The sequence below is a fragment of the Lissotriton vulgaris genome, chromosome 4_1, assembly GCF_964263255.1.
Source record: "Lissotriton vulgaris chromosome 4_1, aLisVul1.2, whole genome shotgun sequence".
In the NCBI taxonomy this organism is placed as follows: Eukaryota; Metazoa; Chordata; class Amphibia; order Caudata; family Salamandridae; genus Lissotriton; species Lissotriton vulgaris.
Window position 1 is genome coordinate 1,633,407,859 of NC_141691.1, and position 72,089 is coordinate 1,633,479,947.

Here is a 72,089-nt window from a genome sequence, read left to right on the forward strand (position 1 = left end):
GCCAGAAATAGGTACAAATTGTATTTCTCTCTAAATTGTACACTGAGGTACAATAGTACATTCAGACATGAAAGTAACTTGAAAGGACAAAGGGTTTATTAATTGCTCATAATTTGTTTAGTCTACATTAAACACAGAATTGTGTAAGCCATCCTTATGTAATCATGAATATTCGGTTTTCTTTATTTTGTTTATTTTTTTTATTCTACTACTTAAACATTTTCACATAATGTACTTACTATGGGAACTCGTCCAAGCAGAAACGGTTTGTTGAAATGCAAAACAGCACCTGTGCCACTGTTGCATGCTCTCATTAGTAGTGATCACCTGTGGATTTAGAAAGTATATGAGAAAATCACTTGGCCAACTACATAATTTTTATTCCTATGACTGCCCAATCATTTTTTGCCTAGAAAACATAATTACACATTTTATACATTAAACATACTTTGAAATTTGCCAACATAAGTTTGAACAGGGCATAGTGGAGTCTAACAGAAAAAACAACTGAGAAAAGCAGAAATTTTCCAACACGACCCCCTTGCTTGTCATATTGTCTAAATTATTAACAAATAGTTCAAGTGGACTATTTTCACTGCTAAGAACCATTTCCAAACATGTTTCTCCGTGTCATCAGTTACTCTGTCTTCATTGTTGATATGCTGCACTGATATAACTTAGTATAAAATAATAATGTTATTGAAAGACTAAAGACTGATTTTGAAAGTATTTTTCTCAAAATCACAATATTAATCATTTGTTTCCTTTACCATAGTGAAGTGACTGTGGCATTCAATCAATTCAAAGACAGGAGGTGTGCTGCAATTGCTCTGCAAACATGGTTAATGCTAGTTTTTGGTGGCCAGAGCTGTATTCTCATTTGCTTGGGGTGGATGTAGTCTGTTTTTCTGTGTTACCTATTTTTATTGACCTGCTATTCCCTTAGTGTAGGCTTGTAGATATTCAATTTAGAACATCATCAGTAGATGCTCACTGGAAAGTCAGTTCCTGGAGAGTGAAAGTATTTCTCTTTGAAATTGACAAAGCATAAGCATTATATATATATATATATATATATATATATATATATATATATATATATATATATATATATATATATATATTCAATGAAAAAACCATAGGTTATAGGCCATATATAGTTAGGAATTAGCATTTACAAAACCTTATTTTACTCGCATAAAACCATTGAAATTCCATATATAGTTAGCTAACTATAAGCGCTAACTATATATCGCGCACCCGCAATCCACTGCTGATGATGTCACATATTACATCATTCATGACATGGTCAGTGACATCACTGATGACATCACTGATGACATCTCAAATGACATCACTGATGACATCACTGATCACAACATCCAGTGATTGTATGTGTCTGTAAAGTTTAAATATGTTTTACATATTGAAGAATGAGTGGATGTATAAGTGTCTAGATGAAGAATTTAGTAGGTGCATGACTGACTGTATGAAAGAGTGATTAAATGTGTCTCACTGAGTGCATGGGTTAGTGACTAAACTGTCTTAATTTGTGCATCAGTATGTTTGTTGTTGTGTAAGCTGCTGCATGTGTTGATCAGTAGCTATAAGAGTGGCCATATGGGTTATTGATTGGTTGCCCAAGTATTTGAATGGGAGGCTGAGTGTGTGTGTGGGTGGCTGGGAGGTGCGTGACTCTGTGCATAGATGTGTAAGCAGTTGATTCACTAGGAGTATGAGTTCAAGAGTGCATGTGGAAACAGCTATATGGGCGGTTGACTGTGCATGGGTGTGTTGGTGAGTGAATGGATTTCTCATTGCTACATGTGCAAGTAAGTACGTATGTAAAACACAATACATGTGAGAGTTGACATATATAAATAACTGAACATAAGAGCCAGTGAATGTGTGAGTGGCTGTATCGATCACTGTGAGCTTGTATCAGGGATTATATAAGAGAGTAAATATGTGTTATTATATGTTTGAATAAGTAAGATGTGTATAACTGTATAGTTGAGGAAATGGAGGTGTGATTGATTCTTTGCATGACTGACTAGGTGTGTGAGTAACTCCATGGATGAGTGACAGTCTGTGAGTGTCTGTTTATACTGAGTGTATGTAAGGTTATATTAGAGTCTGAAGAGGTTCATTGTATTATCACATGAGTGATGTGATCAGTGATGACAAATGAGATGTCATCAGTGATGTCATTTGAGTTGTCATCAGTGATGTCATTTGAGATGTCATCATTGATATCATTTGAGTTGTCATCAGTGATGTCATTTGAGATGTCATCAGTGATGTCATCAGTGATGTCACTGACCATGTCATGAATGATGTAATATGTGACATCATCAGCAGTGGATTGCGGGTGCGCGATATATAGTTAGCGCTTATAGTTAGCTAACTATATATGGAATTTCAATGGTTTTATGCGAGTAAAATAAGGTTTTGTAAATGCTAATTCCTAACTATATATGGCCTATAACCTATGGTTTTTTCATTGAATTTTCAAGGTTTTGTAAATGCAAATTCCTAACTATATATCCACTATAACCTATGGTTTTTTCTGTGAATTTCATTGGTTTTTTAATAGCAAATATGAAAAGCTTTAAAATGTCAAGTACGTGATAGATAAAAACATTTTCGTATTTATGCACGCTGATGTGCTTTGAACGCTGCCCCCCCCCCCCCCTCCCCTCTTTTGCCTTTGTTAGTACTCTCTCTTTGCAGATACAGAAGAGTAGTTAACGCAGGCCTTTACCCCCGTTGTAATCCGTCGTACCTCCTTGTCTCTCCATTTGATTGATTGTTGTCCAAGCATTTACTGTTTTAGAATTGGTTCTCTTTGGATCATTCTCTATTTACAAACAAGCACAAAGTCGCAATCCTCTGTTTAGTCTTTGCAGATAGTGAAAAATCGTGTAAAAAAATAAAAGTAATCGAGCAAAATCAGTAGGCCACTAATTGGATCTCTTTTTGACCTCGCTAAAATAGAAATATTAGGAACAACCCTTCTTGAGAAATACGAAAATAGTGAGATGAACTGAGCTCCACACCATGAGGGCTGCAAGACAGCTCGGCTCTATCACCCATCCCGCACAAAATAATGACAAACCCTATGCAAATATTAAAAATATAGACAACACACCAGCAAAGAAACAGGGTAAAACATTTTATTAAAAAACTATTTACATAACGTTGGTTTATAAGATGATGTCAGTAGTGGACCGATGTGTGAATAGATCGAAAACAGCACAAGGCTCCAAGATCCGGAGAGCAAGCTCCTGGATGTTGGGTGCCATAGTTTAGAGTTCTGAATTTCAGCCTTTTTCAATGCCTGTGCTTTGTTGAATCAAAATGGCGGCTTGACACAAAGCTGACTCAAGCGTTGCTACTGATGCAGACCAAAACTGGTTTTCAGTTTGTACATTTTTCTAGATTTTTCAATCCAAGTTTGGTTGACTTTGTAGAACGATGGCTTCAGATTTTCAACATACGATGTGGTGGCGCTGACTGGGAGGGGGCGCTTCGCTCCTGCCCCCTCCCCAAGTAAGATTTTCATACGTGAAAGTACGTTAATGGTTTTGGTCCCCGAGATGCTTCGATGTCACTACCATTCTCAAATAGCATAAGTTCTAGATGTTGGGTGCCATAGTTAAGAGTTCTGAGCAGCGCTTGTAACACTGTCTGAAGCTTATTTCCACCTACTGCAGCTTCACTATTCTCAAAGTAAGTGAGTGTCGTTTGTGGACCTGACTGCATTAGAAAACAATGTCATATGTTACCTTCCTAAACAGCTTGACGGAGGCCCCTGAGGGGCGCTGTGATGGCCATGGACTCGGAGAAGACGCTTGGCTCCGACACCCTCCCCAAGTCTTATAGCACTGGTGTAGCCTGAGATCGCCCCGGACATAGGCGGCCGGCTCCCGGGGTCCGGCGGTACTTTTTGCCTTTTGATGACTCTTCAATTCTGGACCTTGTCCCACAATCCGTTTGACCTGAAGACAAGCTGTAGTGGGGCGCCCCTTTATCGTTTTAGTTGCCATTCCGCCCGCTTTTGCTACACTGTGCCTCTTCCGCCATTCAGCTGTTTTCCGCCCGCTCTTGCGACTACAGCGTCTCGCTCACCATGTAGTTGAGATGCGCCCGCTCTTGCGGTGCAGCGATAGGCGGCTGCCACAGGACTCTCAAAATGGCGGCCGTCTCTTCGGTTTTGGGCCTGGTCCACTAAAATGGCCCTGGGACACCTTGGAACTCGGACGCTTGTCTGCTAGGGCTTGGGTCCCATTCTCGAAAAGCGTCCCCTCAGCCGTGAAGATTCTACAAAAGTCTTGGGGGCCTCCGACTCCCGCAGGCTTCTGGTGGGGAGCGGCTGCCATGATTGCTCGTGGAATGGCCACGACGGAGCTACGAAATGGTAGTGGTCTCATGCTGACGCCAGCTTTAGTCTGAAACATCCAGAAACACTGTAGACTACCAATTCGATCAGTTCCGGTAGCGCCCCAACATGACCCGGAAGAGAAGAACTTGCCCTCCCCTCTTTGACTGATGGTTCTTGTTGCCTGTCCCCTCTGTTGTCATTTAACAGAACTTTTTGGACTGCTGAAAGGGGTTGTGTTCTGAACGCTGGTTGGTGGAGACATTTAGACTATATTCTTGACCTACGTTGTCGCGTAATGCGTTTTATGACACGCCGCGTTAGCGCACCCGGAAGTGATCCGAGGCGCGGCGCGCAGCGCGTAACGTAAGCATAACAGGTCATGTGACTTGTTAATAAAACTTTTCATTGGTTCATTTTACTTTTGTTAATTTAATGATGAAAAGCTTGGTCATATGACCTAAAAATTACGCTTTTTATTATTTTCGAACAATATTTTTTTTTCAAACATATGTTATAATATTCCAAGCTAATGTACTTTCCCGGAAAATTTACAACTGTCTGGCAAGTAAAATATATTCCTTTTTCGAGAAAAAGGGCGTTTCTTCCTTCCATGACGGAGCCGTTGAGTAAAAGAGATTCGGCCTGCTGTCTTAGTCGCCGATACGCCTGATTATCAGATTCTTATCGATCACTTTATGTTGCAGACATGAAAAACACAACTGCCCTTGACCATTTATCTTTACTGCGTTCCTACATATTATACCTTTTATCCGTCATGTAATTGGACTGCTTTATTTCACTTGCCTTTTACTGATTCGAAAACAGTCACTAAAAGTAAAAACTTTACAAATGAAAATACTACTACCGTGTTTTGTTTTAAAAACCTTTATTGTGAAAATGTCAGTATACAAATACGGGCCTATAACCACGTGGGCCGGCCACGGAGCAAACTCAAATCGTATATGATGAGGAGACATTTACACTGTAGAAGAACGTAACGAGCGGGCCATTAGGTGACAAGAACAAAGGTGTCTAACAGTTGCGGAATCGGTGGACGTACATTTTGTAATTAAAATACGACAGGGCCACTTACAATAACATTTTCTAGATATACATTTGCGGGCAAAGAGTTACGAGTCCCATTTATACCGGCGCCATTTTGGGCGAGGCCGGGCAGGTCCAAGATATAGTCAAAATGTCTCCACCAACCATCGGCCAGACCAGAACCCCTTTCGGCCCTTTATGCTACAAGATGGTGTCTTCCATTCAGAAAATATTGGTGGCAGCATTTTGAAAGGAAACAGAAACAGCCGTTCTCCTAGTGAATTTCACATTGTTACATTTAGGAAGAATGTTGAAGAGTAGTATGTGGAAAATCTGAAGCCATTTTTCTACAAACTCTCAATCAGACTTGGATGGAAAAAAAAACCTGAAGAATGTACAAACTGAAAACCAATTTTTGTCTGTATAGCACCAACAGTAACGCTTGAGTCAGCTTTGTGTCAAGCCGCCATTTTCATTCAATCAATAGCGTCCCCCTGCACACATTCAGGGACCTGGTCGTGTCTTTAGATGAAACGCATTGTAGGAAAAGAAGCAGAAAGGAAAAGGAAAAAAGTTCCGCCGGACCTAGTGAAGCTGCAGCAGGTGCAAATAAGCTTCAGACAGTCTTACAAGCACTGCTCAGAACTCTCAACTGAGGCACTCAACATCCAGGACTTGCCATTCGGATCTTAGCGCCTTGTATTTTTGTTTTGTTTTTGATGGAGGGGAAAGAACAAAAAACAGACATTGAAAACGGCTCAACTGGAGAAAAAAAAAAATTACTTCTTGGGTGCATTAGGGCATTTATGATTTTCGAATGCCGTATTCATCAGGTTGATGCTCATGTTGCCATAGGACAGCATAGCACCACAGTGTATACAAGTTAACTTCATATGTTCAGATGAGGCAGGTGGCATATTTAGCATTCACCTTCTTTGATCCAGGAGGGATGGAGAAAAACTGCCAGATGAAACTTGACCATCCAGATCTCGGCGCGTTCATTCATTCAATAGCGTCCCCCTGCACACATTCAGGGACCTGGTCGTGTCTTCAGAAGAAACGCATTGTAGGAAAAGAAGCACAAAGGAAAAGGCAACAAGTTCCGCCGGACCTAGTGAAGCTGCAGCAGGTGCAAATAAGCTTCAGACAGTTCTACAAGCACTGCTCAGAAATCTCAACTGAGGCACTCAACATCCAGGACTTGCCATTCGGATCTTGGCGCCTTGTGCTGGTTCCGACCTATTCACACATCAGTCCACTACTGACATCACCTCATAAGCCAACGGGGCACCCCACGCCATCTTTCGGCGCAGCATTGTAGGATGGCCACACCAGTGCAGCCACTTGCTGGACACCACCTCGGTGCCATCCGGATCTCAGCGCGTTCGAGTCACTGTGCCGGAAGACTAACCGGAACTCAGCTGAACACGCCGTCTTTCGGCGCAGCATTGTAGGATGGCCACACCAGTACGGCAATTTGCTGGACACCACCTCGGCGCCATCCGGATCTCGGCGCGTTCGAGTCACTGTACCGCAACAGTGACCGCAATTCTGCTGGACACGCCGTCTTTCGGCGCAGCATTGTAGGATGGCCACACCAGTGCGGCAATTTGCTGGACACCACCTCGGTGCCATCCGGATCTCGACGCGTTGTGCTGCCTTCGGCCTATTCGCACATCGGTCCGCTACTGACGCCGCCTCACGTGCCAACGGATTTTCTACGCTTTTTGTAGCCCTATGCCGCAGAACAGGTCATGTGACTTGTTTATAAAACTTTTCATTGGTTCATTTTACTTTTGGTTTCCTAAAGATGGAAGGCTTGGTCATATGACCTAAAAATAACACTTTTCATTGGTTTAGAACATTTTTTTTCCCAACCGATGAAAGCCCCACCTTGTTTCTGGATCATTCAGACTGAAGCTGGCGTCAGCATGAGAGCACCACCATCTCGTGGCTCCGTCGTGGTCATTCCGCGAGCAATCATGGCAGCCGCTCCCCACCGGAAGCCTGCGGGAGTCGGGGGCCCCCAAGACTTTTATACAATCTTCACGGCTGAGGGGACGCTTTTCGAGAATGGAGCCCAAGCCCTAGCAGGCAAGCGTCCGACTTCCAAGGTGTCCCAGGGCCATTTCAGTGGACCAGGCCCAAAACCGAAGAGCCGTCCGCCATTTTGACAGCCATGTGGCAGCCGCCTATCGCTGCACTGCAAGAGTGGGAGCAACTCCACAACATGGTGAGCGAGACGCAACTCAGCTAGATGGCCGCCACCTGGGGAGGCCCGTTCACGCCGCCTCCCCCCCCCCCCCCCGGGCCGCCGCACGCCAATTTTCGGAGCAGCATTGTAGGATACCAAAACCAGTGCGGCAGTTTACTGGACATCACCTGGGTGCCTGTCGTACATGTTGTGTCAGCCATGTGACACTGGACACAGACCGCTACTGACGAGGCCTCCCCCCGCACCACCCGGGACGCCCCACGCTGTTTTTCTGTGCTGCATTGTAGGATCCCTAAACCAGTGCGGCACCCAGGCGACATCACCTGGGTGCCGTCCAGAACTCTGCACGTTGTGCTGCCTTGGGACTATTCGCACAGCAGACCGCTACTGACGAGGCCTCCCCCCGCCCCACCCGGGACGCCCCACGCCAATTTTCGGAGCAGCATTGTAGGATCCCTAAACCAGTGCGGCACCCAGGCGACATCACCTGGGTGCCGTCCAGAACTCTGCACGTTGTGCTGCCTTGGGACTATTCGCACAAAAGACAGCTTCTAACCATTGTTGCTTTTTGTGTTAATAAATGTTTAAATGTTTTTAGTTTTTGTTCTGTTCATTATCGTTAAAAGTTAATAAAGTTTTATAACCTTACTTTGTTGGACTGTTATCTATTTTTTGAAAAACGGGTGAATGGGGCCTTGAATCGGGTTATTGTCATGTGTGGGCTTTGGAAGTGTGCTGCTGCAGGATCGGACATTTCAAACTCAAATGCACGTTCTTTTTCTTACCTTTCCGAAGCATGGAGCGCAATAGCAAGCAGAGAAAGGGTGATGCACGTGTTGAACACTACCTGACCTGGCAAGTTGCTGGCAGTGCCCCCCCGCCCGCTCCTGAAAGAGGGCACACACACACCGCCGCCCCGAGTACTTCAGAAATCTTTAAAAGACCATGCGCTTGTTCATGAGGCTTAAATGGTTTATCACCTCTTCTAGAACCCCTACATCGACCCTCTGACGTTTCATGGAAAAATTACCATGTAACACAATACCAAGCCCTATCAGCTGAAACCCCCAAGGAATCGTGGGGCATATTAGCAAGGGGGTTTATCTCCGCTTTTTTGGCTTTAAAAACCATGAAAGCGGAGATAAAATTATTTCCCTATTATCAAGCTGTCGCTAACACCAGTTAGTGACACCTAAAAGGAGATAGCGACCATCTTGGGCCCGGCTTTGCATGTCAGTGATACTTATCACTAATGACATGCAAAGTGGCGTGCCAAGATGTTAGCGACTGGAAACAGTCCCTAACATCGCTACCTTCTATTACCAACTTTTGGAGATATTCGCACTAAGCGCGAATATCTCCAAAAGCTAACACCTGCCCTGAGCAGGTCTTAGCCATGTTATCCAATGGGAGGTGGATAACATGGCTAAGAGCATTAGGTCGATAATACATGAATATCGCTGACTTTTCTGCGATAATAGCAAGGTTTATCTGCGATAAAAATCGCCGATGTGCGGCGATAATTTTTGTCTCTAAACAAGTTATAGACAAAAATTATCGCTAGTTGTTAGTAATATGCCCCCGGGTTTTTGCTGGCAGAAATCGGGAGGCGGGAGACTAGCACTGAAATCAGTACTTACACGCCTGAATCAGGAGAATTGGCATGTCTGAATTCTCTACAGCTGGGGCCATAAACTACATCCGCAGGGGTAGGTGATAGCCTGGGACCAGCCTGGCATCTAAAATGGCTGCCGTGCACGACAAAATTGTGGCATTCGAAAAAAGGCAAGATGGCGCAGCCGCTGGAAGAGATATATCAACATATATCAGCCTCCTCAGCCACCCTCAGGAAACATAGGGGATTAGGATATGTCTCCCGCACCCCCTTATACCTAGTACTTTAATTAACGAAGCACAAAATGGCGAATTCCCGTTTCGCTACCAGTTTGCGGCCCAGTTCGCGGCCCGTGAAGCGCTTCTACCGTGAAAAATCATTTTTTTTTTATTTTCCCCACGGGACCCTTTAATAACCCCAACAACATTCCTAGGGGGTCAAGAGGGGGATACCTTGCCCCCTTTCATTAAATTCCCCCTTAGTTTTTCACCTTTTCTTCTCTCTCGATCCTACCGAGAGACAAGATGGCGGCCGCTCCGGACTGTCACGCAGCAAAAAAAAAAAAAAAGCTCACGCACAGCCGCTGGAAGAGATGTATCAACATATATCAGCCTCCTCACCCACCCTCAGGAAACATATGGGATTAGGATACGTCTCCCGTACCCACTTATAACTAGTAATTTAATTTACGAAGCACAAAATGGCGAATTCCCGTTTCGCTACCAGTTCGCGGCCGCGCTTCTACCGTGAAAAATCATTTTTTTTTTATTTTCCCCACGGGACCCTTTAATAACCCCAACAACATTCCTAGGAGGTCAAGAGGGGGATACCTTGCCCCCTTTCATTAAATTCCCCCTTCGTTTTCCACCTCTTCTTCTCTCTCGATCCTACCGAGAGACAAGATGGCGTCCGCTCCGGACTGTTTAGAATGTTGACAGACACCGGAGAGCCAATCAGCTTTCTGCGCGCAAAGTTCCGATAAGCGAAAAGTAAGCGGACCGGATCGCTGCCCAGAGCGCTGTTACAGATATATATCTTGGTTTGAACGTTAATTTCTCAAAAACTACTGGAGCACATATATTGAGACCTAGCAAAGGCACATCGGGCTAACAGTCCCTACAATTTTGCCAAGTTTCGTGCAAATCCATTCAGCCGTTCGAGCTAAAAGTGAGTCCAACCGCCCTATGGAAAACTCAATGCAAAAAACGCGTTTTGGGACCCCCCTTTTTTCTCAGCCCCCCCTTGACGAAACCCCCCCAAATTTTCAGGAGCTGCTCAGAAACAAAATGTGCCATTTTCCTGAAAATTTCAGCCGATTCCATCCACAAACGCCAAAGTTATTAGACATAGAATTTTCAAAAGTCCCATAGGGAATTTATCCTAACTATATATACCTACTGGCGAACGCCAGTAGGTAATATATATATATATATATATATATATATATATATATATATATATATATATATATATACATAAATATATATATACATATATATATATATATATATATATATATATATATATATATATATATATATATATATATATATATATATATATATATATATATATATATATATATATATATATATATATATATATGTATATATTACCTATATATATAGTTAGGATTTTTTCTCTATGGAACTTTTGAAAATTCTATGTCTAATAACTTTGGCGTTTGTGGACGGAATTGGCTGAAATTTTCAGGAAAATTGCACATTTTGTTTCTGAGCAGCCCCTGAAAATTTGGGGGGGGGGGGTCGTCAAGGGGGGGCCGAGAAAAAAGGGGGGTCCCAAAACGCGTTTTTCCCATTCATTTTTCCATAGGGCGGTTGGCCTCACTTTTAGCTCGAACGGCTGAATGGATTTGCACGAAACTTGGCAAAATTGTAGGGACTGTTAGCCCGATGTGCCTTTGCTAGGTCTCAATATATGTGCTTCAGTGTATTTTGAGAAATTAACGTTCAAAAAAAGATATATATCTGTAACAGCGCTCCGGGCAGCGCTCCGGTTTGCGTACTTTTCGCGTAACGGAACTTTGCAATGCGAAGCTCATTGGCTCTCCGGTGTCTGTCAACATTCTAAACAGTCCGGAGCGGCCGCCATCTTGTCTCTCGGTAGGATCGAGAGACAAGAGGAGGCCAAAACAAAGGGGGAAATGAAGGAAAGGGGGCAAGGTAGACCCCTTCTGACCCCCTAGGATTGATGAGGGGGATATTATAGAGCAACGCGGGGCCCAAAAAAAAAAAAAAAAATCCGATTTTTTCGCCGTAGAGACGCCTCTTGGTACGCGAACCGGGCAGCTAACCGGGAAGCTAACCGGCAGTGTAACGGGAGTCTGAGGAGTAGCTGATTGGCTGTCAACATTGTAAACAGTCCGGAGCGGCCGCCATCTTGTCTCTCGGTAGGATCTAGAGACAAGAGGAGGCCAAAACAAAGGGGGAAATGAAGGAAAGGGGGCAAGGTAGACCCCTTCTGACCCCCTAGGATTGATGAGGGGGATATTATAGAGCGACGCCGGGCCCAAAAAAAAAAAAAATCCGATTTTTTCACCGTAGAGACGCGTCTTGGTACGCGAACCGGGCACCTAACCGGGAAGCCAACCGGCAGTGTAACGGGAGTCTGAGGTGAAGCTGATTGGCTGTTAACATTGTAAACAGTCTGGAGCGGCCGCCATCTTGTCTCTCTGTGGGATTGAGAGACAAGAGGTAGAAAAAAAAAGGTGTAAATGAAGGAAAGGGGTAAGGTAGACTCCTCCTGAACCCCTAGGATTGATGAGGGGGCTATTAAAGTTCCCCGCGGGGCAAAAGAAAAAAAAAATGTAATATGTGACATCATCAGCAGTGGATTGTGGGTGCGCGATATATAGTTAGTGCAACAAACTATATATGCGAATTTCAATGGTTTTGTGTGAGTAAAATAAGGTTTTGTAAATGCTAATCCCTAACTATATATGATCTATAACCTATGGTTTTTTCAGTGAATTTTCAAGGTTTTGTAAATGCTAATCCTTAACTATATATGGTCTATAACCTATGGTTTTTTCTGTGAATTTTCAAGGTTTTGTAAATGCTAATTCCTAACTATATATGGTCTATAACCTATGGTTTTTTCAGTGAATTTCAATGGTTTTTTAATAGCAAATATCAAAAGCTGTAAAATGTATTCTTCTTTTAAATGAAAAATATATTTTATATGTTTTTATTATAATTTTTTTATGCATCTGCCAAACCCTGACCTCTTAATAGTGCACTGTGGTGGAAATGATTTTGGGACTATGACTGGGGTTGGTCTGGAAATGCTTTTAAAGGACACCTTTCATCAATTGATGACACTTTTTCCCCAAACTGCCTTAGTATATTCCAATATATGCCAAAGGCAGAAATGGAACTGTTCCAACCAATTTTGTCCACAATTTGAGAAAGCACGGAAACATGTGAATAAATCTGTTTCTGCTTACATGAGAGACTTTAGAATGGGTTCAATATACAACAATAACTTGCGTTACAACATGCAAGACATCTACAGAGGAGATGGTGTGCACTTCTCAGATGAGGGGAATAGAATATTCCTCCTGAATTTTAAACTGTGCATTGAAACCTACTTGTAGGTACTTAAATCAGCCACAGAACCCAATTGCTCTTTTCTGAGCTACCCTACCTCTGATCATTCAAAACGTTTATCTTTTTCTAACTTTTTTCACTATTTTTCACCAAAGTACGCTCCCCGGTTCGCTTACCGGTGCGCGTACCGGGCGCTCCCCGCGCGATTTAAAAAAAAAAATTTTTTGGCCTATATGAGCGTCCTAAGCCCCCCTCAGAAAACCTAGAGGGTTAGAAAGTGTCTACCGTGCCCCCTTCTTCCCATTCTGAACATTGTTTCCCCTCCATCTTGTGTCTCAATTCTACCGACACACAAAATGGAGGACTCCCGTAATGCTGCCGGTACGCGTACCGGGGCGCGCACCGGTGAGCGCTCGCTAAAAAAAGGTGGGAAAGTAATTTACAGAAAAACCACTGGAGACACTTCCATCAAATATAGAATAGGCCCTACTACATAGCAGTCCCTACCATTTACCCAAATTTGATGGAATTCCATTGAGAAAATTATGCTGTAGGCCTGACTAAATATCCTGAGGTAAATTACATGACAGAAACACATATGAAGTGTTAGAATTGCTAACCAATTAAAATGTTACTTTCATTTTCTACTATTTTTTCAAGACATTTGATTGGTTTTGTACCTGAATATATATAAAGAAAGAGAGAGAAACACAGCCATTTTGACTACTACTTCCTGAAGTACATTTCAAGAGCATTTTCACTGTGAACTTTAACTTCTTTTTCAAAGGTAAGATATAATTTAAAAAATTTGAAAGGAGAACTATGTTATGCACTTTAAATCAAATAAGGAAAACGTTTTCAGATAGTTACATACTGTCCCTCTATAAGAATTAGTCATTGAGAAAGACTTACTTATTTAAATTATTGTTTGAGTTAGGCTTCTGTGGTATAATTATGAATTTACCTAGGCTTCATCACAGGCACTTTTTAATAGTTCTACTTCCTGCCTGAAACCATGCACTGCCCAAAGATTGCTTCACTGTTAACAACTCACAAGCACCTGTCTGAACTTAAACCCAACAGTGCCCTATCTCCACTGATATATTTTTTTAAAGCAATTTACAGCAAGAAAATGGAAGCACAGCAAAAAGAAAATACAATTTCATTTGAAATTAAGATTGAAAGCAATCCAAACCAAGAAATAGAAGAACTTAACTTTATGGATGAATCAGAAGACCAAGAATTATTAAAATGTGCTGAAGAATGTGAATGTGATTCTTGAAATGAAAAGGAGGACATTCCTGATGATTTAATGTTACAAATTCTCTTAGATTTTGAAAAATCAGAACAATAAATTTAAATTTTAAAAGTTAAAATTGTTTGAGACATTATTCTTTTTAATATGAAAATTATGAAATAGTACCCAAAAAGATAAAATATAAACTGAGACTTAAAATAGACTGTGCAACTTTTTTGTGTTACATAGTAAGTTTGCTCATAGTTACTTCCTTTCTCCCACTATATTATCTCCAATGTGTATTTAACATCTCTTTATCATCTCCTGCCTCCATGTTCTTTCTGCTTTCCTCACAGAATATGCTATGAATTCCATATACCACAATAACTTCTCAAACAACACGTAAGATATCTACAAAGGAAACGGTGTATATTTATTTTTAGACTCTGCATTGGTACCTACATGTTGGTACTTACATATTTTTTTTTTTTAAATACAACAAAAAGAACAATCAATAAACATACAATATTTGAACATTCATTCATTCTTTTTTCCATATATTACGCTCCCCGGTGCGCGTACAGGGCGCTCCCCCGTAAAAAAAACGATAATACTTTTTTTTTTTTTTTTTGCCCCGCGGGACCCTTTTAAAGCCCCCTCATCAAACCTAGGGGGTCAGGGAGGATGCACTCTGCCCCCTTATGCTCATTTCCCCCTTTGTTTTTGCCACCTCTTGTGTCTTGATCCTACCGAGACACAAGATGGCGGCCGTTCGGGACTGTTTAGAATGTTGACAAACACCGGAGAGCCAATCAGCTTCACTTCGCGAAGTTCCGTTATGCGTCAGGTACGCGAACCGGGGCGCTAACTGGAGCGCTGTCACAGATATATCTGTTTTTTAAAACGTTAATTTCTCAAAATCCACTGGAGCACATATATTGAGACATAGCAAAGGTATGTCGGGCAAACCTACAATTTTGGCAAGTTTCGTGTAAATCCATTCAGCCGTTCGAGCTAAAAGTGATTCCAACCGCCCTATGGAAAAATGAACGGGAAAAACGCGTTTTGGGACCCCCATTTTTTCTCGGCCCCCCCTTGACGAAACCCCCCCAAATTTTCAGGGGCTACTCAGAAACAAAATGTGCCATTTTCCTGAAAATTCCATCCACAAACGCTAAAGTTATTTGACATAGAATTTTCAGAAATCCCATAGGAAAAAAATCCTAACTATATATACCTACTGGCGACCGCCAGTAGGTAATATATATATATATATATATATATATATAGGCAGCGTCAGTGAACATATTTCCAAATATGTTGATTTTTTTCTTAGGGAATATGTTTGCCAGTTACCTAGTTACAACAGAGATACTAAGGATTTCCTAGGGCACATTGAGAACCTTACTTGGAGTCCTAATTTTCTGTTTATTGTTTTGGATGTACATTCCTTATACACTATTATTGATCACCAACAGGGAATTGAGGCTTGTGAACATTTCTTGTTGAATCGAGCATTACGTTACAGGGAACACACGAAAATGTTGTTAGAGATGATACTTTTCTGTCTTCAAAATAACATCTTTTCCTTCAATGGCGCCCTCTACAGGCAAATAAATGGTACTGCAATGGGGTCTGCTTTGCACCGAGTTTCGCGAACCTCTTTATGGGGTTCTGGGAACAGGAGATTTTCGCAAGCACAACCCTGTCAGTGGATATGTCCAAGATCATCATGTGGCTTCGCTACATTGATGATCTGTTCATTATATGGAGTGGCACCAGGGAGGAAGCTGAACTCTTCATTCAGAAATTGAACACCAATAAGTATAACATCAAGCTCACTGGTAACATTAGTGGTGACATGACGGAATATCTCGATGTTAAACTAGAGATCATTAACAACACCATACGAACTTCCCTGTTTCGGAAGGCCACTGCTGGCAACAGTGTCCTGCATGCTCTCAGCAGCCACCCAGAATCAGTGAAATGGAGTATTCCATATGGTGAGCTGCTGAGAGCAAAGAGGAACTGTAACTCGAGTGTGACATTTGAGGCAGAATCAGTCAACATCATTGATAGATTCCGCAGAAGAGGTATCCTCAGTGGGTGCTTAACAAGGCCCTCAAACGTGTGGCAGAAGTTGACAGAAGTGATACCCTGTGTGAAAAATCTGTTACAGGGACATCAGAAAACACCGATGTCACAAGTTTGATTCTCACTTTTAGTTCTGACTCTCAAAAAATCAAAAGGATCATTACTAAAAACTGGGACATCTTGAAAACTGATGGCATACTAGGTAAATCTATATCTGAAAGACCTAATATCACGTATAGACGGAGTAGAAATATACGAGATATTGTGGTCAGAAATGATGTAACGAGCATTCCACCTACTCCACAACATGGTCTGATAGGCTTTTACCCATGTGGCCACTGTAAGGCCTGTAAGAACAGTACGTATAAGAACACAGTGACTTACAACGGGGTGACCAAGAAACGAACCCAATTTTTAACCTGTGGGATGACTTTTGTCATTTATGTCATCTTATGTACGTGTGGCCTGTGGTACATAGGCAGTACTACCTGTGCTGCCAAGAAACGCATCTTGGAACATCTACGGGCCATAACGAATCGTGATCCCAAATACCCTGTGGCCAGACACTTTGAAAAACATCATTTTTCCAACATCTCTGAGTGTGGTTACTTGATTTTGGAACAAGTTCCTATGAAATCGAGAGGGGGTGACAGAGTATTGGCCCTCAGGAAGAAAGAGTCACGATACATAATTGATTTTCAGAGGAAAAACCCCGGGTGGGCTCAACATGGACGAAGAATTAGCAGTACACCTTAAAGATTGATTTAGCTGTGTTTTTAGGATATTGGTTTTCTATATTCTGGTGTTCTTTGTAAAAATGCAAACTACATATGAGAGACATCAGAGGATATGTACTTTGAAATATTCTATTTTTATTTTTTGATTTGTCACCTTTCTTACACTCTTTTTCTCGTCTCTTCTTTTTCCAGGAGGAAAGGAAGGGGCCCTTTCACGAACATTCACTTTCACGGGCGTACCTACCCTTATGGTGATCAATGTTCTTTGCTTTTGGCACTTGCCAGCATTAGCTGTCAGAAGGTCGCTTTGTGCAGTTTGGAGACTTTTTGTGGTGGTGTATATCACTTCTGCCACTATTGTGTATTGTGACTACTACTCAATGGTACAACATTATGAGTCCCTGCTTCATGTCTCAATTGGCAAGCACTGATACTTTTTGTGTTCTGGCACTTGCCATCATTTCACCGTGAGATATTAGTTATGTTCAGTAGTTTTATTGTATTCTATGAACTTAATTCTTTACAGATATCGATGTTTATAATATATAATCTATAATGGATTTATTATATCCCTTTCAAAATGTTATACATGTGGGAGTACTATATGTACAAACTTCATTTGTTTTCTCCAAAATGAGACTTACTTAAGATGGCCACCATGTAACCTCAGCTCACTGGTCCCTCTTTTGTGTTCACAAAATACTTTATCACTGTGGTTGGTCTCTTGATTGTCTACATGTGATCAAGCCGTGAGGCGAAACGCATTGTGTGGAAATAAACCTGTGTTTTTGTACCTGTGATTCCTGACTCCGTTCCTGAGAGCGTACTTTAATTTGTTTTCAAGGAATATATATATATATATTCATTGAAAAAACCATAGGTTATAGACCATATATAGTTAGGGATTAGCATTTATAAAACCTTGAAAATTCACTGAAAAAACCATAGGTTATAGACCATATATAGTTAGGGATTAGCATTTAAAAAAACTTATTTTACTCGCATAAAACCATTGAAATTTGCATATATAGTTAGTTGCGCTAACTATATATCGCGCACCCGCAATCCACTGCTGATGATGTCACATATTACATCATTCATGACATGGTCAATGTTAAATCTCAAAATTCTATTTGGAATAACTTTGGCACCGGTTGACGAATCTGCTTGAAAATTTCCTCAAAATGGCCTCTTCAAGTTCCGGTCTTTCCCTGAACGTTTGGGGGGGATTCGTCAAGCGGGGCCGAGATAAAAGGGGGGTCCCAAAACGCGTTTTCCCCTTGTTAATTTCCATAGGGCGGTCTATTTCACTTTTAGCTCGAACGGCTGAATGGATTTACACCAAACTTGGCAAAATTGTAGGGACTAGTAGCCCGATGTGCCTTTGCTATGTCTCAAGATTTGAGTAATTTAGGTTCAAAAAAATATATATATATCTATAGGCGCGCTCCGGTACGCGCACCGGGGAGCGCACCGGGCGCGCCACGCGACTTGCGCGCAGAAAGCTGATTGGCTCTCGGGTGTCTGTAAACATTCTAAACAGTCTGGAGCGGCCGCCATCTTGTGTCTCTGTAAAATCGAGACACAAGAGGTGGCAAAAACAAAGGGGGGAATTGACCATAAGGGGGCAGGGTAGACCCCCTCCTGACCCCCTAGGTTTAATGTGGGGGCTAAAATAGGGTCCCGTGGGGCATTTTTAAAAAATATTTTTTTCGATTTGCACGGGGGGAGCGCCCAGGAGCGAAGTAAGGGGAAAATCCAGGATCATATTTATGAAAGCCTTGCGCTGCCAGTTTTGCGCCGCCTGTGCGTCACTTTTTGTGACGCACCAGCGGTGTAAAAAAAAGCGCCTTGTTAAGCTATATTTAAAAAGTGACGCATCTAGGTAGATGGGTCACTTTTTAAAACCCTATGCCACATTATACCTGCGTCAGGTATAATGTATGCAAGGGGGCGTTCCCTCGCAAAAAGCTTGTTAATAGCGACGCAGTGAAATCTATGAGATTTCACTGCGTCACTTTTAGGATGCTGTTGCGTCAAAATCTTGCGCCTGCCTCACAGCAGGTGTAAGACTGACGCAAGACCATTCATATGGTGCTTTCCCCATGTGAAAGGACACATTACTGGAGTTGCGTCATCTTTTGTGACGCACTCCAGCAATGCGTCACTTTTGTGTTTACAGATACGTCAGAAATACTGACGTATCTGTAACTCCTTGCGACATGATTCGTCATACATTAAATATAACACATCTGGAATGTCGTAAGGAGTGCGCACAGAAAAGTGACGCATCGCACCAGCGGTGTAAAAAAATGCGCCTCGTTGCGCTATATTTAAAAAGTGATTCAGAAAAGAGGGTGGTGATGAATTCAAGCAAGCCGTGCCGACGACGGCTGAAATGCCAGAAACCGGTCCCCGGAAGCTTGTCTCCTTTCTGGTGAAGAATTGGCTTAGTAGTTTGGTCTGCCCTGTTCCCATGATGCACTGGGCCAGGGACAGACTGATTTGCATACAGCCAGGTTCTGAGCTGGGATGGGGCAGTGAGTTAAATAAAGGAGATGGATCAAGCCCTGATCTTTGGACTGGGTAAGAGTGGTCCGCTTAATTCAGACTTCCTGTTCATCACCACCCCCTTTTCTGAATCGTTTTTGGCCACTATGGGTGTGGTAGGGTATACTCAGACATGAGTCCCTTACTCAATGCTCCATCAGGATTCAAGCAAGCCGGGCCGACGACGGCTGAAATGCCAGAAACCGGTCCCCGGAAGCTTGTCTCCTTTCTGGTGAAGAATTGGCTTGGTAGTTTGGTCTGCCCTGTTCCCATGATGCACTGGGCCAGGGACAGACTGATTTGCATATAGCCAGGTTCTGAGCTGGGATGGGGCAGTGAGTTAAATAACGGTGATGGATCAAGCCCTGATCTTTGGACTGGGTAAGAGTGGTCTGCTTAATTCAGACACTCTGTTCATCACCACCCCCTTTTCTGAATCGTTTTTGGCCACTATAGGTGTGGCAGGGTATACTCAGACATGAGTCCCTTACTCACTGCTCCATCAGGATTCAAGCAAGCCGGGCCGACGACGGCTGAAATGCCAAAAACCGGTCCCCGGAAGCTTGTCTCCTTTCTGGTGAAGAATTGGCTTGGTAGTTTGGTCTGCCCTGTTCCCATGATGCACTGGGCCAGGGACAGACTGATTTGCATATAGCCAGGTTCTGAGCTGGGATGGGGCAGTGAGTTAAATAACGGTGATGGATCAAGCCCTGATCTTTGGACTGGGTAAGAGTGGTCTGCTTAATTCAGACACTCTGTTCATCACCACCCCCTTTTCTGAATCATATTTAAAAAGTGGCCCATCTAGGTAGATGGGTCACTTTTTAAAACCCTGTGCCACATTATACCTGCGTCAGGTATAATGTATGCAGAGGGGGCGTTCCCCTGCAAAAAGCTTGGTAATACCAACGCAGTGAAATCTATGAGATTTCACTGCGTCACTTTTAGGATTCTGTTGCGTCAAAATTTTGCGCCTGCCTCACAGCAGGTGTAAGACTGATGCAAGACCTTTCACATGGTGCTTTCCCCATGTGAAAGGACGCATTACTGGAGTTGCATCACTTTTGTGACGCACTCCAGCAATGCGTCACTTTTGTGTTTACAGATACGTCAGAAATACTGACGTATCTGTAACTCCTTGCGACAAGATTCGTCATACATTAAATATGACATATCTGGAATGTCGTAAGGAGTGCGCACAGAAAAGTGACGCATCGCACCAGCGGTGTAAAAAAATGCGCCTCGTTGCGCTATATTTAAAAAATGACGCATCTGGGTAGATGGGTCACTTTTTAAAACCCTGTGCCACATTATATCTGCATCAGGTATAATGTATGCAGAGGGGGCGTTCCCCCGCAAAAAGCTTGGTAATAGCGACGCAGTGAAATCTATGAGATTTCACTGCGTCACTTTTAAGATGCTGTTGCGTCAAAATCTTGCGCCTGCCTCACAGCAGGTGTAAGACTGACACAAGACCTTTCACATGGTGCTTTCCCCATGTCAAAGTACGCATTACTGGAGTTGCGTCACTTTTGTGACGCACTCCAGCAATGCGTCACTTTTGTGTTTACAGATACGTCAGAAATACTGACGTATCTGTAACTCCTTGCGAATTGATTAGTCATAAATTAAATGTGACATATCTGGAATGTCATAAGGAGTGCGCCCAGAAAAGTGACGCATCGCTGTTTTCACGTAGCGATGCGTCACTTTTCAGAAATGAGGCCTCCAGTTTATTCGCTGTGTCACCTCTACGACCCTTTCTTGCATCAATACGTCCCTTTTGCATACATTACACCTGACGTAGGAATAATGTGGCACAGGGGTTTACAAAGTGATGTATTTACCTAGAAACGCCACTTTGTAAATATGAATAAATAAGGTGCATTTTTTATTGGACTGTTGTGTCACAAAAAGTGATGCTTTGGTGGCGTTAAAGTGACGCATGGCTTCATAATGAGGCCTTCTACCTTCAACTCCAGCAATGCATCTTTTCTTATCCTTCAACACTCCTGTTCCTTTTCAACATTTTCATTGAATATCAATATTCCCCATATTTATTCTTCTTCTCATAACTTTCTTTCCTAACACTCACCTTCTTTCAGTCCTCCTACTTCACTTCCTTTTTCCTCTCATACCTTTATGTTCTTTCTTACTCATTCTCCTTTCCATTATCAATGCACTCTATTTCACTTACTCTTTTTCATTTTTTTAAGAATATAGCTCTTTGATGAGAATTGGAGGTAGTTCTGAAAAGAACTTTTGGTTTTCTTCTTTTTTCTAAACAGGAACAAAAACAGGGAATGGAAACTGCTCAACAGGAGCAAAAAAACACAAAAAAAATTAGGGGTGGGAAGGGCAGCGATGGTTCTCCAATGCTCAAACCATGAGCTGGACACTTTGCTCCCCATAGGTGAGGAGTTGATTGCAGTATCTGCATCTGAGGACACCATGGTTAAATGCAGGTTGAATGTTTGGCACCTGCTCCTGTGATTGCCCCCTCCCAGAAGAAGTTGCTCCTCCGGTGGATGTAGAGGCCCCATCACTGGGAACCTCTTGTCCCAGAGCCCTGACACTTTCTCGGGCAAAATTCTGGGGGTGCTTCCTCTGCACATGCCGGATCATTGTGAAGTTCCCAAAAGAGTACTTTTTCAAAGGGTTACCTCGTGAAAGCTCTTCTTTGCAGATCCTGCACTGCACTTTTGGAGCATTTACCTTTTTTTGTCCAGGTGGGATTTCAAAAAATTTCCAAATGAAATGTTCCTTAACTTTTCGTTGAGGAGGCTCTTCATTGATGAATTCTGGGTCATCCTCACTGCTGGATTGTCTGGCAGCCATTGTAAAACCAAGAAATATCCTGGAGCAAAAAGGCAGGTCTTTCAGTCACAAAAGTGAAAGAAGTGAAGGAAATGGGTGGGGATTTCATTCTTTGTAAAAAAAACTGTTAGCAACCAATGAAAAGTGTTATTTTAAGGTCACATGACCCGACTCGCTTATGCTGCGCGCTCCAGAGCGCTTCCGGGTGCGTTTACGCGGCGCCAACGTAGGCGCTTCCGGGGCACAAACGTGGCGCGAACATAAGCGCTTCTGGGTGCGTTTACGCGGCGCGAACGTAGGCGCTTCCGAGGGCACTTACGTTGCGCGCCGAAGTGACGTCATCAAACTTTTACAGAAATGCATAATCATTTTCCTTATAAAAAAAACTGATTTTATTTGTATGGTACAAAATGTTTTGCATTATTATTAACTTTTCATTCATATTTTTTTTCACGAACGAAAGTAGCGCTCTGGGTGTGCTTTCAGGTGAGCTCACCGGTTAGCTTACTGGAAAGCTTACCGGAGAGCTTACCTGAAAGCTTCCCGGAGCACGCACCCAGAGCGCAAAAGTAAAAAATTATATAAAAAAAAAATGAATACTTACAAAAAACAGCAAATTGTAAAAAAAAAAAAAAAGGATAGAAACTCGATATAGAAAGGAATTAGCATTTAAAAAACCTATGAAATTCACTGAAAAAACCATAGGTTTCACACCAGTTATAGTTAGGAATTAGCATTTAAAAAACCTATCAAATTCACTGAAAAAACCATAGGTTTCACACCAGTTATAGTTACCTGGAAATTTTACTGACATAAAACCATTGAAATTCCCACGTTATAGTTAGTTGGACTCACTATAACTTGCGCGTGTAATGCACTGCTGATGACATCACATATTACATCACTCATGACATGGTCAGTGACATCACTCATGACATCACTGATGACACCATCCAGTGAATGTGTGTGAAACCTATGGTTTTTTCAGTGAATTTGATAGGTTTTATTAAATGCTAATTCCTAAATATAACTGGTGTGAAAGCTATGGTTTTTTCAGTGAATATATATATATATATATATATATATATATATATATATATATATATATATATTCACTGAAAAAACCATAGCTTTATATATATATATATATATATATATATATATATATATATATATATATATATATATATATATTCTCAGCTCAGCCTCAGAGATTGTATCCTCCAAAGAACCGCACTCGTGGAGCCAAACGGTTTTGCGGTGCTCACACCATAAGTTTATTCACAAACAGTTAACAGACGCATTTCAGCATTACGCCTTCCTCAGTGTCAGTTACACTGTGAGGGCATGCCTGGGATATAGCGGCAAAACAATCATAAACATGGTAGACGGACTACCTCAGTTAAACGGGCGCGCCATCTTGGAACATGTCAATACAGTTCACAGTTAGGTGCGAATTAACCCTGTGTGGAAACAAATCAAATCTTGCCGTGGATCGGCATAGTACCCCGTGTGTACACATCCGGGGAAGATGTTGGGTGCTCTAAAATCAAGCCCCATCCAAGTTTCCAGTGGCTTGGACTGAGACGCCTGGAGTCAAGGTACATAATCGATCTCATGACTAAAGCTCCCAGGGGGCTCAATCATGGGGAGGAACTGGCAGTACACTTGGGGAAATAATCAATGAGAGAACTAACCTGACATTTTCCTTTGACTACATACACAGCAGATTTTGTGAAGAAAGCAGCACGTTGTTTGATTTGATAAACTGACCCTAAGATGGGTGAAGGGCGAATGGGGACACTGTATATACTGTGCACAGGAGGTAAAACTGGAATATAGAACTTGCCAATACATGGCATGATGGACTTTGGAAACTTGGATGGGGCTTGATTTTAGAGCACCCAACATCTTCCCCGGATGTGTACACACGGGGTACTATGCCGATCCACGGCAAGATTTGATTTGTTTCCACACAGGGTTAATTCGCACCTAACTGTGAACTGTATTGACATGTCCCAAGATGGCGCGCCCGTTTAACTGAGGTAGTCTGTCTACCATGTTTATGATTGCCGCTATATCCCAGGCATGCCCTCACAGTGTAACTGACACTGAGGAAGGCGTAATGCTGAAATGCGTCTGTTAACTGTTTGTGAATAAACTTATGGTGTGAGCACCGCAAAACCGTTTGGCTCCACGAGTGCGGTTCTTTGGAGGATACAATCTCTGAGGCTGAGCTGAGTGTTAATGCGGGTACCCATTACCGCAAACCGCACCGGCCCGCGAGTGCCCTGACTTTCCAGTGGGGCAGTGAGCGTGATATATATATATATATATATATATATATATATATATATATATATATATATATATATATATATATTTATATATATATATATATATATATTTGCTGCTTCCTCATTACGCCGGGTCATGCACTCATGCACGGGTGCTTGTTGCGTATTATCGTAGCTCCTTCTCTCTCGTATTTTCCCAAAGAAAAACAGCACTCGCGGGAGGAGGATCAACGATTTTATTTTCGACCCTCTGAGCACCAGACGCGTTTCGGCTCCTGCCTTTGTCAGTGGTACACTGATGCGCCATTTATTTCTTATTTAAATACCCTTCATGTGATACTTAGTCATCGAGATAGAAATAGGGCTTCTTTCCCAAACATGTACGCCATATTGAAGCGGTTATTTACAACAGTAACAAACGTTTTTTGCATTAATTGCGCCCTGGAAGGGCTTATGCATATTTACAAACAATTTTACTTTACTTGCAAATATATTCGTACCATATTTTACATAATTCTGTATTATTATTTTGCCCTGGATGGGCTTTTTACAGTGTAAATAACTCATGTCTTTATACTTTCTATCTCTAGACTTATTTTTTACAAACTGTGCAAATATTAACCCCTTAACCAAAACGAAATTAAACAAAGTAAAAGAAAATAAAATAACAGAATTTCATCTAATCTAAAAATCTTCTTTTCATTTCATGTTTTCAAGAATCTTCCGGGTCAACAATTACTCTATAACATTCAATGGGGGTTCTTCTACCCTAGGTGTACTGTCATCTCTTCATGGCTATTAAGACCTTCGGGGTACTTAGTGCCTATATCTATAATGTATAATGAGGCAGTAGAAAACATTTTGTCAACGAGAGATGCTAACTTTGCAGATCATAATGTTATGCTTTTGGAATTCTTATTCTTCAGCCTTAATAACAACATCTTTCTATACCAAGACCAATATTATAAACAGTTGGTTGGGGTAGCTTTGTTCAGAAAGAGACATTTTTAAAATAGGTGTAAATCCGTTCTGTAGTTGTTGAGAAATTCAAAAAATAAAAGTCTGAAAATCAATTTCCTATTGGAAACTTTAGCCAAGGCTACAGCTCGAACTGCTGAGCAGAATGACAGAAAATTTGGCAAAACTGTAGCACTTTTTTCAGAAAGCAACCTTTTTTTAAATGGTGTAAATCCATTCAGTAGTTGCTGAGAAATTAAAAAAATGAAAGTTTTGTGTAGGCCGGAGGCAGCGGTCAGCAAGGGCCCACAACCAGGTGGTGTTGACTTGTGGTGCACTGAGTGGCAACAGTGGTGCTCAGCTTGTGAGCAGCCAGCAATGATACGTGTTTCGGGCATGCCGCACTGGGAGAAATGTCTTTTGCCTAATGAATTCTGCCTTAATAAGGCCATGTGGCAGTGACTTGTGGTGCACTGAGTTAGTGGCATCAGAAGCAATCAGCGTATGTGCAGCCAGCGATGATGCGTGGTGCGGGCAGGCCGCACTGGGAGCAATGTCTGTTGCCTACTAAACTGTGTCATCTGCAATCGCGACTCAATCTGAATTGTGAGCCCTGCTTTCCGTAGTGCAGATCGAAGGCAGTAGTTAGCATAGACATTGAGTAATTCTTTCTGTCACTTCCTCTTGACAAAATCTGAGGACACTCTGCAATTCACTCTGCAATTAATAAATCAAGACTGAATTTGAATTGTGAGCCCTGCTGACTGCAGTGTAGGCGTGTGGAACAAAAGATGAAATATGTGTGTAATACATTGTTGAAATATGTAGGTTTCAGGCACATTATAGTTAGTTGCTTTCTAGACTCAAATTAATGAATCAAGACTGAATTTAAATTGTAAGCCCTACTGAACACAGTGTAGGCCGGAAGCAGCGGTCAGCAAGAGCCCACAGGAACGTGGCATTGAGTTAAGCTGCACATTTAGTGGCACTTAAAGCACTCAGCATGTGCACAGCCAGCGAGGATGCGTTGTCCAGGCAGACTGCTCCGGTAGCAATGTCTGTTGCCTACTGGACTGCGTCATCTGCAATCATGACTCTATCTAAATTGTGAGCCCTGCTGTCCGCAGTGCACATCGAAGGCAGTAGTCTATACAGACATAACTCTGCTGTGCTGTGCCGCTGGGTTCGTAGGGGGCCTGTGTCGAGGAGGAAGGCGGTCATGGTGGCAGCCTTGTGGCAGGATGAGGGCCGTCGCTCTGGCAGATGCGTTGGCCTTCCCAGAAGTGAACCATGCCCAGAACCCCAGCCTATTTATTCACACTCCTACGCTGGAGTGGCGTACATTTGACCAGCCCACTCCGCTTCCGCTTACAAGGGGGACGACACAGCTACATAAATTGATACTTGTATAGCGCACTACTCACCTGCAAGGGTCTCAAGGCGCTTGTACAAATACCGCTGTGGAACCCACCCTGGCTTTCCCTGTGAGGCGTCCACTCCTAGGCACCCCCACGGTGGAGGCCAGGCATCCTTAGCATTGTGGGGGCTGTTATGGAGATTAATCAAGCTATTGCCCAGAGTTGCAGAGTGGGACTCTATGATTGGAATATGCACCGAGGCGAGAATTATCAGCTACATGACCAAGATCTTCCCCACTGCCTGAGGTAACATGGTTGTGTCCACTGTGTACAACACTACAAGCACCAGCAATATATGCCTTCATGGAGAGGTCTGTGCTCTGCACAGTGGAGTCTTTCCAGCACATCACTGTTACACTTGGCATTGTGTGCATTATTGATGGTGACTTGCCTCCTTCACACATACTTGGTTCCCACCTCTTCAAACATTCAGCTATTGTGTGGCTGAGGGGACATGCCATTTTGGGAAGGTCAGCTGTCCTGTTCAACGCTGCCTATGTGGTAGTGGGGGAGGGTCCGGGTGAGGTCCTGGGGGTGGTGGCAGTGGGTGTTGTGGCCTGCTTTAGTGTCAGAGCTGCATGATCAGTAGCTCTATGACATGTGTTAATCTTCAGATGTGGCTCTGGGCTGGGCTCCCTTTTATACTGTAGGTAGTCATCCTGCTTTAAAATGTAAATTGATACTTGTATAGCGCACTACTCACCCGCAAGGGTCTCAAGGCGCTTGTACGAATACCGCTGTGGAACCCATCCTGGCTTTCCCTGTGAGGCGTCCACTCCTGGGCACCCCCAAGGTGGAGGCCAGGCATCCTTAGCATTGTTGGGGCCATTGTGGAGATTAAGCAAGCTATTGCCCAGAGTTGCAGAGTGGGACTCCATGATTGGAATAGGCACCGAGGCGAGAATTATCAGGTCCGTGGAATTTTTGAGCCCAAGACCCGCCACGTCGGGGATTGAACCCTGGTCCCGGGCTAGACCTCTGCATCAGGGTCTGCCGCTCTAATCATTCAGCCAGAAAAAGGCAGATGTTAAATTATCACTGCTAACGCGGCTTATCGCCTGTTTTTGGATTGCATCGCAGAATTGGCTGGAATTTGAAAATATCGTGAAGTGGACTTTTCGTGTTTTTTTGCACGGGAACGCCTACTCTGAATATCATTAGCATTGGTTGTTGCTCTCATTCCTGGTGATGTTTTTGCAGAAACTATCGCTGGAAAACTGACCATATCAGCAGTTTATACCAGGTTGAGAGTGGGATGATAATTCTTATGCCACTTTTGCTTTGCTACTGTGTCGATAACGCAGCAATAAGTCCTTGAGAAAACGCCCAATCTTTTTTTTTTTTTCGTCCATATTCGCGCACATAGCTGTTTAAAAAAAATGTTTTATTATTTTTTGGCCCTGGGTTTTTTGTGGGAATCCCTGAGCACGCCTAGGAGGTGAGGGTATTTGTCCCCTACCCACTTTTCTTGTTTTTTTATCTTTTTTCTTGTGATTCCCATGTAGCTACAACAATGCCCTAATAAACACAAGGGCTTGTTTGGAGTCACCCTATAACCCAACAGTGGGGACTTTTACCAAGTTTTCAGCACTTTAGCGTAGCAAAATTGGTGAAAGAATTATCAACCCTTTCTCAATTTCTTGTGCACTGCCAGATTGCCCACAGGTTGATGGTATCAACACAGCTGCAATCAACATCCTTCCGCAGACAAAGCTGCTGGTTGTGCTACACCTGTTGGCATCTGGTACCTTCCATCTGACAACTGCCAGAGTCAGAGGCGTCTCACAGCCAGCCCTACTAAACTTCCTCACACGTCTTGGATGCATGTCCACAAAAGCAACGTAGGGTCCCTGTATCAGCACGGCCCGCTCATCTCAATTCATATCATTCCTGCACAATGACCCCAAACCTCAGCCATTGCTTGATGCCTCTGTGCTCCAGATCCAAGATTGTAGTCACTGAAATAAGGGTTCACCAGGTCATGAAGTATAGTAGTCAATAGTAGTGGAAAAACAGTACTTTATTAGAAAAACGACACAAAAACATCAAATAACGAGTGACATTCCCAACTGGGAACATCCATCATCAGGGCAATTTGTGGATCCAAATAACTGTAGATCATCCTGGAAATCCCAAAACGTAATATGGTACAGTGTATTGCACTTGGACAAATCAGAATGCTTACAGGTATGATCAATCCTGCATAAAATGACCGTAACAGAAGTTTGTGCGGTCATAACCTTCATAGGAAAGAAAAGGAATGCTACAACCACACAAACTTCTGTTACAGTCTCATTATGCAGGATTTGTCATACCTGTAAGCATCAAGGTTTCTTTCAGCTTGATACACCTGCATGTTCACTTCACCCACACTGCACAGGAACAGCTGGAGACCAAGTAACATAACCACGCCATATCAGGCTTCCTGCATGTGTTGAGGGCAATTGACTGCACACATGTACTACTTGTACCCCCTGCCGACAATGCATATAATCACCACAACAGAAACCACACGCATTCCAACAATGTGCAGGGAAAACTGGACCTGTACACTAATGTTGTCAGAAACTTCTCAGGCAGTGTGCATGATTCCTACACCTTTCGCAAGCATCCCAGCCCTGGTCCCCAGAAAAGTCTGCTGCCCAGTAATAACTGCCTGACCCTGCGCACCCAGACCTCAATGCTCACCTCCTGCCACTGGCGTGTCACCAAGAGAGCCACCATGTGCCAGGGCAACCTCCTCAGCCGCCGCTGGATCCCATGGCACAGCGATGGCTGCACCGTGCCGAGGAGTCATGTCTCTACAGCCAGCTGCCCTTGGCGTACACGCAGTCCAGCAGAGCTCACAATTCAAATCGGGTCTTGATTGCCAGGATAGTGTATCGAGGCCTATGCATCATCACAGGCTGCACACCCGCTCAGCTCTGGTGACACCAACTCTGTGCACCTCAAGTCATCGCCATGTGGCAGGAGGCCTGTGTCGGGCAAAGTGCTTCGGCTGCCACCAACTCTGTGCACCTCAAGTCATCACCACGTTGTGGGAGGCCAGTGTCGGACAAAGGGCCTCGGCTGCCACCTACATAATAACCACACGGATACACCTAGATAGAGAGTGGAAATGGCATTGAGCACGTGCACCCGGCCCTTTTTATTGGCAAGGTCACATGTCCTGTGATGCCTGTGCTGCATGGGTGTGTTGTGGGTGTAAACCAGCCATGAGGGAATGGCTGTGGCATGCGGATAACTAGACCTGTGATCAGCAGATCACTACAGTGAAAACCTGGGACATGTAGCGTTGTAGTTCCCTCCCTGTAATAGTAAGCGGAGTGAGCTGGCTGTAATGCTCACCCTTCATGTCTTTACCAATATGGCAGTTTGAATCCACACACCCACCGAGATAGGTACAAGATGGGTGCGCGACTCCACTTAAAAAAATTATAAATATATATATATATATATTATCCAACCTCGTCTTGAATTTTTTCAATGCCTTCTTGAAAAAAAAAACAGCGCAGACCCATGTTCAGTGCATTCAGTTTATTTCGCCAATGCCGCCATGACGCGTTTCCCTATTTCCACCCCTCTTGGTAGGGAGTACAGCATCTATCACATAGTATTTTAAGAATTTGGGATCGCTGTTATGACTTTGTTTAAAATGTCTGGCTACTGGGTAGCTTTCCTCATTATTGCATATCTCTCTGATGTGCTGTAATATTCTTTTGTGCACAGGCAATTTTGTGCTCCCTATGTAGTTTAAATTACAACTACATGTAAGCACATAGACGGCATATTCTCTTTTGCACGTCAAATGGAAATTGATTCTATCAATGCCTGGATCAAAGGCTGTTTTGCAGCTGATGGTATTAGCCCCATATTGGCAAGCCTTGCACACTGAGCATTTATAAAAGCCTTTTCTAGCCCTCAGCCAGCTATTTTTAGGCCTGGCCTGAATACTGCTTTTCCCTAACAAGGACCCCATACATTCGTTTTTCTGAAGGACACCGCAGGATTTGTGGGAAGGGTGCCTCTCATGATGGGGTCATTCTTAATGATGGGTCAATTTTTATTCACAATTCCCCTGATTTGTTTTTCTTGTCTTGAAAAGTTGAGAATTAGCCTAACTGATTCGGCAACTCCAGTTTTTTCCTTGTGTCTGTTTTTGTATTTTAGCAGATCCCTTCTACTAAGTGATTTAGATTTGTTGATGGCTGACTCTATTACCGCAGAACTGTACCCTCTGCTTAGAAACCTGTTCTTACATTCTAGAAGTTTGTTATTGCAGTCTGCTTCTTCACTGCAAACCCGTCGAATACGAAGCATTTCTCCATATGGTAAGCTCTTGATTAAATGAGACGGATGAGCACTAGAGGCATGCAATAAAATATTGCCGGCCGTAGGTTTCCGGTACAGAGTGTTGGTTAATCTTTCTCCTTCTACCTTAATCTGTACATCTAAAAAGGTTACAGTAGACTTGCTAATGTCAGCCGTAAAATGGAGGTTAACTGCATTATCATTCAATTTCTCAATGAACTCCAAAGTGCTCGTCTGGTCCCCATCCCAAACTATAAACAAATCATCAATGTATTGCAGCCATGTGACTACATTAGTGTTATATATAAGTTCATGTTGTTGCCTGAGGACCACCTCCTCCCACCAGCCCATAAACAAACAGGCGTAACTGGGGAAGAAGCTGGCCCCATAGCAACACCCTGAATCTGCTGATGCATTTTACCATCAAAAAGAAAAAGATTGTTCTTAAGACAAAATTGCAGCATTTTAAAAATCATTTTGGAATGTTGAGCAAAGAATATGGGTCTACTGGCTAAGAAATATTCAATAGCCCTCAAGCCATCTTGGTTTCTGACACACGTGTATAAGCTTGTAACATCTAATGCAAGCATTTGAAAGGATGGTTGCCAAGTAAAAAATTGAATTTTGGTTAGGAAGTCACTGGTATCCTGCACATAACTTTTGAGGCCCTTAACATATTCTTGTAGAAATGAGTCAATATACCTCGATAAATTTTCCAAGAGGCCATCGCATGCAGCAATGATGGGACGTCCCGGAGGTTTAATAGGGTTTTTGTATATTTTAGGTATAAAATACATAACCGGGACCATGGGATGTTCCTTCTTTAAGTATTTCAATTCATTCATGTTGAGTAGCCCCAAGCTTTTCCAAGCCAATAACTGTGCAAACAGAGCCTCCTGTTTGTCCTTAAATCTTGTATATGCAACCTTCCGATAACAGTCCGTATCATTTAACTGTCTATAGGCCTCCTCCATATAATCATTACGAGGCCATAAAACCAAATTTCCGCCTTTGTCAGAGTTCCTAATAATGATTTGTTCATTCTCTTTTAATTTTTTAATTAGCTGCTCATATTGCCTTTCCTGATTGGTAATTTTCCTCCTTGTATTTACAGTTGTGGTACTGAGTTTGTTGACTTGCGCCACTAGTTGTTCACTAAAAACATCAATAGAGTCTCGAGCCATAATGGGAACAAATTTTGATTTTCGTTTGAATGACGTGGTAGGTTTGACATTGGTACCAGTGATTTGAGATGGCTGCATTTCAGGTTCCACTTGTGAGTGATTTTCCCTCAGTTCTTCCAAGCCTTTCATTTCACACAGGAGCTTATAGTCTGTTCCAACCAACCCCCTGAAGGCTGGATTTTGTGCAGTAACGGCATCCCGTGTTTCTTCCTGGGTTCCTTGCATCTGGTGGAACTTTTTTAGTTTTAATTTTCGGATGAACCTGTATATGTCAGCTCTCATTTGGGTGTAACTGAAATTGTATTCCGGACAATAAGACAGGCCTAGGGATAGGAGTTGTTGTTCTGCTGCGGAGAGGTCAATGCCCGCTAGGTTGATGATGGTGTTTTCATTGCCTCCTGCCGTTTTTGGCAGAGGGACACCAATGATAGCTTCCTCTATCTGCGGGCTCTGCCCCTTACCCGCTTGATTACTCCTTCTCCTGGCTTTCCTACGGGCCCTCCTCCTCCTTGTTGCCCTGTTTTGTTTTGTCCCTTGGTTTGCAACCTCAGAGTTTCCCTGTGGCTGCTTTTTAAAATCTTCCCCCAATGTGAGCTTGATGTTGGGAAGGGTCTGTCTTGCTCCCACATTTTCTGATTCAGAGCCACTGTCTATTGCACTGCACTCCCACTGACCTGCTCCAGCTCCGTAACTGCCGTACCTCAAAAGATCTGACCTTATCACACCGCTCGTTCTTCTCCCTCCGTGCGCCCGCTCTAGACACACCGATGGATACTCCAACTAGCAGGGGGATTGCCGAATCACTCGTACGTGCTTCCTGTTTGCCGCTGAGCTCGCAGGGGGCTTCACCACTTCTCTGTTTTCGCAGATACTTCCAAAAGTGCCCCAGGGGTCCCTGCCAACGAACACCACGTTGCCGCGGCCACTCGTAGCAAAGACGTCTCCAGAGCAAGGACTCTTCCTGGATGTAGCCTTCTTCCCAGTGAGGGGTCTGCGAAACCGGCGAGAGTTAATCCGGTATCTATTATCCAACCTCGTCTTGAATTTTTTTAATGCCTTCTCGAAAAAAAGACTGAGAAACAAATAAGGTTTTGGATCCTACGTCTACCTAGCCCGGATCTCAACAATAGAATCAACAGAAAAAAGTTGCTAGATAGGGAAAATTTGTGACATAAGTATTAGCGACGCAGTCAATGTGTACCAGGTAGCCACGGTCAAAAGTACCAAAGCAAATTTATTTTCTTTTTTGGTTTTTCAAAGTTTCAAAAACACAAGGGCAAACCAAGGACTGTCACGACAGTGATTACATGAATACCATATCTACACATATACAAAGATACAAATAAACAATATTTACAATAGGAGTGAAGCAAGGCTTCTATTCCCGCCTGTCCCATGGTTTTACATCCCCATGGACTGGTTGTCCTTTGCTTTTTGCACAAACTTTTCCACTGTTTATTAATTCAATTAATTTGTGAATATTGTATTGATGCATTGCTATCTGTGTGCCATTTTCTTGATTTTTTTGCTTATTTGCTTTCATTAGCCTTGCTTCACTCCTATTGTAAATATTGTATATTTGTATCTTTGTATATGTGTAGATATGGTATTCATGTAATCACTGTCGTGACAGTCCTTGGTTTGCCCTTGTGTTTTTGAAACTTTGAAAAACCAAAAAAGAAAATAAATTTGCTTTGGTACTTTTGACCGTGGCTACGTGGTACACATTGACTGCGTCGCTAATACTTATGTCACAAATTTTCCCTATCTAGCCACTTTTTTCTGTTGATTCTCGAAAAAAAGACCAGCGCAGACCCAGGTTCAGTGCATTCAGTTTATTTCACCAATGCCGCCATGACGCGTTTCGGGAGATCCCTCCCTTGATCACCTAACAACTCAGTGAATTTTTTCTCTACCTTTTAAAGTGCCAGTGCAAATCCAATGTTATAGACATAGAATCAATACTTCTTATTAGTGTTTCTTTTACATCAACAATTGCCGCATAAATGCATAAGTGTCATCATGTTTTAAATAAAAAACATTTCCACGACATCAATTTTGTAAAAATGGATAAATAATTATATATATATATATATATATATATATATATTATATTTTTTTATTAACCAACAAAAATAATTACAAAAACAATTTTTAGGGTATTAAAGGTACAAAATATCACAAATTGTTTTTCAAAATTACAGATATAACCATAGATTTAATGATTATTATAATTCAAAATTTGCATTTAAAAAACGTTGAAATTTACTGAAAAAACCATTGGTCTCAGGCATGTTATAGTTAGAAATTAGCATTTAAAAAACCTTAAAAATTACCTGAAAAAAACATAGGTTTCAGGGACGTTATGGTTTGTTGGACATTTCTCTCGTACAAAACCATAGAAATTCCCCCGTTATGATTAGTTCATCTAACTTTAACTTGTGCCCCCGCAATGCACTGCTGATGACCTCACATATTACATCATTCACGACATGGTCATTGACATCACTAATGACATCTCAACTGACATCACTGATGACATTATCCATGTGAAAATCTGATCCACCTCCTCACACCCTAATATAACCTTTGATACACCCACTGTAAAATACAGACTACCATTTTCGAAACCATCAACAAACCAATGCCAGTTTCTACATACACACTCACTGATTCCTAGGTCTACACACATATCCACTTATTCACCCATACAATCACTCGAATATGCAGTCACTCATCATTACAACACTATTATAAGCACTCATACTCCTGTACAGACACTCACAAGCCTCGCACTCATCCAGAGTTACTCACACACCTAGTCAGTCATGCAAAGAAACAATCATACTTCCATTTACTGACCTATACAGTTATACACACACCACATCACTTATTCAAACAGAAACAAATGCATACTTACTCGCTTATACAATCACTGACTCTCACGTATAGTTATTTATATACTTCAACTTTCACATACACTGCCTTTTACATATGTAGTTACTTGGAAATGTACCATTGAGACATCCATTCACTCACCAACACACCCATACACACACTCACCCACCCATACAGATGTTTCCACATGCACTCTTGAACTCATACACACAGAGAATCAACCACTCAAACATCTATGCACAGAGTAACTCACACACACACACACACACACACACACACACACACACACTAAGGCACCCATGCAAATACTCAGGCAACGAATCGATAACCCATAGAGGCACTCCTGTAGCTACTGACCAACCCATGCGGAAGCTTATACAACAACAGACAGACTAATACAGGCATTCACATTGTTTAGTCACTAACCCATGCATTCAGTAAGACACATGTAATCACTCACTTAAACATTCACAAACTTACTAAATCCTCCATTCAGACACTTATACACCAACTCATTCTTCAATTAAGCATGGCATACATATAATACATATTTAAACTTTAAAGAAAAACAGAGTCACTAGATGATGTCATCAGTGATGTCATCAGTGTGTCATTTGAGACGTCATCAGCAGTGCATTTCAGGGGAGCGAGTTATAGTTAGCTGAACTAACTATAACAGGGGAATTTCTATGGTTTTGTACGAGAGAAATGTCCAACTAACTATAACATCCCTGAAACCTATGTTTTTTCAGTGAATATATATATATATATATATATATATATATATATATATATATATATATATATATATATATATTACCTACTGGCGGTCGCCCGTAGGTAGTTATAGTTAGGATCTACTTTCCATAGGAAATCCGCAACATTCTATTGGGAATAACTTTGGCGCCGGTGGACGAATCTTCGCAAATTTCTCTAAGAAAGTAGCCCGCTCGGCTCCACTCCTTCCTTGAAAGTTTGGGGGGGATTCGTCAAGCGGGGGCCGAGATAAAAGGGGGGTCCCAAAACGTGTTTTCCCCATGTTAATTTCCATAGGGCGGCCAAACTCACTTTTAGCCCGAACGGCTGAATGGATTTGCACCAAACTTGGCAAAATTGTAGGGAGTGATAGCCGGATGTGCCTTTGCTATGTCTCAAGACATGTGCTCCAGTGTTTTTTGAGTAATTTAGGTTAAAAAAAATATATATATCTATGGCAGCGCCCCGGTACGCGCTCCGGGGAGCGCTCCAGGAGTGCCACGCGACTTGCGCCCAGAAAGCTGATTGGCTCTCGGGTGTCTGTAAACATTCGAAACAGTCCGGAGCGGCCGCCATCTTGTGTCTCAGTAAAATCGAGACATAAGAGGTGGAAAAATAAAAGGGGGAAATTACCATAAGGGGGCAGGGATAGACCCCCCCTGACCTCCTAGGTTTGATGTGGGGGCCATAAAAGGGCCCAGCGGGGCAAACAAATATATATATTTTTTGATTTGCGCGGGGGGAGCACCCGGTTGGCGCACCGGGGAGCGGACCGGGGAGCGTCCCATGGGGAAAAATGAATAATAGAGTTTTTTAAAATTGTAGCCTTTTTTTAGAAATTGGAGGTAGTTCTAAAAAGAACTGTTTTTTATCTTCTTTTTGTTGTTTTATATATTTTTTTATTGTTTTTTGAACATTTCAAACTTGTTTTGGGTTTTCTGAACAGTTTTATATTTTTTTATTTTTTTTCATGGGGAGAAACGAAAAAACAGGGAATTAAAAATGGCTCAACTAGAGCAAAACAAAAAAGAAAAGAAATAATTAGGGTTTATTGGGGCATTTGTGGTTGTCCCCAGCAAGGACGATGAGCTTTATGCTCTGTTCTCCGTAGGAGATGGTCTTCCCACAATATTTACAGATAATTCGGAAATCTGCAAATCGTGGCTGAATGCAAGGCATCGTCTCACTTTCCTCTGGTGCCGACGGAGTGGGTTGCTTTCTTTTTGAGGTGGTGCTTGTGGATTGGGGAGGGTTACTGGCCAGTTCCCTCATCTCTGCAGCAGAATAGTTTATTGGATGCTAGCGCTGCATGTGGGGAATCATCATGTTGTTTCCAAATGAATATTTTTTATTAGGGTTCCCCCTAGAAAGTTCTATGCCACAGATTAGGCAAGTCACCTTGGCTGCATTTACTTTTTTCTTCCCCTCTGGGATCGAAAAAAACTCCCATATAATGTGTGGTCTTGGCTGGTATGGCGTATTTTGTTCTTCAAGCCATCTTCTCCTCCCCTCTTCCTCCTCCTCCTCCTCTTCCTCCTCTTGTTGACCACCAATGATATCTTGTGGTGGTCCTCTTGGTGGTTGTGGTGGTGGTGGTGGTGCAGATGCACCAGCTGCTGCTGCTACTGAAGCCATTATAAAGATCAAAAAGGTACAGAGAGGTACAAACAGGTCTTCCTAAGTCAAAGGACAAAGTCAGAATAAGGAATAAATATGTGGGGTCTTTCATCCTTTTGAAAAAAAAAATGTATTGAACCAATGAAAAGTGTTATTTTCAGGTCACATGACCAGGGGCTTCATCATTATGAAACCAAAACTGTTATGAATCAATGAAAATCGTTATTTTCAGGTCACTTGACCCGACGCGCTTACGCTACGCGTAAGCGCGTCGGACGCCTACGCTGCGCAATCGTATTTGCTCGAGTGCTTCCGGGTGCGTTTACGCCGTGCGTATCACGCGGTCGCGGCTACGCGATACGTCATTATCATATTTTCGTTCGCAATATTGCCGCCTACGGGACGCTCCCTGGTGCGCACCCCGGGGCGCTTCATAAAACTACGCTTTCTGGGGCGCTCACCGGGGCGCTCACCGGGAGTGCTCCAAGGCAAAAAAAAATGTTTTTAAAAAAACAATATAAAAAAAAAAATTGGCAAAATTGTAGGAACTGGTAGCCCGATGTGCCTTTGCTATGTCTCAAGATATATGCTCAAGTGGTTTTTACGAAAATTAACTTTGATAATATATATATTTTGGGCTACAATGGGCTATATATATGTTAGAGCCCAAATGTAGCCCAATGTAGCCCAAAGATGGCCACCAGAGACAAAAAAAACAAATGTAGCCCAAATACCAGCCAGATGTAGCCCAAATATAGCTCAATGACAGAATGTCCCAGAGTGTTCTAAAGAACAACTAGAGCGCTAACAGTCTTACTTATAAACTGAGACTTATAGTTAGGAATTAGCATTTGAAAAACCTTTGAAATTCACTGAAAAAATCATAGGTTTCACACCAGTTATAGTTAGGAATTAGCATTTAAAAAACCTATTAAATTCACTGAAAAAAACCATAGGTTTCACGCCAGTTATAGTTAGCTGGAAATTTTACTGACATAAAACCATTGAAATTCCCACGTTATAGTTAGTTGGACTCACTATAACTTGCGCGTGCAATACACTGCTGATGATGTCACATATTACATCACTCATGACATGGTCAGTGACATCACTCATGACATCACTGATGACACCATCCTTGTGACAGAGTGACAGACCTCCTTTCACTGTAATATAACCCTTGAAACACATATTCAAAAATAAAAACTAAAATGTATTAAAAAAATGGAGATAACCATATCAGTTACAACAACCAATTCAGTAATTCCACCATCTATATACACATCTACTCATTCACAAACAGTTCAATATACTCCCTCATATATATACTCACTCATCATATGTAGTGATACACCTATACATCCTGTTACACACCGACAGTCATTCAAAAGTTACTCACACACATACTCACACATGCAAATAAACAATTGAACATCCGTTTATTTGCATATAGAGCTATACACACACTACCACCTTACTTCTATTGAAATTTAAACATATTTATTCTCTTAAACAATCCCTTATAGAAACAGATACTTATTTAACCCCTTGCGTGCTGATGACAGAACGGTTCCGTCATCAGCATTGGTTGAGCTGTGCTGATGACGGAACCGTTCCGTCAAGACTCCGCCCGCGCAAGGCGGAGTCAGCACAGGCGGAAAATACGCCCCGCACGCAAGGGGTTAAACAGGAACTCTTACAATCTCTTACTCTCACATATACTCACTTATGTACATCAATATTCAAATATACTAGATAAAAACATATGTAGTTACTGATAAAGACACTAGTGAGACAGTCATTCACTCAGTAACACACACAAATACACACTCATTCACTCGTACAGTCCTGCACATATGCTGTCTTCAAAACACATACAAACAGAGAGTCAGTCAATCATGCATCTATGTGCTAAGTAATACCCCCACCAAACCATATAGACACTCATACTGATACTAAGAAAAACATCTAATAACCCATGTACATACACATGTAGCTACTCACCAACCCATGCAGCCACTTATACACAAAGTGAAACACTAATACATATATTTAAAAATTTAAACCTTACTCACTAATTTTTATTTTTCAGAAAGACACACATTCACTGGATGGTGTCATCAGTGATGTCATGAGTGATGTCACTGACCATGTCATGAGTGATGTAATATGTGACGTCATCAGCAGTGCATTGCACGCGCAAGTTATAGTGAGTCCAACTAACTATAACGTGGGAATTTCAATGGTTTTATGTCAGTAAAATTTCCAGCTAACTATAACTGGTGTGAAACCTATGGTTTTTCAGTGAATATATTTATATATATATATATTCACTGAAAAAACCATAGGTTATAGACGATATATAGTTAGGAATTTGCATTTACAAAACCTTGAAAATTCAATGAAAAAACCATTGGTTTTAGGCCATATATAGTTAGGGATTTGCATTTACAAAACCTTATTTTACTCGCATAAAACCATTGAAATTCCATATATAGTTAGATGCGCTAACTATATATCGCGCACCCACAATCCACTGCTGATGATGTCACATATTACATCATTCATGACATGGTCAGTGACATAGACAACACACCAGCAAAGAAACAGGGTAAAACATTTTATTAAATAACTATTTACATAACGTTGGTTTATAAGATGATGTCAGTAGTGGACCGATGTGTGAATAGGTCGGAAGCAGCACAAGGCGCCAAGATCCGGATGGCAAGTCCTGGATGTTGGGTGCCATAGTTCAGAGTTCTGAGTTTGAGCCTTTTTCAATGCCTGTGCTTTGTTGTTTCCCCTCCATCAAAAACAAAAAAAATATATAAAACTGCAAAAATACAAAAAAATCAAAAAATGTTTACAAAAGCAGTGCTTGTAAGACTGTCTGAAGCTTATTTCCACCTACTGCAGCTTCACTATTCTCAAAGTAAGTGAGGGTCGTTTGTGGACCTGACTGCATTTGAAAACAATGTTATATGGTACCTCCCTAAACCGCTTGACGGAGGCCCCCGAGGGGCGGTGTGATGGCACGGATTCGGAGAAGACGCTTGGCTCCGACCCCCTCCCCAAGTCTTATAGCACTGGTGTAGCCTGAGATCGCCCCCGACATAGGCGGCCGGCTCCCGGGGTCCGGCGGAACTTTTTGCCTTTTGATGACTCTTCTATTCTGGACTTTGTCCCACAATCCGTTTGACCTGAAGACACGCTGTAGTGGGGCGCCCCTTTACTGTTTTAGTTGCCATTCCGCCCGCTTTTGCTACACTGTGCCTCTTCCGCCATTCAGCTGTTTACCGCCCGCTCTTGCGACTACAGCGTCTCGCTCACCATGTAGTTAAGTTGCTCCCGCTCTTGCGGTGCAGCGATAGGCGGCTGCCACAGGACTCTCAAAATGGCGGCCGGCTCTTCGGTTTTGGGCCTGGTCCACTAAAATGGCCCTGGGACACCTTGGAACTCGGACGCTTCCCTGATAGGGCTTGGGTCCCATTCTCGAAAGCGTCCCCTCAGCCGTGAAGATTTTACAAAAGTCTTGGGGGCCCCCGACTCCCGCAGGCTTCTGGTGGGGAGCGGCTGCCATGTCTGCTCGTGGAATGGCCACGACGGAGCTACGAGATGGTAGTGCTCTCATGCTGACGCCAGCTTTATTCTGAAACATCCAGAAACACTGTAGACTACCAATTCGATCAGTTCCGGTAGCGCCCCAACATGACCCGGAAGAGAAGAACTTGCCCTCCCCTCTTTGACTGATGGTTCTTGTTGCCTGTCCCCTCTGTTGTCATTTAACAGAACTTTTTGGACTGCTGAAAGGGGTTGTGTTCCGAACGCTGGTTGGTGGAGACATTTTGACTATATTCTTGACCTACGTTGTCGCGTAATGCGTTATATGACACGCCGCGTTAGCGCAACCGGAAGTGATCCGGGGCGCGGCGCGCAGCGCGTAACGTAAGCATAACAGGTCATGTGACTTGTTAATAAAACTTTTCATTGGTTCATTTTACTTTTGTTATTTTAATGATGAAAAGCTTGGTCATATGACCTAAAAATTACGCTTTTTATTGTTTTCGAACATTATTTTTTCTCAAACATATATGTTATAATATTCCAGGCTAATGTACTTTCCCGGAAAATTTACAACTGTCCTGCAAGTAAAATATATTCCTTTTTCGAGAAAAAGGGCGTTTCTTCGTTCCATGACGGAGCCGTTGAGTAAAAGAGACTCGGCCTGCTGTCTTAGTCGCCGATACGCCTGATTATCAGATTCTTATCGATCACTTTATGTTGCAGGAGTGGAAAACACAACTGCCCTTGACCATTTATCTTTACTACGTTCCTACATATTATACCTTTTATCCGTCATGTAATTGGACTGCTTTATTTCACTTGCCTTTTCCTGATTCGAAAACAGTGACTAAAAGTAAAAACTTTACCAATGTAAATACTACTACCGTGTTTTGTTTTAAAAACCTTTATTGTGAAAATGTCAGTATACAAATACGGGCCTATAACCACGTGGGCCGGCCACGGAGCAAACTGAAATCGTATATGATGAGGAGACATTTACACTGTAGAGGAACGTAACGAGCGGGCCATTAGGTTGCAAGAACTAAGGTGTCTAACAGTTGCGAAATCGGTGGACGTACATTTTGTAATTAAAATAAGACAGGGCCACTTACAATAACATTTTCTAGATATACATTTGCGGGCAAGGAGTTACGAGTCCCATTTATACCGGCGCCATTTTGGGCGAGGCCGGGCAGGTCCAAGATATAGTCAAAATGTCTCCACCAACAATCGGCCAGACCAGAACCCCTTTCGGCCCTTTATGCTACAAGATGGTGTCTTCCATTCAGAAAATATTGTTGGCAGCATTTTGAAAGGAAAGATAAACAGCCGTTCTCCTAGTGAGTCTCACATTGTTACATTTAGGAAGAATGTTGAAGAGTAATATGTGGAAAATCTGAAGCCATTTTTCTACAAACTCTCAATCAGCCTTGGATGGAAAAAAAAATCCTGAAGAATGTACAAACTGAAAACCAATTTTTGTCTGTATAGCATCAACAGCAACGCTTGAGTCAGCTTTGTGTCAAGCCGCCATTTTCATTCAATCAATAGCGTCCCCCTGCACACATTCAGGAACCTGGTCGTGTCTTCAGGTGAAACGGATTGTGGGACAAGAAGCAGAAAGGAAAAGGAAAAAAGTTCCGCCGGACCTCGGGAGCCGGCCGCCTATGTCATGGGCGATCTTTGGCCACACCAGGGCAATAGTGAAGCTGCAGCAGGTGCAAAAGAGCTTCAGACAGTCTTACAAGCACTGCTTTTCTAAACATTTTTTTGTATTTTTGCACAGTTTTATATTTTTTTTTTGTTTTTGATGGAGGGGAAACAACAAAAAACAGGCATTGAAAAAAGCTCAACAGTGCAGGGCGCCTTGTGCTGGTTCCGACCTATTCACACATCGGTCCACTACTGACATCACCTCATAAGCCAACGGGGCACCCCACACTGACTTTCGGCGCAGCATTGTAGGATGGCCACACCAGTGCGGCAACTTGCTGGACACCAGCTCGGTGCCATCCATATCTCGGAGCGTTCGAGTCACTGTACCGCAAGAGTGACCGGAACTCAGCTGGTCACGCCGTCTTTAGGTGCAGCATTGTAGGATGGCCATACCAGTGCGGCAACTTGCTGGACACCACCTCGGTGCCATCCGGATCTCGGCGCGTTCGAGTCACTGTACCGCAAGAGTGACCGGAACTCAGCTGAACACGCCGTCTTTCGGCGCAGCATTGTAGGATGGCCACACCAGTGCAGCAATTTGCTGGACACCACCTTGGGCAATAGTGAAGCGGCAGCAGGTGCAAATAAGCTTCAGATAGTCTTACAAGCACTGCTCAGAACTCTCAACTATGGCACTCAACATCCAGGACTTGCCATTCGGATCTTGGCGCCTTGTGCTGGTTCCGACCTATTCACACATCGGTCCACTACTGACATCACCTCATAAGCCAACGGGGCACCCCACGCCGACTTTCGGCACAGCATTGTAGGATGGCCACACCAGTGCGGCAACTTGCTGGACACAACCTCGGTGCCATCCGGATCTCGGCGCGTTCGAGTCACTGTACCGCAAGAGTGACCGGAACTCAGCTGGACACGCCGTCTTTCGGCGCAGCATTGTAGGATGGCCACACCAGTGCGGCAATTTGCTGGACACCACCTCGGTGCCATCCGGATCTCGGCGCGTTGTGCTGCCTTCGGCCTATTCGCACATCGGTCCGCTACTGACGCCGCCTCACGTGCCAACGGATTTTCTACGCTTTTTGTAGCCCTATGCCGCATAACAGGTCATGTGACTTGTTTATAAAACTTTTCATTGGTTCATTTTACTTTTGGTTTCCTAAAGGTGGAAGGCTTGGTCATAAGACCTAAAAATAACACTTTTCATTGGTTTAGAAATTTTTTTTTTCCCAAACGATGAAAGCCCCACCTTGTTTCTGGATGATTCAGACTGAAGCTGGCGTCAGCATGAGAGCACCACCATCTCGTGGCTCCGTCGTGGTCATTCCGCGAGCAATCATGGCAGCCGCTCCCCACCGGAAGCCTGCAGGAGTCGAGGGCCCCCAAGACTTTTGTAGAATCTTCACGGCTGAGGGGACGCTTTTCGAGAATGGAGCCCAAGCCCTAGCAGGCAAGCGTCCGAGTTCCAAGGTGTCCCAGGGCCATTTTAGTGGACCAGGCCCAAAACCGAAGAGCCGTCCGCCATTTTAAGAGTCATGTGGCAGCCGCCTATTGCTGCACTGCAAGAGTGGGAGCAACTCAACAACATGGTGAGCGAGACGCTGTAGCCGCAAGAGCGGGCGCAACTCAGCTGGATGGCCGCCACCTGGGGAGGCCCGTTCACGCCTTCTCCCCCACGCCCCCCCCCCGGGCCGCCCCACGCCAATTTTCGGAGCAGCATTGTAGGATACCAAAACCAGTGCGGCAGTTTACTGGACATCACCTGGGTGCCATCAACATCTCAGCGCGTTCTGCTGCCTTGGGACTATTCGCACAACAGACCGCTACTGACGAGGCCTCCCTCCGCACCACCCTGGACGCCCCACGCTGTTTTTCTTTGCTGCATTGTAGGATCCCAAAAACCAGTGCGGCACCCAGGTGACATCACCTGGGTGCCGTCCAGAACTCAGCACGTTGTGCTGCCTTGGGACTATTTGCACAAAAGACAGCTTCTGACCATTGTTGCTTTTTTTTGTGAAAAATGTTTAAATGTTTTTACAGTTTTTGTTCCGTTCGTTATATTTAAAAGTTAATAAAGTTTTATAATCCTACTTTGTTGGAGTGCTATATATTTTTTTTAAAACGGGTGAATGAGGCCTTGAATCGGGTTTTTGTCATGTGTGGGCTTTGCAAGTGTACTGCTACAGGATCGGACATTTCAAACTCAAATGCACGTTCTTTTTCTTACCTTTCCGAAGCATGGAGCGCAATAGCAGGCAGAGAAAGGGTGATGCAACTATTGAACACTGCCTGGCCTGGAAGTTGCTGGCAGTGCCCCCCCCCCCGCCCGCTCCTGAAAGAGGACACACACACACCGCCGCCCCGAGTACTTCACAGATCTTTAAAAGACCATGCGCTTGTTCATGAGGCTTAAATGGTTTATCACCCCTTCTAGAACCCCTGCATCGACCCTCTGACGTTTCCTGGAAGAATTACCACGTAACACAATACCAAGCCTTGTCAGCTGAAACCCCCGAGGAATCGTGGGGCATATTATCAAGGGGGTTTATCTCCGCTTTTTTGGCTTTAAAAGCCAAGAAAGCGGAGATAAAATTATCTCCCTATTACCAAGCTGTCGCTAACACCAGTTAGTGACAGCTAAAAGGAGATAGCGACCATCTTGGGCCCCGCTTTGCATGTCAGTGATATTTATCACTAATGACATGCAAAGTGGGCGTGCCAAGATGTTAGCGACTGGAAACAGTCCCTAACATCGCCATCTCCTATTACCAACTTTTGGAGATATTCGCGCTAAGCGCGAATATCTCCAAAAGCTAACACCTGACCTGAGCAGTTCTTAGCCATGTTATCCAATGGGAGGTGGATAACATGGCTAAGAGCATTTGCTCGATAATACATGAATATCGCTGACTTTTCTGCGATATTCAGGCATTGCGGCCGTTTTTTATCGCATTTGCGATAAACCTTGCTAATAGCAAGGTTTATCTGCGATAAAAATCGCCGATGTGCGGCTATAATTTTTGTCTCTAAACAAGTTAGAGACAAAAATTAGCGCTAGTTGTTGGTAATATGCCCCCGGGTTTTTGCTTGCAGAAATCGGGAGGCGGGAGACTAGCACTGAAATCAGTAGTCTCACGCCTGAATCGGGAGGGTTGGCATGTCTGGATTCTCTACAGCTGGGGCCATAAACTACATCCGCAGGGGTAGGTGATAGCCTGGGACCAGCTTGGCATCTAAAATGGCTGCCGTGCACGACAAAATTGTGGCATTGGAAAAAAGGCAAGATGGCGCAGACAATGTTTATCAATAAGGATTCATTTATAACAAAATATTTTATCGCAGTGACAAATTGGCGGTCAACACTTCCTGATTTCCATCGAATCAAACGTTAACAGACGTCACGCAGCAAAAAAAAAAAAAAGCTCACGCACAGCCGCTGGAAGAGATGTATCAACATATATGAGCCTCCTCAGCCACCCTCAGGAAACATAGGGGATTAGGATACGTCTCCCGCACCCCCTTATACCTAGTAATTTAATTAAAACGAAGCACAAAATGGCGAATTCCCGTTTCGCTACCAGTTTGCGGCCCAGTTCGCGGCCCGTGAAGCGCTTCTACCGTGAAAAATCATTTTTTTTTTATTTTCCCCACGGGACCCTTTAATAACCCCAACCACATTCCTAGGGGGTCAAGAGGGGTATACCTTGCCCCCTTTCATTAAATTCCCCCTTCGTTTTTCTCCTTTTCTTCTCTCTCGATCCTACCGAGAGATAAGATGGCGGCCGCTCCGGACTGTTTAGAATGTTGACAGACACCGGAGAGCCAATCAGCTTTCTGCGCGCAAAGTTCCGTTTCGCGAAAAGTAAGCGAACCGGAGCGCAGTCCGGAGCGCTGTTACAGATATATATCTTGTTTTGAACGTTAATTTCTCAAAAACTACTGGAGCACATATATTGAGACCTAGCAAAGGCACATCGGGCTAACAGTCCCTACAATTTTGCCAAGTTTCGTGCAAATCCATTCAGCCGTTCGAGCTAAAAGTGAGTCCAACCGCCCTATGGAAATTAACATGGGAAAAACGCGTTTAGGGACCCCCCTTTTTTCTCGGCCCCCCCTCGACAAAACCCCCCCAAATTTTCAAGGGCTGCTCAGAAACAGAATGTGCCATTTTCCTGAAAATTTCAGCCGATTCTGTCCACAAACGCCAAAGTTATTAGACATAGAATTTTCAAAAATCCCATAGGGAATAAATCCTAACTATATATACGCCAGTAGGTAATATATATATATATATATATATATATATATATATATATATATATATATATATATATATATATGTATATATATATGTATATATATATATATATATTCAATGAAAAAACCATTGGTTTTTGGCCATATATAGTTAGGGATTTGCATTTAGAAAACCATATTTTACTCGCATAAAACCATTGAAATTCCATATATAGTTAGATGCGCTAACTATATATCGCGCACCCGCAATCCACTGCTGATGATGTCACATATTACATCATTCATGACATGGTTAGTGACATCACTGATGACATCACTGATGACATCTCAAATGACATCACTGATGACATCACTGATTACAACATCCAGTGACTCTATGTTTCTGTAAAGTTAAAATATGTTTTACATATTGAAGAATGAGTGGATGTATAAGTGTCTGGATGAAGGATTTAGTAGGTGCAAGACTGACTGTATGAGTGAGTGATTAAATGTGTCTCACTGAGTGCATGGGTTAGTGACTAAACTGTTTTAATTTGTGCATCATTATATCTGTTGTTCTACAAACTGCTGCATATGTTGATCAGTAGCTATATGAGTAACTGTATGGGTTATTGATTGGTTGTCCAAGTATTTGTATGGGAAACTGAGTGTGTGTGTATGGGTGGCTGGGAGGTGTGTGACTCTGTACATAGATGTGTGAGTAGTTGATTCACTATATGTATAGATTCAAAACTGCATGTGGAAACAGCTGTATGGGCGGTTGACTGTGCATGAGTGTATTACTGAGTGAATGTATATCTCAGTGCTACATGTCAAATTAAGTACATATGTAAAACACAGTACATGTGAGAGTTGACATCTATAAATAACTGTGCATAAGAGCTAGTGAATGTGTGAGTGGCTGTATGGATCATTGTGAACATGTATCAGAGATTGTATAAGAGAGTAAAGTAAATATGTGTTAGTATATGTTTGAATAAGTAAGGTGTGTATAACTCTATAGTTGAGAAAATGGAGGTGTGATTGATTTTTGGCATAACTGACTAGGTGTGTGAGTAACTCCATGGATGAGTGACTGTCTCTTTACACTGATTGTATCTAAGGTTATATTAGAGTCTGAAGAGGTTCATGGTATTATCACATGAATGATATCATCAGTGATGTGATCAGTCATGTCAAATGAGATGTTATCAGTGATGTCATCAGTGATGTCATTTGAGATGTCATCAGTGATGTCATCAGTGATGTCACTAACCATGTCATGAATGATGTAATATGTGACATCATCAGCAGTGGATTGCGGGTGCGCGATATATAGTTAGCGCATCTAACTATATATGGAATTTCAATGGTTTTATGCGAGTAAAATATGGTTTTCTAAATGCAAATCCCTAACTATATATGGCCTAAAACCAATGGTTTTTTCATTGAATTTTCAAGGTTTTGTAAATGCAAATTCCTAACTATATATGGAGTATAACCTATGGTTTTTTCTGTGAATTTCAATGGTTTTTTAATAGCAAATATCAAAAGCTGTCAAATGTCAAGTACGTGATAGGTAAAAACGTTTTCGTGTTTATGCACGCTGATGTGCTTTGAACGCTGCCCCCCCCCCCACTCCCCTCTTTTCTCTTAGTAGTACTCTCTCTTTGCAGATAGTGAACGGTAGTTAACTCAGACCTTTACCCCTGTTGTAATCCGTCGTACCTGCTTGTCTCTCCATTTGATTAATTATTATCCAAGCATTTACTGTTTTACAATTGGTTCTCTTTGGATCATTCTCTATTTACAAACAAGCACAAAGTCGCAATACTCTGTTTAGTCTTTGCAGATAGTGAAAAATCGTGTAAAAAAAGAAAAGTAATCGAGCAAAATCAGTAGACCACTAATTCGATCTCTTTTTAACCTCGGTAAAATACAAACATTAGGAATAACCCTTCATGAGAAATATGAAAATAGTGAAATGAATTGAGCTCCACACCATGAGGGCTGCAAAACAGCTCGACTCCGCCACCCACACCGCCCAAAATAACGGCAAACCCTATGCAAATATTATAAATATACACAACACACCACCAAAGAAACAGAGTAAAACATTTTATTAAATAACTATTTACATAACTATTTTATACTTTTTATTGCCCGATCCGGCTAGCTCAATCGATCGAGCATGAAAGTCATGCACTGATAACAAGCGTTGAGAGTTTGTAGAATGATGGCTTCAGATTTTCCACATACGGTGTAGTGGCGCGAACTGGCAGGGGGCGTTTGGATTCTACCCCTTCTCCAAATAAGATTTTCATACGTGAATGTTCGTTCATGCTTTTTGTCCCTGAGTTGCTTCCATGTCACTGCCTTACATAAATGGCATAAGTCCTGGTTGTTGAGTGCCATACTTCAGAGTTCTAAGCAGCTCTTGTAACACTGTTTAAACCTTATTTGCACCTGCTGCAGCTTCACTATTCAAAGTAAGTGGGGTCCATTTGTGGACCTGACTGCATTGGAAAACAATGTGATACGGTGCCTCCCTAAACCGCTTGACGGAGGCCCCCGAGGGGCGGTGAGATGGCGCGGACTGAGAGGGGGCGCTTGGCTCCTGCCCCCTCCCCAAGTCGTGTTGCCCTGGTGAGGCCTGAGATCGCCCCCGGCATAGGCGGCCGGCTCCCGGGGTCCGGCGGAATTTTTTCCCTTTTAAAGAATCTTTCATTCTGGACCTTGTCCCACAATCCGTTTCACCTGAAGACACGCTGTCGTAGGGCGCCCCTTTACCGTTTTAGTTGCCATTCCGCCCGCTTTTGGTACTCTGTGCCTCTTCCGCCATTCAGCTGTTTACCGCTCGCTCTTGCGACTACAACGTCTCGCTCACCATGTAGTTGAGTTGCTCCCGCTCTTAAGATTTGACCGAACTTTTTGGACTGCTGAAAGCGGTGGAATTCCAACCGCTGGTTGGTGGACACATTTTGACTATATTCTGCACCTGCATTGTCGCGTAATGCGTCATATGACGCGACGCGTTAGCGCACCCGGAAGTGCTCCGGTGCGCAAGGCGCAGCTTCCCGGAAACGATCCAGAGCGCGCCGCGCAGCGCGTAACGTAAGCATAACAGGTCATGTGACTTGTTAATAAAACTTTTCATTGGTTCATTTTACTTTTCTTTTCCTAATTATGTAAGACTAGGTCATGTGACCTAAAAATAACACTTTTCATTGGATTAAAACATTTTTTTTCCCCAAACGATGAAAGCCCCACCTTGTTTCTGGATGTTTCAGACTGAAGCTGGCGTCACCATGAGAGCACCACCATCTCGTAGCTCCGTCGTGGCCATTCCGCAAGCAATCATGGCAGCCGCTCCCCACCGGAAGCCTGCGGGAGTCGACGGCCCCCAAGACTTTTGTACAATCTTCAAGGCTGAGGGGACGCTTTCGAGAATGGAACCCAAGCCCTGGCAGACAAGCGTCCGAGTTCCAAGGTGTCCCAGGGCCATTTTACTGGGCCAGGCCCAAATCCGAAGAACCGGCCGCCATTTTAAGAGTCCTGTGGCAGCCGCCTATCGCTGCACCGCAAGAGTGGGAGCAACTCAACTACATGGTGAGCGAGACGCTGTAGCCGTAAGAGCGGGCGCTAAACAGCTGAATGGCGGAAAAGCACAGTGTAGCAAAAGCGGGCGGAATGGCGACTGAAACGATAAAGGGGCGCCCCACTACAGCAGACAAGCCTCCGCCATGTGCTTCAAAACTGCATATGTATCTCGTGATATCAAGGTTGGGCAACCAGTACAGAAAAAGCAGTTACGAGTCCCATTTACACCGGCGCCATTTTGGGCGCGGCCGGGCAGGTCCAGGATCTACTGAAACATAAAAAATGAGGCTGACGTCTCTGAAGCAGTTGACGAACAGCAGGACATAGCAAATAAACATGAACTCTCTAAAGCTGTTAACTCACTGCAGAACAAAACAAGTGAACCTGAAACCTCTGGAATAATTGTCGCTCAAAAGAACAACACACAAAACTCTGTAGAGCCTGAAGAAAAAAAAACAGAAGGGCACTGTAGTTTCAGACACACTTAACACTAATGACTAAACAAAGATATCGTCTGTTTATAAAGCAGTTATCATCTTGACAGAATTGACAAAGAAGTGTACAGACACCAATGCATCAGCATTCTCGGAGATAACATCTTAAGGAACAAAGAAAGACCTGTTCACTCTTGACACCCCAGGTGCTGTGTATATTGCACTATAGTGCTGCATCGAGAAAACGGGCAACCCTATTGATGTGGATTTTTCATTATTGATTATTGTAAAGAAATGGCGACTCCCCCCTTTAGCAGATTAGCTAAATGTTTGCGTAATTTAGGCATAAAAGTTATATTATTGTTGTTGTTGTTATCGTTATAGTTCTGGTTAATTTCAAAAAATGGTTAAATATATTTACAGTTTTTGTTGCGTTCGTTATATTTAAATATTAATAAAGTTTTAAAATGTAACTGTCTTGGAGTACTATATTTTTTTAAAAAATCGGGTGAATGGGGCCTTGAATCGGGTTATTGTCATGTGTGGGCTTTGCAAGTGTACTGCTACAAGATCGGACATTTCAAACTCAAATGCACGTTCTTTTTCTTACCTTTCCGAAGCATGGAGCGCAATAGCAGGCAGAGAAAGGGTGATGCACGTGTTGAACACTGCCTGGCCTGCAAATTGCTGGCATTGCCCCCCCGCCCGCTCCTGAAAGAGGGCACACACACACCGCCGCCCCGAGTACTTCACAAACCTCTAAAAGACCATGCGCTTGTTCAATGAGAAGTGGATAACATGGCTAAGAGCATTTGCTGACTAATGCATGAATATCGCTGACTTTTCAGCGATATTCATGCATTGCGGCCGTTTTTTATCGCATTTGCGATAAACCTTGCTAATAGCAAGGTTTATGTGCGATAAAACAAGTTAGAGACAAAAATTACCGCTAGTTGTTGGAAATATGCCCCCGGGTTTTTCCTTGCAGGATTCGGGAAGCGAAAGACTAGCACTGAAATCAGTAGTCTCACACCTGAATCGGGAGGGTTGACATGTCTGGATACTCTACAGCTGGGGCCATAAACTACATCCGCAGGGCTAGGTGATAGCCTAGGTCCGGCCTGGACAATCGGACACAGAGGAAGAGGAGTGTCAGAGGGTGCGGTAGTGAATAGGGTGAAAGGGAGGTGTCGAGCGGGCACAGGGTGTGAGAAGAGCAGCGCAGATGGGGGAAGTATATGGCCCATGCATGAGAGAGAGAGCGGGGGTAACCATTGCATGGGGGAGATGCGTGCGAGGGTGGGGAGCCATGCTGAGAATCGGCGGCGTGCAGAGAGTGGCCCTGGTCAAGGCATCTAAAATGGCTGCCGTGCACGACAAAATTGTGGCATTGGACAAAAACGCAAGATGGCGCAGACAATGTTTATCAATAAGGATTCATTTATAACAAAATATTTACTCGCAGTGACAAAATGGTGTTCAACACTTCCTGATTTCCATCGAATCGAACGTTAACAAACGTCACGCAGCAAAAAAAAAAAAAAAAAAAGCTCACGCACAGAGCAGTTTTTAGCCATGTTATCCAATGGAAGGTGGATAACATGGCTAAGAGCATTTGCTGGATAATGCATGAATATCGCTGACTTTTCAACGATATTCATGCATTGTGGCCGATGTGCGGCGATAATTTTTGTCTCTAAACAATTAAAACGAAGCACAAAATGGCGAATTCCCGTTTCGCTACCAGTTTGCGGCCCAGTTCGCGGCCCGTGAAGCGCTTCTACCGTGAAAAATCATTTTTTTTATTTTCCCCACGGGACCCTTTAATAACCCCAACAACATTCCTAGGGGGTCAAGAGGGGTATACCTTGCCCCCTTTCAATAAATTCCCCCTTCGTTTTTCACCTCTTCTTCTCTCTCGATCCTACCGAGAGATAAGATGGCGGCCGCTCCGGACTGTTTAGAATGTTGACAGACACCGGAGAGCCAATCAGCTTTCTGTTATCCAATGGAAGGTGGATAACATGGCTAAGAGCATTTGCTGGATAATGCATGAATATCGCTGACTTTTCAACGATATTCATGCATTGTGGCCGATGTGCGGCGATAATTTTTGTCTCTAAACAATTAAAACGAAGCACAAAATGGCGAATTCCCGTTTCGCTACCAGTTTGCGGCCCAGTTCGCGGCCCGTGAAGCGCTTCTACCGTGAAAAATCATTTTTTTTTTATTTTCCCCACGGGACCCTTTAATAACCCCAACAACATTCCTAGGGGGTCAAGAGGGGTATACCTTGCCCCCTTTCAATAAATTCCCCCTTCGTTTTTCACCTCTTCTTCTCTCTCGATCCTACCGAGAGATAAGATGGCGGCCGCTCCGGACTGTTTAGAATGTTGACAGACACCGGAGAGCCAATCAGCTTTCTGTTATCCAATGGAAGGTGGATAACATGGCTAAGAGCATTTGCTGGATAATGCATGAATATCGCTGACTTTTCAACGATATTCATGCATTGTGGCCGATGTGCGGCGATAATTTTTGTCTCTAAACAATTAAAACGAAGCACAAAATGGCGAATTCCCGTTTCGCTACCAGTTTGCGGCCCAGTTCGCGGCCCGGGAAACGCTTCTACCGTGAAAAATATATTTTTTTTTATTTTCCCCACGGGACCCTTTAATAACCCCAACAACAATCCTAGGGGGTCAAGAGGGGTATACCTTGCACCCTTTCAATAAATTCCCCCTTCGTTTTTCACCTCTTCTCTCTCGATCCTACCGAGAGACAAGATGGCGGCCGCTCCGGACTGTTTAGAATGTTGACAGACACCGGAGAGCCAATCAGCTTTCTGCGCGCAAAGTTCCGAAACGCGAAAAGTAAGCGGACCGGATCGCTGCCCGGAGCGCTGTTACAGATATATATCTTGATTTAAACGTTAATTTCTCAAAATCCACTGAAGCACATATATTGAGACCTAGCAAAGGCACATCGGGCTACCAGTCCCTACAATTTTGCCAAGTTTCGTGCAAATCCATTCAGCCGTTCGAGCTAAAAGTGAGGCCAACCGCCCTATGGAAAACTCAATGTAAAAAACGCGTTTTGGGACCCCCCTTTTTTCTCAGCCCCCCCTTGACGAAACCCCACCAAATTTTCAGGGGCTGCTCAGAAACAAAATGTGCCATTTTCCTGAAAATTTCAGCCGATTCCGTCCACAAACGCCAAAGTTATTAGACATAGAATTTTCAGAAATCCCATAGGGAATTAATCCTAACTATATATACCTACAGTAGGTAATATATATATAATATATATATATATATATATATATATATATATATATATATATATATATATATATATATATATATATATATATATATATATATATATATATATATATATATATATATCTATATTAGGTAGTTATAGTTAGGATTGTTTTCCATAGGAAATCCGCAACATTCTATTGGGAATAACTTTTGTGCCGATTTAGGGATCTGCCTGAAAGTTTCCTGAAATTTGCCTCGCTGTGCTCCGCTCCTTCTCTGAAAGTGTGGGGGGCATTCGTCAAGCAGGGGCCGAGATAAAAGGGGGTCCTAAAACGTGTTTTCCCCATGTTAATTTCCATAGGGCGGTTGGACTCACTTTTAGCCCGAACGGCTGAATGGATTTCCACCAAACTTGGCAAAATTGTAGGGACTGGTAGCCCGATGTGCCTTTGCTATGTCTCAAAATATGTGCTCCAGTGGATTTTGAGTAATTTAGGTTAAAAAAAAAATATATATCTATAAGCGCGCCCCGGTACGCTCACCCGGGCGCACACCAGCGCGCTACGCAAGTTTGCGAGCAGAAAGCTGATTGGCTCTTGGGTGTCTGTAAACATTCCGGAGCGACCGCCATCTTGTATCTCGGTAGGATTGAGACACAAGAGGTGGCAAAAACAAAGAGGAAATGACCAAAAGGGGGCAGGGTAGACCCCCCTGACCCCCTAGGTTTGATGTGGGGGCCATAAAAGGGCCCCGCGGGGCAAAAAAAAATGATTTGCGCGGGGGGAGCGCCTGGTACGCGCACCGGGGAGCGTACCGGGGAGCGTACCATGGGTAAAAAAGAATGACAGAGCTTTTTAAAAATGTAGCATTTTTTTATAAATTAGAGGTAGTTCTAAAAAGAACTGTTTTTTTATTCTTTTTGTTGTTTTATATTTTTTTTGTTTTTTGGAACATTTTTTACTTTTTTGGGCTTTTATGAACAATTTTATATTTTTTTGTATTTTTAATGGGGACAAACAAAAAACAGGGAATTGTAAACGGCTCAACTGGAGCAAAAAAAAACAGGAAAAAACTTAAGGTTTCTTTCTACAGTTGTGGTTGTCTCCAGCACGGTTAATGAGTTTAATACTTTGCTCTCCATAGCAAATTGTTCTTCCACAAAATATACAAACTATTTTGAATTCTCCAAACTCGGTTTGGATGTTTGGGACCATCTCCCTTGTCTCAGGATCCGATGGAGTGGGTTGTTTACTTTGGGAGGTGCTGGGAGAAGATTGGGGAGGGTTTCTGGTCAGTTCTCTGACCTCTGCCGCAGCATAGTTGTTTGGATGCCGGCGTTGCATATGGCGAATCATGGTGTTGTTGCCAAAAGAGTCTTTTTTTGCAGGGTTCCCCTGGAAAGTACAGTGCCACAGATCATACAAGTAACCTTTGGCACATTTACTTTCTTGAGGTCCTTTGGGATTTTAAAAAACTCCCAGACAATGTGCTCCTTTGGCTTATGGGGGTAGTATCTTCAGGCAGGAACAGCCTCTCCTCCTCCTCCTCCTCCTCCTCCTCCTCCTCCTCTTCTTCATCTCCACCACTGTGGTGTTGTGGTGGTCCTTGTGGTGGTGGTGGTGGTTGAGATGCTCCTGCTGCTACTGCTACTGTAGCCATTTTTCAGCACAAATAGGTACAAATAGGTCTGCAAACAGGTCTTCCTCACTCAAAGTACAAAGGGAGAATAAGGAAAATAGGTGGGGGCTTTCAGCATTTGGAAAACAAAACTGTCCTGAACCTATGAAAAGTGTTATTTTCAGGTCACATGACTCGGGCTTTCATCATTTGGAAACCAAAACTGTTCTGAACCAATGAAAAGTGTTATTTTCAGGTCACATGACCTGACACACTTACGCTACGCGACCCGGGGCGTGCCCCGGGGCGCTTATGTAGCGCGATCGTGTGCGCATGGGTGTTTCCGGGTGCGCTTATGCCGTGCGTATCACGCGGACGAGGCTACGAAATACGTCACGATGATGTTTTCGTTCGTGGCAATAGCACTAACGGGATGCTCACTGGCACGCGCACCGGGGAGCGCCGCAAGACTGCGCTTACCGGCATGCTCACCATGAACCATGAACCATGAACAATATACATAAAAAAAATAGTATTACTTAAATATACAATATAGGATTCATTATAAAAAATATTATATTTCATAGCTATAGAAATTTGCTATTAAAAACCCTTGAAATTCACTGAAAAAAACATAGGTTTGAGGCCCTATATATTAGCCCTGGGCGGAGTTGGCGGATTGGGGCTTCGCGGAGCTACGCAAAGTGGGCGAGAAACTACGCCCACCTCCGCACTCCGCGTAGCCCCACTCCGCAAAACCACAGGCCGCCAGCCCCGCCACCCGCCTCCCTCCCGCCCTCCCTAAATACTTTCAAATAAAGGAATGAAATAATTTAAAAAGCACTTACCTTGCCGCCGCTGCCCGCCGCGTCCCCGGGGCTCGCTATCTTCCGTCTTCTTTAGTAATGCGCATGCGCGGCCGCCCGCGCATGCGCATTACTGAAGAAGACGGAAGACGGAAGATAACGAGCCCCGGGGACGCGGCGGGCAGCGGCGGCAAGGTAAGTGCTTTTTAAATTATTGCATTCCTTTATTTGAAAGTATTTAGGGAGGGCGGGAGGTTGGCGGGTGGCGGCCAGCTACGCTCCGTCTGCGGAGCGTGCGTAGTGCCGCCTGGCTCCGCCAGCTCCGCAAAATGCGGAGTAGGCGGCACTACGCACACTCCGTGCACGGAGCGTAGCTGGCCGCCCACCCCTACTATATATAGTTAGAAATTATCATTTAAAAAACCTATGAAATTCACTGAAAAAAACATGGGTTTCACACCAGTTATAGTTAGGAATTAGCATTTAAAAACCTTATTAAATTCACTGAAAAAAACCATAGGTTTGACACCAGTTATAGTTAGCTGGAAATTTTACTGACATAAAACCATTGAAATTCCCACGTTATAGTTAGTTGGACTCACTATAACGTGCGCGCCTGCAATGCACTGCTGATGACGTCACATATTACATCACTTATGACATGGTCAGTGACATCACTCATGACATCACTGATGACACCATCCAGTGAATGTATGTCTTTCTGTAAAATAAATATGTTTTATATATGTATATGTAAAGGTCTTTTTTAGTTTCGTTTTTTTTTCCGAACGTTTTTAATTTTTTTTGGTATTTTTATCAGAACAAAAACAAAAATAGGGAATGCCAAACTGCTCAACAGGAGCAAAAAAAGGGGGGAAAATTAGGGCTGGGGAGGCAGCGGGGTTCTTCCCTTTTGCGAACAATCAGGAGAATACTCTGCTCTCCAACACAAAGCAGTTCATTACACTGCTTACAACGAATGTTGATGTCGCTGAAAACAGGTTAAATGTTGGGAATCAGCTCCACTGATCTTCCTCTCCCCGATGATGTTTGTCCTCTGGTGGAAGTTGAGGCGCCATCTCTTGGGGGATTACGTGCCAGGTCTCTGACACTCTCCCGGGGATAGTTCTGGGGGTGCCTCCTTTGAACATGCCTGATCATTGTTGAGCTGCCAAAACTATATTTTCTTCTAGGGTCACCCCGCGAAAGAACAGTTTGGCAAATTTTGCACTCCACTTTTGGAGCATTAACCTTTTTCTTTCCTGGTGGAATAGTAAAACAGATAAAGTGCTCCTTCACCTTTGGCTGAGGAGTGTCTTCCTGGATAAACCCATCAGAGTCCTCATTGCTGCTAGGTGGTCTTGCAGCCATTCTTTCTAAAGTAATGAAGAGAAACAGGGAACAGGTCTTGCTCTCTCCAAAGTGAAAGAGGTAGTGAAGGAAATGGGTGGGGTTTTCATTAGTTGAAAAAAAAGCTGTAAAGAGCCAGTGAAAAGTGTTATATTAATGTCACATGACCTGACACGCTTACGCTGGGCGCACCGGAACGGTTCCGGGGGCACTAACGCGGCACGAACGTAGGCGCTTCTGGGGGCACTTATGCGGCACGAACGTAGGCGCTTCCGGAAGCGCTTACGCAGCGCCCCTAAATGACGTTTTGCTAGCTTTTCGGAAATACGTTTAAAGTTAAAATACGGGTATTTAAAATCAAAAATAGTACTTTTATAAGTATGTCACTAAATGTTTTGCATTATTTTTTATTTTAAATACAAACTTTTTTTTCTTGCACGCGGGAATAGCGCTCTCGCTTCGCTCCCGGGTAAGCTCACTAGTGCGCGCACCCTGAGCTCTCCGAGACAAAATGATGAAAAAAAAACCTGCATGAAAAATACATTGAAAAATTAATTTTAGAAAAAAAAAATAATAATTAATAGTTATAAAAAACAGCTACTAAAAAAAAAAATTCACTTTAAAAATCGTAGGTTACAAACTGGATATAGTAAGGAATTCGCTTTTAAAAAACCTTTGAAATTCACTGAAAAAATCATTGGTTTCACAATCGTTATAGTTAGGAATTAGCATTTAAAAACATTTGAAATTCACTAAAAAACCATAGGTTTCACAATTGTTATAGTTATGAATTATCATTTACAAATCCTTTGAAATTCACTGAAAAAAACATAGGTTTCACACTAGTTATAGTTAGCTGAACATTTTACTCATACAAAACCATTGAAATTCCCACGTTATAGTTAGTTGGACTCACTATAACTCACGCGCCAGCAATCTACTGTTGATGATGTCACATATTACATCATTCATGACATCACTGATGACATCTCAAATGACATCACTGATGACATCACTGATGACATCTCAGATGACGTCACTGATGACATGATTCATGTGATAATACGATGCACCTCCTCTCTAATCTAACTTTTGATATCCAGTGTTAAATACAGACTACCATTCCAGAAACCATTGACACACCAATACCAGTTACTACAAACGCACTCACTGATTCCCAAGTCTACAGACATCCACTCATTCACCCTTACAATCACTTATACATACAGTCACTCATCAATACAACACTATCATATGCACTCATACACCTATAGAGATGCTCCCACAATGCCACTCATCGATGGAGTTACTCACACACCTAGTCAGTCATGCAAAGAATCAATCACACTCCCATTTCCTCATCTATACAGTTATACACACATAACCTTAATTATTCAAACATAATACTAACACATACTTACTCTCTTTTACAATCACTGATACAAGTACACATTGATCTATACAGTCACTTACGCAATCACAGGCTCTCATGTATAGTTATTAATATATGCCAACTCTCACATGCACTGTGTTTTACATATGTACTTACTTGGACATGTAGCACTGAGATATCCATTCACTTCACCAACACACCCATGCACACAGTCAACTGCCCATACAGCTGTTTCCACAGCCACTCTTGAACCCATACACCAAGTGAATCAACTGCTCACACATCTATGCACAGAGTCACACACCTTCCGACCACCCCCACACTTACTCACCCTCATATACAAGTACTTGGGCAACCAATCAATAACCCATATAGCCACTCATATAGCTACTAATCAACACATGCAGCAGCTTACACAACAACAGACATAATGATGCACACATTCAGACAGTTTAGTCACTAACCTATGCATTCAGTAAGACACATTTAATCACTCATTCATACAGTCAGTCACGCACCTACTAAATTCTTCATCCACACACTCATACATACACTCATTGTTCAATATGTAAAACATATTTTAACTTTACAGAAACGCACATTCACTGGATGATGTCATCAGTGATGTCACCAGTGATGTCATTTGAGATGTCATCAGTGATGTCATCAGTGATGTTACTGACTGTGAGACTTGGCCCTTTCCCCAGAAATTTTTCGCTTTTTATCCCCTGTTAATTTAGAATGCCCCTATTGAAACAACACTGTATAGGCTTTGGGTGGTGGAGAATGCCCTGTGTAGTTTAAAACTAGTGTTAAAGTACAGGTACTTCCTACCCCTAACACGGCCGCCACAGACCACTGCTGCAGCAGCGTGGTTTAGTGGGCGCATTCTAGTAGCCAGGGGCTGGCTGGAACCCTCAGGCAATGTATCCATCTTAGCCTGCCAGCCTGTCCACAGGTAGAATGGTGGAACCTCCTGGAAGCCTCTGGAACCTTCTGGGAGAGGTGAGGTGACACCAACTGACACCAACTGACACCAACTGACACTACCAACTGTCAACTGGCACTATAAAAGGAAAGGGAGGGAACTTTCCTGAGGAGAGAAGCTGAGGGGAAGACCTGGGGAAGTACCTACGCAGGAGGATAGGCAGTGGGGGTCAGGGCAGGGTCTTATGATGCTGGAATGACAGGGCCTAGTGTGCTGCTTAACAAGTGTTGAGGTATCCTGTTCCCCCCCCCACTGACCTAACCCCGCGGAAGGGAACCCCCAGGGACCACTTGGAGGGATTGGCTGAGAAGAACTTGGAACACCAGCCACCAATTTATCCCCCCTTCAAGGAACAAGAAACCAAGCAACTAATCTAAGGGCGCAAGAAACATCCCGCCAAGAAGAAAACCAAATCACCACAGGACTTTTGAGGAACCCAACAGGTATTGGCGCTGTGTCGCTCCCTGTGCCCCCTGACGCCACCTGGGGTTCCTGCGCTAACCTGCCACTGCTGTGTGGCTTGTCCTGTGAGCTGCCTCTATTTTTAAGCAACTACTGATGAAGCGCCAACCTAGAAACTGCCTAAGCGCTACATTGCCCTCCAAGCGCTTGACTGGTGAAGAATTGCTGTGTCCTGTGGGAGCGCTGTGAATTGCCTGCAGGGCTGTGGAAGTTGCCCCCCTGTAAAGCGCTGTGAAGTGCCCGAAGTGCTAGGACTGCCTGCTGAAGCGCTATACTGCCCGGGAACTGCTGGTCTGACCGAGCGCTGCATGCCCCCTAAGAAGCGCTGGCATCGTGTGCCATCCAAGCGCTGATAATTACTCCCCTCAAAAGCGCTGTGAACTGAGACTTGTACCCGGTAAAGCGCTGCGAAGTAACCTGCAAGCGCTGTTAATTGCTCCACTGCTGACCCCTGAAAAGCGCTCTTATGTAGCTGTGCCGGTGAAGTGATCGGAAGTAGTGGAAGAGCGCCACTGACCGCAACCTCGCCAAGCGCCTACCTGTAGCGCCTAGTGAAACGCCGTGCTTTGCCCCCAGGCGTCCCCCAGTGCCAGGAGAGGGCCGCCTCAGCAACCGGAGGCGTGAGGGAGAAAAGGCGCTGTGTCTCTGCGTGACCTGGGGCCGCTGTCACCGCCGCGGCCCGGCCGGAGAGTGAGGGATCCCAGCGGAACCAGCGCCGTCTTCGTGACCCCCCTCGGCGGCCCCCGTGTACCAGGAGAGGGCCGCCGTATTGTACGTCTGAGGAGGCCTCCGCGCATTCCAGTAAGGTCGCGTTAGGCCCTGAGGCAGGAATCCCCATATCACGTGACGGGGACACATCAAGCCCCGGCCCCGCCGCGAACTGATTGGCCGCGTGGCCGAGCCTCTCCTGCACCACATCGCGATTGGTTCCCGGGCCGGTGAGGCTGTAGAAGGCCCGGGAACCGCTTGTCATCGACGGGAAGGGCTCCGAGAGAGTGTCAGAGCCCCCCCCTCTCTGCCAGCACTCGTCGCGGAGGGGGCCGACGTGCACCAGAGCCCCCTCCGATTGCCCCGCATCACGGATCCGGCCCCTGTGCAACGCGCTGGGCCGAATGAAGCTCACGGGTGGGTTGGAACCCCTCCCTTGCCTCCAGAACCTACGCAAGAGCCCGGGAAGGGCCGAAGAAGGCAGGTAAACCCCCGGGAAGGAGGGCGGAAGGTCGCATGAGACCTCGAGTTCGCCCCTCCCCTGGGGAAGATTGTTGTTGGGCCCCGTTGGCCCAGATTAATGGAGAGGAGATAGCAAACCCCCAGGGAGGAGGGCGGAAGGCCCCGGGAGGCCCCGAGTTCGCCCCTCCCTGGGGAAAACTGGTGACTGGGTCCTGTTGGCCCTAATTAATTACAGAAGCCCTTCAGGCATGGGGACTGGGCCCACGAAGGTCACTGTGGGTCCCCTGCAGTAGGAACCTTGTACTCCTGCAGTGAGTTAATTATTAAATTGGGCTGCATTGTTGATGGATGTTTTTCCCTTGCCTTATGGAAATGTTCCCTGATTAATAGGAGCAATTTACTGCTCATTTATGCACCAGCCGATGTGTAGTTTGCCTAATGCCAGGTTGGAAGTGATGTAATGCCTATTTGAAGCCTGATGCAGGGCTTATAGGGTGCTAAGGAAATACTTGGGGCCTATTGAAATACTGGGTACTGGCTAATTAAATGTCACTCCTGCCTAGGGCAATGCCTTTAGAAATGTCCTAACTTCTGCCTAGAGAACTGTTATTTCTAGCTAAATGCCTTAGTGAATACCCAATGTAAGGTTCATTCAAATACGCTTTGCGTAATGCTCTAGGTAATGGAATGGTTATTCCTCCCAAGTGAAACTGGTAATTAACTGTCTGGTTAGTTTATGACTAATGAAATGTTCTGCCTTTACTCTCATGACATGTATATTACTGCCTAAGGCACTGATATCTGAATGCTGTTGCTACCTCAGGAAAGGTTTATACTACATAATTACATGGTTCCTGGGTCATATGTCATGCATACTCCTGCCTAATGCAATGGTTCCCAAAGACCTCTAGGTATATAAGGAGATGGTTACTCCCATTTGAGGAGAGGATTATTCCTGATTCCTTATTGAGCAGCTGGTTATCACTCATGTAAGGTGGAAGGGCCTAACTTCTAACAAAGAGTGTCACATAGAGAAATGCTCTGCCTTTAAGGGAATGTTGTATGTATACTATGTTGAAATGCCTAAATGAAATGCTGGTTTTCCCCAGTGAGGTGTTTTATTTCTAAATAGGGAGATGGTTTAACCTACACAAGAGGTCATTTATTTATAATGAAATGTTTTGCCTCTTGAGTGTTATATTTGTTGAAGCCTAAAGTTATTTATGATACATTCTTTATGCATTCATAAGTTTTACCCCTAATAGGGGAGGAGGAGCCTAATGCTGAGGCTAATAGGATGCTACACCTTTAGTGAAATGTTTTCTCATTACTTATTGCACTGCTTATTCCTACCACGGAGAGATGTTACTGTTATGGAGATGCTCTTCGCTTACCTGAGGAAATGAAGATTGGTACTTAACGCAGTGTTGTATTCATGACCTTATAATGTATTTCTTACAGGTGATGATGAGAAACCAGGCCAAGGACAGGCCTGTGGTTAGTTAATATTTAATATTTATTAATTATTCATCCAGTATTTATTGCCAAGTGTTCTCACACATGTATTTTAATGGAAAGCTAATAAGCTAATTTTATGATGAATCCCTAATACCCTGATCCTGCTCTATCTTAATAAAGTTAACTTGAGTTTTTACATAAGCTCACTGGAGTGGTGTCCCTAATTGCGTGCCCATGTTTCTGACTCAGTGGTTGCGTGTGCTGCATGGTTGCTTAACACATAAGCTTTCGGATGCCTACCCGCTCGTGCCATGCTACCCTAGGGGACTGGTGACCCCAGTTCCAACATATTGGTGTCGAGCGGTGGGATCCAGGACTTGTGACCATGCAGCACCCTCCATTGGGACAGGGTGCACAGCAATTGGGCTGCACAATTATTGTGTGTGCAAGCCAAAGTAATTGACCCCTCCACTGTCTAGCCTGTGAGTGTATCAAGATCTGTTAGACCTAATCCTGTGACCCACGTCCTGGTATCTTTTCCCAGATTTATCTGAGTCCCCACCTGGCATACTGGAGTGTTGTCAGGGGATGGGGGTGCCTGTTGGGCGGAGGGAAGAAGGAACTCCGTACCACTTTGGGAGCACGGGTAGGAGCCCACCCAGAGGGGAGAGGGGATGGGGAACAGGAGGGGCAGGTCACACCCAGGGAGGCGGGCACACCAGAAGAACCAGGCCTACTCAAAATTGTTGTGTCTGACAATGTGCTACCGGGAGGATATTCTGGGGCAGGGAGTAGAGTAACTGGGGGTGTGCGTCGTCTAAGATGATAGAGCATGAGAGGGAGAGTGAGAGCCTTGCAATGGATGGAAGGGAAGCTGTTGCACAGGCTTCAGCTAACAGAGACCGAGCTGAAGACCTTGAAATCATGTGTGCCAGGTACTTCCATGATGGCAGCGTACCCGAGGTTCGGAGTTTAGACCAGTCACAGAGTGTAGGACCTGGACTGGGGTTTCAGGATCAGGAATTTCCTGACCTGGAGGGTGGGGTACCGGTAATTAAGGACCCTACCAGAGTGACTCTCAGGGGTACTACTCCAGGTGGGAGGGTGCGGAACCCTGGGAGGGGGTGCAGAGGGAGGAAGGACTCTCCTCTGGCACCGGTCCAGCCACAGGGCGCAGATCCTGGGTTGGGTGGCTAGGTTAAGGGGTTGCCTGACCTGGCGGGAGGAATCTCTGTATTCAGAGTTCCTCCGGTTGTGACTTCCAGGGGTACCTATCCGGGGAGGAGGGTGCGGAACCCTGGAAGGGGGGTGCAGAGGGAGGGAGGACTCTCCTCTGGCACCGGTCCTGCCACGGGGTTAAGATCCTGGGTTGGGTGGCCAGGTTCAGGGGTTGCCTGACCTGGCGGGAGGAATCTCTGTATTCAGAGTTCCCCCGGTTGTGACTCTCAGGGGTACTACTCCAGGTGGGAGGGTGCAGAACCCTGGGAGGGGTTGCAGGGAGAGGTAGGTCTCGCCCCTGTCACCAATTCAACTTAAGGGTTTAGACCCTAGGTTGAGGAGGAGAGTGGAAAAAGGTACCACGGGCCTGGGGCGACTGCCCCCCACTCTGAGAAAGAGTAAGGGCGCCAGAGACATCTGGATTGGAGGTCTGTCCTGGCCGCATCCCACTAGGAACACCAGTGGGGTGGTTGGATTAGCGAGGATGTCATGGTGGTATTGGGCCTGCGTCCACCTTTTTCCGCCCCAAGCAGAGAAGCCCGTCAAGGGAATGATCAGTCTACCCTGCCTTTTGGCTGGGGGGGGGAGATGTGTGAGACTTGGCCCTTTCCCCAGAAATTTTTCGCTTTTTATCCCCTGTTAATTTAGAATGCCCCTATTGAAACAACACTGTATAGGCTTTGGGTGGTGGAGAATGCCCTGTGTAGTTTAAAACTAGTGTTAAAGTACAGGTACTTCCTACCCCTAACATGGCCGCCACAGACCACTGCTGCAGCAGCGTGGTTTAGTGGGCGCATTCTAGTAGCCAGGGGCTGGCTGAAACCCTCAGGCAATGTATCCATCTTAGCCTGCCAGCCTGTCCACAGGTAGAATGGTGGAACCTCCTGGAAGCCTCTGGAACCTTCTGGGAGAGGTGAGGTGACACCAACTGACACCAACTGACACTACCAACTGTCAACTGGCACTATAAAAGGAAAGGGAGGGAACTTTCCTGAGGAGAGAAGCTGAGGGGAAGACCTGGGGAAGTACCTACGCAGGAGGATAGGCAGTGGGGGTCAGGGCAGGGTCTTATGATGCTGGAATGACAGGGCCTAGTGTGCTGCTTAACAAGTGTTGAGGTATCCTGTTCCCCCCCCCCCCACTGACCTAACCCCGCGGAAGGGAACCCCCAGGGACCACTTGGAGGGATTGGCTGAGAAGAACTTCGAACACCAGCCACCAATTTATCCCCCCTTCAAGGAACAAGAAACCAAGCAACTAAACTAAGGGCGCAAGAAACATCCCGCCAAGAAGAAAACCAAATCACCACAGGACTTTTGAGGAACCCAACAGGTATTGGCGCTGTGTCGCTCCCTGTGCCCCCTGACGCCACCTGGCGTTCCTGCGCTAACCTGCCACTGCTGTGTGGCTTGTCCTGTGAGCTGCCTCTATTTTTAAGCAACTACTGATAATGCGCCAACCTAGAAACTGCCTAAGCGCTACATTGCCCTCCAAGCGCTTGACTGGTGAAGAATTGCTGTGTCCTGTGGGAGCGCTGTGAATTGCCTGCAGGGCTGTGGAAGTTCCCCCCCTGTAAAGCGCTGTGAAGTGCCCCAAGTGCTAGGACTGCCTGCTGAAGCGCTATACTGCCCGGGAACTGCTGGTCTGACCGAGTGCTGCATGCCCCCTAAGAAGCGCTGGCATCGTGTGCCATCCAAGCGCTGATAATTGCTCCCCTCAAAAGCGCTGTGAACTGAGACTTGTACCCGGTAAAGCGCTGCGAAGTAACCTGACAAGCGCTGTTAATTGCTCCACTGCTGACCCCTGAAAAGCGCTCTTATGTAGCTGTGCCGGTGAAGCGATCGGAAGTAGTGGAAGAGCGCCACTGACCGCAACCTCGCCAAGCGCCTACCTGTAGCGCCTAGTGAAACGCCGTGCTTTGCCCCCAGGCGTCCCCCAGTGCCAGGAGAGGGCTGCCTCAGCAACCGGAGGCGTGAGGGAGAAAAGGCGCTGTGTCTCTGCGTGACCTGGGGCCGCTGTCACCGCCGCGGCCCGGCCGGAGAGTGAGGGATCCCAGCGGAACCAGCGCCGTCTTTGTGACCCCCCTCGGCGGCCCCCGTGTACCAGGAGAGGGCCGCCGTATTGTACGCCTGAGGAGGCCTCCGCGCATTCCAGTAAGGTCGCGTTAGGCCCTGAGGCAGGAATCCCCATATCACGTGACGGGGACACATCAAGCCCCGGCCCCGCCGCGCACTGATTGGCCGCGTGGCCGAGCCTCTCCTGCACCACATCGCGATTGGTTCCCGGGCCGGTGAGGCTGTAGAAGGCCCGGGAACCGCTTGTCATCGATGGGGAGGGCTCCGAGAGAGTGTCAGAGCCCCCCCCTCACTGCCAGCACTCGTCGCGGAGGGGGCCGACGTGCACCAGAGCCCCCTCCGATTGCCCCGCATCACGGATCCGGCCCCTGTGCAACGCGCTGGGCCGAATGAAGCTCACGGGTGGGTTGGAACCCCTCCCTTGCCTCCAGAACCTACGCATGGGCCCGGGAAGGGCCGAAGAAGGCAGGTAAACCCCCGGGGAGGAGGGCGGAAGGTCGCATGAGACCTCGAGTTCGCCCCTCCCCTGGGGAAGATTGTTGTTGGGCCCCGTTGGCCCAGATTAACGGAGAGGAGATAGCAAACCCCCAGGGAGGAGGGCGGAAGGCCCCGGGAGGCCCCGAGTTCGCCCCTCCCTAGGGAAAACTGGTGACTGGGTCCGGTTGTCCCTAATTAATTACAGAAGTCCTTCAGGCATGGGGACTGGGCCAACGAAGGTCACTATGGGTCCCCTGCAGTAGGAACCTTGTACTCCTGCAGTGAGTTAATTATTAAATTGGGCTGCATTGTTGATGGATGTTTTACCCTTGCCTTATGGGAATGTTCCCTGATTAATAGGAGCAATTTACTGCTCATTTATGCACCAGCCGATGTGTAGTTTGCCTAATGCCAGGTTGGAAGTGATGTAATGCCTATTTGAAGCCTGATGCAGGGCTTATAGGGTGCTAAGGAAATACTTGGGGCCTATTGAAATACTGGGTACTGGCTAATTAAATGTCACTCCTGCCTAGGGCAATGCCTTTAGAAATGTCCTAAATTCTGCCTAGAGAACTGTTATTTCTAGCTAAATGCCTTAGTGAATGCCCAATGTAAGGTTCATTCAAATACGCTTTGCGTAATGCTCTAGGTAATGGAATGGTTATTCCTCCCAAGTGAAACTGGTAATTAACTGTCTGGTTAGTTTATGACTAATGAAATGTTCTGCCTTTACTCTCATGACATGTATATTACTGCCTAAGGCACTGGTATCTGAATGCTGTTGCTACCTCAGGAAAGGTTTATACTACATAATTACATGGTTCCTGGGTCATATGTCATGCATACTCCTGCCTAATGCAATGGTTCCCAAAGACCTCTAGGTATATAAGGAGATGGTTACTCCCATTTGAGGAGAGGATTATTCCTGATTCCTTATTGAGCAGCTGGTTATCACTCATGTAAGGTGGAAGGGCCTAACTTCTAACAAAGAGTGTCACATAGAGAAATGCTCTGCCTTTAAGGGAATGTTTTATGTATACTATGTTGAAATGCCTAAATGAAATGCTGGGTTTCCCCAGTGAGGTGTTTTATTTCTAAATAGGGAGATGGTTTAACCTACACAAGAGGTCATTTATTTATAATGAAATGTTTTGCCTCTTGAGTGTTATATTTGTTGAAGCCTAAAGTTATTTATGATACATTCTTTATGCATTCATAAGTTTTACCCCTAATAGGGGAGGAGGAGCCCAATGCTGAGGCTAATGGGATGTTACACCTTTAGTGAAATGTTTTCTCATTACTTATTGCACTGCTTATTCCTACCACGGAGAGATGTTACTGTTATGGAGATGCTCTTCGCTTACCTGAGGAAATGAAGATTGGTACTTAACGCAGTGTTGTATTCATGACCTTATAATGTATTTCTTACAGGTGATGATGAGAAACCAGGCCAAGGTCAGGCCTGTGGTTAGTTAATATTTAATATTTATTAATTATTCATCCAGTGTTTATTGCCAAGTGTTCTCACACATGTATTTTAATGGAAAGCTAATAAGCTAATTTTATGATGAATCCCTAATACCCTGATCCTGCTCTATCTTAATAAAGTTAACTTGAGTTTTTACATAAGCTCACTGGAGTGGTGTCCCTAATTGCGTGCCCATGTTTCTGACTCAGTGGTTGCGTGTGCTGCATGGTTGCTTAACACATAAGCTTTCGGATGCCTACCCGCTCGTGCCATGCTACCCTAGGGGACTGGTGACCCCAGTTCCAACACTGACCATGTCATGATTGATGTAATATGTGACATCATCAGCAGTGGATTGCGGGCGTGTGAGTTATAGTGAGTCCAACTAACTATAACATGGGAATTGCAATGGTTTTGTATGAGTAAAATGTTCAGATAACTATAACTGGTGTGAAACCTATGTTTTTATTTGTATATATATATAAATGTGACCAAGGCCTCTGTGCAGGCCGAAACGTTATGCTGCCGTGGTGTGCTATTGAATAAACGAAACTCACCTGCACTCTGGGTCTTCCTGTTCTTTCCTGTGTGGGGTCAGCAATTGGAGACTGTCGCAGCGAAAAGTACAGTGCGAATATATATATATATATATATATATATATATATATATATATATATATATATATATATATATATATATATTCACTGAAAAAAACATAGGTTATAGACCATATATAGTTAGGGATTCGCATTTACAAAACCTTATTTTACTCACACAAAACCATTGAAATTCCATATATAGTTAGTTGCACTAACTATATATCGCGCACCCGCAATCCACTGCTGATGATGTCACATATTACATCATTCATGACATGGTCAGTGACATCACTGATGACATCACTGATGACATCTCAAGTGACATCACTGATGACATCTCAAATGACATCACTGATGACATCACTGATGACATCTCATTTGACATTACTGATCACATCACTGATGATATCATTCATGTGATAATACGATGAACCTCTTCAGACTCTAATATAACCTTAGATACAATCAGTGTAAACAGACACTCACAGACTGTCACTCATCCATGGAGTTACTCACACACCTAGTTAGTCATGCAAAGAATCAATCACACCTCCATTTCCTCAACTATACAGTTATACAAACTTTACTTATTCAAACATATACTAACACATATTTACTCTCTTATACAATCCCTGATACAAGTTCACAATGATCCATACAGCCACTCACACATTCACTGGCTCTTATGCACAGTTATTTATATATGCCAACTCTCACATGTTCTGTGTTTTACATATGTACTTACTTTGACATGTAGCACTGAGATATCCATTCACTCACCAATACACTCATGCACACAGTCAACCGCCCATACAGCTGTTTCCACATGCACTTTTGAAACCATACATCTAGTGAATCAACTGCTCACACATCTATGCACAGAGTCATACACCTCCCAGCCACCCACACACACACTCAGTCTCCCATACAAATACTTGGGCAACCAATCAATAACCCATATAGTTACTCATATAGCTACTTATCAACACATGCAACAGTTTACAGAACAACAGACATAATGATGCACAAATTAAGACAGTTTAGTCACTAACCCATGCACTCAGTGAGACACATTTAATCACTCACTCATACAGTCAGTCATGCACCTACTAAATCCTTCATCCAGACACTTATACATCCACTCATTCTTCAATATGTAAGACATATTTTAACTTTACAGAAACATACAGTCACTGGATGTTGTCATCAGTGATGTCATCAGTGATGTCATTTGAGATGTCATCAGTGATGTCATCAGTGATGTCACTGACATGTCATGAATGATGTAATATGTGATATAATCAGCAGTGGATTGCGGGTGCGCGATATATAGTTAGTGCAACTAACTATATATGGAATTTCAATGGTTTTGTGCGAGTAAAATAAGGTTTTGTAAATGCGAATTCCTAACTATATATGGTCTATAACCTATGGTTTTTTAAGTGAATTTTCAAGGTTTTGTAAATGCTAATTCCTAACTATATATGGTCTATAACCTATGGTTTTTCAGTGAATTTTCAAGGTTTTGTAAATGCTAATTCCTAACTATATATGGTCTATAACCTATGGTTTTTTCAGTGAATATATATATATATATATACATACATATATAAACATATATCATCTGTATATCTATATAAATACAAACATAAATGCATGCATACATATACTTATATGCATACAGATGCATGTTATTTACATGAAAGTTGAAAAAACACTAATAAAAGCAAAGCTAAAAAGCCACCTCATTACAAACAGAATGGCTTTAACTTAAACGAGGGCGAGATCTATTGCATTTTCAATGCTTGTTTACTTTGGTTCCATCAAGAAGGCATTCAGATGTGTCACACATTTGCCATAAATTCTGAATGTTAGCACTCTAGTTGCACATTAGATCACTGTAGTAAAGCTACTGCTCACCAGGGACGTCTGCTGCTGGTATTCAAAGTGCATGTTTCAGTCTGCATGTCAGAATTTTTTTAATGAAATAGAAGAGGATTTGAGAAGTCACTCAAAATGAACCCTAATTTTTCTTTCTGAAGCACTAATCATACTTTCTATGGCAAAATTAACCCCCTCATGTTGTTCCTTTTTAAATTGAGTGTTTTAAGAGTTACCACTTTATTCCAATCAAGATAGCTTCAGGTGTGCCATACCTTTGTAATAAGTAGGACTGTTAGCGCTCTAGTTGTTCTTTAGAACACTCTGGGACATTGTGTCATTGGGCTATTCTTGGGCTACATCTGGGTGATATTTGGGCTACATTTGGGCTCTTTTGTCTCTGGTGGCCATTTTGGGAGACTGCATGTCAGAATTTTTTAATGAAATAGAAGAGGATTTGAAAAGTCACTCAAAATGTGCCCTAATTTTTCTTTATGCAGCACTAATAATACCTTCTATTGCATAATATACCCCCTCATTTTGTTCCTTTTTAAATTAAATGTTTTAAGAATTACCACTTTATTCCCATCACGATGGCTCCAGGTGTGCTATACCTTTGTAATAAGTAGGACTGTTAGCGCTCTAGTTG